General features: G+C 49.0%; 2 protein-coding genes across 2 annotated transcripts; one reads left to right on the top strand and one right to left on the bottom strand.

Annotated features, from left to right (window-relative positions):
* Positions 1–15938: 15938 nt before the first annotated feature.
* Positions 15939–21581, top strand: NRL (neural retina leucine zipper). The gene is made up of 3 exons (XM_080978780.1): positions 15939–16147; positions 19193–19589; positions 20746–21581. The coding sequence occupies exons 1-3, from the start codon at positions 16005–16007 to the stop codon at positions 21121–21123; spliced, it is 918 nt and encodes a 305-aa protein (XP_080834906.1). The 5' UTR covers positions 15939–16004; the 3' UTR covers positions 21124–21581.
* Positions 21582–37855: 16274 nt separating this feature from the next.
* On the bottom strand, positions 37856–68002 carry CPNE6 (copine 6). The gene is made up of 17 exons (XM_080979767.1): positions 67785–68002; positions 61637–61797; positions 57170–57358; positions 55320–55394; positions 52112–52186; positions 50863–50946; positions 48233–48322; positions 46956–47054; positions 45192–45278; positions 43677–43736; positions 42765–42898; positions 42635–42689; positions 42474–42525; positions 41581–41714; positions 40615–40848; positions 39674–39847; positions 37856–38159 (listed from the first exon to the last, which is right to left on the bottom strand). Exons 1-16 carry the CDS (start codon positions 67984–67986, stop codon positions 39725–39727), a joined length of 1854 nt encoding a protein of 617 aa, XP_080835893.1. The 5' UTR covers positions 67987–68002; the 3' UTR covers positions 37856–38159; positions 39674–39724.
* Between the last annotated feature and the right edge of the window lie 2620 nt (positions 68003–70622).

Raw genomic sequence — 70622 nt, 5'->3', positions numbered from 1 at the left:
TACAAAAACAGTCTAACACCCTTCTTGGGCAATTCCGGTCCTGTTATTCCAAGGAGAAAGGCTTCTGGTTTCTTAATAAATGTATTTTTCAACATTTTTTCCCCTGCAAAACTCCTCCTTTTCCTTAAAAAGTGAATGGGGAGGTTCCTAGAGTATGTGTGCTACCTTTATATACCACCTTTCCCTCCAAGGAGCTGAAGGTGCTATACACTGCCCTACAACCCCCCATTTCATTCTGACAACAACCCTATGAGGTAGGCTAGGCCGGGAAACAGTGACTGGCCAAGATCACCCAGTGAGCTTCAGGGCTGAATCAGGATTCGAACCCTGGCCTCCAAGGTCCAACACTCTAACCAGTACACCATGCTGGCTCTCAATAGATATATGCTAGGTTGTGGGTGAACATATCAGACGACACAGCGATTCTTCAAACAGCTCTTGTTTATTCACAGGCCAGAACAGAACTGAACTCAAGGGTTCAGCCGGCCTGCTTATATAGAGCTCCCGTACAACGCAACTGTAACAACTTTCTGTAACTATCCAATCACTGAACGTCACTTCCAATCCCTTATTTGCATATGTGGACCTGAGTGAAAACTATCTGCAGTATCCCCCTGCTGGCCCAGGGTGAGAACTTCAGTACATAACAATATACAGTGGTACCTCAGGTTACATAGGCTTCAGGTTACAGACTCTGCTAACCCAGAAATAGTGCTTCAGGTTAAGAACTTTGCTTCAGGTTGAGAACAGAAATCGTGCTCCGGCGGCGCGGCAGCAGTGGGAGGCCCCATTAGCTAAAGTGGTGTTTCAGGTTAAGTACAGACCTCCGGAACGAATTAAGTACTTAACCCAAGGTACCACTGTATATAGTTTGCCTCCACAGTACATGGCTTGACTCGCTTGCTTGAGTCATTCGCTGCCACCTTCCAGGGCCATGCCCATTCACATTGCCACTTGTGGCGACGGTGGCAAAGCTCTAATTTTTCTCCATCTTGGTGCATGTTAACAACAACAGTAGACACACACAAATTTGTGTGTCGCAGGTCGGGTTGCTAGGAGGCAGCGATTTCCATCATGTCATGCAACCGTCTCAATCTGCGATGTTTCTGTTCTGCTACAGTTCAGCTTCTGCTAAAACCTACGATATCGGTCTCACTATCCCCTATAAATGTAGTTTATTGTGTATTTAATTGTAGGATTAACTTTAGTACACCTCAGTGGAAGGGAAATATCGAAAAGTAGGTGGGAAATGGCCGAATTATTTATGTAATTTTTTATGAATCGTGGCAAAACCTACTCCAATTTCCGTTTCCCTCAGAATTCTCCGACATCCCTAGTTATGGAACTTTTTATCTTCTGGACTTTCCCACGTGTTTCTAAGCATAGTTTTGCCACCACGAGGCCTAGAAACTCACTGAGAAGGAGTCAAAGGAGACGGAGAAGGATAAGAAGAGGAAGAAATGGAATAAAACTGAAAGGTCAGGGTTCCTGGAAAGCCAGATGATGAACCCGCTACCCCAACAAGACGTTTACGTGGAAATATAAAGGAACCAAAGTCAGAGTTCCTCCTAAAATGAAGGCGCAATTAGTATATTATTATTATTATTATTATTATTATTATTATTATTATTATTATTGATGTTGCTTCTGTTGGCTCCCCAAATCAACACAGACTGTGGAAACTTCACCCTGGACTTCAAGCATCTGGCATCGTGTGCCTCCCCATTCTTCCTCCGGACCCTGGGTCCTTCGTTTCTAAGTGAGATGCAAAAGCTGCTCTCATCAGAAAAGAGATTTGGGGAGCCATGTCATCAGCTGGTGTTGGTCCACTGTGCTTCGTTAATTCCAGGGTCAACGCAGCCATCTACCAGGAGATTTTGGAGCACTTCATGCTTCCTTCCGCAGACGAGCTTTATGGGGATGCTGATTTCATTTTCCAGCAGGACTTTGGCACCTGCCCACACTGCCAAAAGTACCAAAACCTGGTTCAATGCCCATGGGATTACTGTGCTTGATTGGCCAGCAAACTCACCTGACCTGAACCCCATAGAGAATCTATGGGCATTGCCAAGAGAAAGATGAGAGACATGAGACCGAGCAATGTAGAAGAGCTGGAGGCTGCTATTGAAGCTTCCTGGTCTTCCATAACACCTCAGCAGTGCCACAAGCTGATAGCATCCATGCCACGCCGCATTGAGGCAGTAATTGATGCAAAAGGGGCCCAAACCAAGTACTGAGTACATGTGCATGCTTCTACTTCTCAGAGGTCCAATATTGCTCTATTTGCAGTCCTTGTTTTGCTGATTTAATTTAATATTCTAATTTTCTGAGATTGGGGTTTTCATCAGCTGTACGCCATAAACATCACAACTATAACAAATAAAGGCTTGACATATCTCGCTTTGCATGAGTCTATGTCATATATTAGTTTCACCTTTTAAGTTGAATTACCGAAAGAAATGAATTTTTCCACAATATTCGAATTTTCCGAGTTTCACCTGTATAACTGCAGCCTGGCGGCAAAAATGTAAGAAGTGAAGTCTCCCACTTGCCAGGAAGATAAACTTCACCTGTTGAATTTCTGCCTGCAGCTGCGAAAGGCCCAGAAACCATATAAGAGGGGGGAAAGGGGGGAAGGATTGGGATCAGTTCAGAAGTGAACAGATGTACCCAACAGGGAAGAGAGAGAGAGGTGTCTGGCTTAGGAGAGATATGGCCATCCTCCTCCCCCCTTGACCCCACGTTCCAGCTTTTAGCAGAGGTGGAGACACCTGACGAGGGGCCATAAAAATAACTAAACCTGTTATGAGCCGATTAGCGATAATCTCCGTCCTCCACCCTCACCTGTGGGAAGGGATCAGAGGCAGCAAAGGGGGGATGATTTGTTAGCGACCCTGGGAGGAGACTGGACTGAAGAGTTCTGGGTTCGAGTCCCGGATGCTTCCCCACTTTGACTCCTCTGACTCCCCCCTTTCTCCTTCCAGAGGATCCAGGTATCCTGGCTCCCACAGGCCCGCCCCACCCACTAGGCCTTACGGCCTGCCCCAGAGTGTTAAGAAATCTGCCCTGTCTAATCCTGACGTGAGTGGCACCTTTAATGAGATCAGATCTCCCTCCCCAACAAAGCCGATTCGTCGTCCCGTCCCCCCCCGCCTTCTTCCACCCATTCCTTGATCGCAGGCAAAAACAAACAAAGGGATTAGCTGCCTTGGGGAGACTTTTAATGGGATCGCAGCCCCAGGGGGACCGATTTCTCCGGCTGTGGTTCAGTCAGGGTTCCAGAGGGGTTAAACTTTTAACCCCAATAATCTCCCCATAGATATGGAATGGGGGGGGGGCAGGAGTGAGTCTGTAGGTCCGGAAAGAGGGGGTTAAAAACTTGTCGGTCTGGGTTATACATTAAGATGCCTAGGTGCCTGATACTCAGAATCTCCTTTTTTTGTAACTTGAAGCCGTGGGTTCGAGTCCTACCCTCCAGAGCAGGAGAAAGCAAGTTTGCTCCACTCTCCATGTGACAGCCCTTGAGATATTTGAAGATGGCTATTGTATCTCCTCTCAGTCTCCTCTTTTCCAGGCTGAACATACCCAGCTCCTTCAACCATTCCTCATCAGGCTTGGTTTCCATACCGTTGATCATCCTGGTCGCCTTCCTCTGGAGCTTGTCAATATCCGTCTTAAATTGTGGTGCCCAGAACTGGACACGGTATTCTGGGTCTGGTCTGACCAAGGCAGAATAGAGTGAGACTATGACTTCCCTTGATGGGACGCGGGTGGCCCTGTGGTCTAAACCACAGAGCCTAGGAATTGCTGATCAGAAGGTCGGCGGTTCGAATCCCCGCGACGGGGTGAGCTCCCATTCCTCGGTCCCTGCTCCTGCCAACCTAGCAGTTCAAAAGCACGTCAAAGTGCAAGTTGATAAATAGGTACCGCTCTGGCGGGAAGGTAAACGGCGTTTCCGTGTGCTGCTCTGGTTCGCCAGAAGCGGCTTAGTCCTGCTGGCCACATGACCCGGAAGCTGTACGCCGGCTCCCTCGGCCAGTAAAGCGAGATGAGCGCCACAACCCCAGAGTCGGCCACGACTGGACCAAATGGTCAGGGGTCCCTTTACCTTTACCTTATACCATTCAGAATTCCATTATTGCATCCATCAAAACTTGTTTACACTGTTGAATTTATCTTAATTCTGCCAGCGTTTTCAGGTGCACACAATTATTTCCCATATATTCAATACATGTTTCCCAATCTTCTCTAAACGTATGTTTTTCCTGTTCTCTTATTCTATATGTTAGGTCTGCGAGTTGTGTATATTCTGTTAACTTAAGTTGCCATTCTTCTTTAGTTGGGACCTCGCTTGTTTTCCATTTTTGGGCTAACAAAACACAGGCCGCAGTACATAGATATCCTTTTTTTTTTGACCCCTGGGAATTTCAGTCTGAATTATTCCCAACAGAAAGGTATGGCGGGGGGGGGGGGAGTACTATTACAACCCTTTTCCCCAATTCATTATGGATCATTTCCCAATTTGTTAAATACAGTGGTACCTGGGGTTACATACGCTTCAGGTTACAGACGCTTCAGGTTACAGACTCCGCTAACCCAGAAATAGTACCTCAGGTCAAGAACTTTGCTACAGGATGAGAACAGAAATCGTGCGGCGGCAGCAGGAGGCCCCATTAGCTAAAGTGGTGCTTCTGGTTAAGAATAGTTTTGGGTTAAGAACGGACCTCCAGAACCAATTAAGTACGTAACCAGAGGTACCATTGTATGAATTTTGGATCCCCTCCAGACCCATGTCAAAGTTTTGCAGCAAAACCCCCTTGTTTTGCGGTGCAGTCTGAGCACTTGTTACATCAAAACGGGGTTCCCAAACCCCAACACTGTCCACAAAATTTGGCGATAGTTTTGCAGGTGTTTTTAAGGGGGAGGCTGTTTCTGCCTGGCCTTGCTGTTCTTCGCTGCCTCCGTATCTGTGTCTATTTTTAGGAAGTTCCTTCTGTTAGTCACAGAAGAAGCCAGCCGCTTACGTTAACAGTTATGCTCTACTCTGGACTGATAAAAAGTGGGCTATCGTTTCCCGCAAAGTAGGTAATGAAAAAATAGTAAGCAACCATGCTTGTCTCTTTGTTTATGGGGAAGTGGTTAGAACAGCTGCCTTGCATGTAGAACGCCTCGGGTTCAAGTCCCTTCCTGCAACCCTGGAAAGCTCTGGGGTCTATTCACTATCACTACTGCTGCAACAATGACACACGCCGCAGAATTCAGCAGTCTGGGGCTGACGGGAGACTCTGAGAATCCTGACCCCGAGAACTTTGCCCCTGAGGGAAATGGAGGAATCCCAGTGCCCTGTTCCAGCTTCATCAACGACGGACCCCAAAATTTGGGATCCCCTCCAAGCTAAGGTTACCAGACGTCCCCGTTTCCTGGGGACAGTCGCCGGATTTAAAAATCAGTCCCCATACAAAATCCATTGAAGTTGAAAAATGTCCCCGGATTCATTGAAAAAAATCTGGTAACCTTACTCTGAGCCTGTGAGAAGAGTTTTGCAGTCGTTTTGCGCTGAAAACCCTGTGTCCCGCTAACAAAGCACAATGGTACCTTGGGTTACAGACGCTTCAGGTTACGGACTCTGCTAACCCAGAAATAGTACCTTGGGTTAAGAACTTTGCTTCAGCATGAGAACAGAAATCGTGTTCCGGCAGCACAGTGGCAGTGGGAGGCCTCATTAGCTAAAGTGGTACCTCAGGTTAAGAACAGTTTCAGGTTAAGAACGGACCTCCAGAACGAACTAAGTTCTTAACCCGAGGTACCACTGTACAGTGGTACCTCAGTTCTCGAACGTAAGACCATTCAAGTTCCGAAACGACTGAAAGCCGAGGCACAAAGGAAGGGCCGTCCGCAAATTCAATCGAGAAAATCGAAAAGCACGCAGCGGGAGCTGTTCAAAAACAGAAGCGTTTCCTTCCGGGTTTTTGGCGTTCGGGTTCCGAAACGTTCGTCGACAGTGACGTTCGAGAACCGAGGTACTGCTGTGATGGATACCCCAAGCCGGAGGTTGTAACTAACACCCAGAAATCCGACTTTTGTCAGAATCCCTTAAAAGTTTGGCAATAGTTTTGCTGTGAAAACCCCGCGTTTTGTAGTGTCCCCAATGTTTGAGGGTTGGGGGGGGGTCTCATATTTCGGGGTTTGTAGTGAAAGAAGCTCCCATTGGCCAACTGATTCAACCCTTCCTTCTCTCTCTCCCCCCCCCAGCACCTTTCACCTGGCACCCTGCCCAGCACCCAATGGTTTAACCCTTGGCACCCTGGAGAGATAATCTCCCCTTCCTTATCTGAAGTTGGAGGAGGCGGTGGAGGCTGTGCGGACTGCTGGGGTTAAAAGTTTAACCCCTGGCTGATCCGGCAGGAGAAATCTTCCCTTCTGGCCCACTCCCACTAGATCCCATTAAAAGTCTCCCCATTCTGCTAATCCGCCTGTTTGTTTGCCGGGATCAAGGCAGGGGGCATTGGATCGGCTTGGCTGGAATGGTGTGGTCAGGATTAGTCAGGGGAGAATGTGGGTCAGCGAGGTCGAGACACGAGAGTGGGGCAGGGAGAAGGGGCCGAGGGGGGTGGCGGGGGTGGGAGATAATAGAAAGATTGGCCAATTAAACAGAGAATATACCCTGATGCGATTAGGAGAGCTCAGTTTTGTTTACAGACATCTGGAGAATCTGGTTATCGAGAAGGCTGGGACTGTGGTCTTTCTTCAAGGGGTCAGTCAGCATTTTGTATGTGATAAAATACACTATACAATGAGCAAAAATCATAATAACTATTATTTATTCAATCTCCATACAGTCCTTCCCAGAGGAGCCAGAGTGGCGAGCATCAAAAAGGTAGAAGAATGCGATTTTTAAAAGTATTTAAGAGGAATTTTAAAACCACCTGAAAACATTTCAAAACACTGAGAGTGTCTGAACGCATTTAACAGCTTTTTTAAAAACCAAAGCAATGCTATGGACCATCCTGGTGGATCGAAGCTTAGCTGTGTTCGTGTGGGAAGGAAATGGCTTTTCGGCTCTTGAAAAGGTCAGGGGTCAGCTGTGAAAAACATACGTGGCACAGTAGAACCAGATTCACTCCATGCTATACGCTGTGACCTTGTTTCACACAGCACTGCAGAATAATGACAACCATCTTTGCCTCGTGTCTCGTTGGGCATTTGGGATATGTGGCCAACCTGAAAACTACACTGATATTTACATCATTTCTTCCCATTGTATTGTCATGTTTTGTATTTTAATTTTAGGGATTTTTTATTTTCTAAACTTTCCACTTATCTGAAAACCAAATAAATAAACTTGTCATGCAGCCCTTCACCCGCAGATCTTAGGACGGTTTACAACATAAAATCACAATATAAAAACCACAAAAGACATAGTAAATGAATAAATAAATGTAATAACAAAACAGGACAGCCATTTTCCCCCCCTGGCCAAGCTCCTCTGCCCTTAAACAGGCAAAGCTGTTGCAGTTGCTGCTTACATTTAAAGCCCGTTGTTGTTGTTTAGTCATTTAGTTGTGTCCGACTCTTTGTGACCCCCTGGACCAGAGCACGCCAGGCCCTCCTGTCTTCCACTGCCTCCCACAGTTTGGTCAAACTCATGTTCGTAGCTTCGAGAACACTGTCCAACCATCTCGTCCTCTGTCGTCCCCTTCTCCTTGCGCCCTCCATCTTTCCCAACATCAGGGTCTTTTCCAGGGAGTCTTCTCTTCTCATGAGGTGGCCAAAGTCTTGGAGCCTCAGCTTCAGGATCTGTCCTTCCAGTGAGCACTCAGGGCTGATTTCCTCCAGAATGGAGAGGTTTGATCTTCTTGCAGTCCATGGGACTCTCAAGAGTCTCCTCCAGCACCAGAATTCAAAAGCATCAATTCTTCGGCGATCAGCCTTCTTTATGATCCAGCTCTCACTTCCAAACATCACTACTGGGAAAACCATAGCTTTAACTATATGGACCATAGCTTCCCCCAAAGAATCCCAGGAACTATAGTTTGTTAAGGGTGCTAGGAATTGTAGCTCCATGAGGAGTAAACTAGCCAGGATTCTTTGCTGCAGCAATGTGCTTTAAATGTAGGTGTGGAACGGCTTCAGGGTTTCTCTTGGAGGATTTGCTTCACGTGGCTGTGTTGCCTAGTGGTCATTCAGGTGGCACCGTAAGTATGCACGTTGGGCCTTTGTACAGACCAAGATGGATGCAGCCTTCCTCTCCACACCCCTTTGCCAGGTCTCCTCATCTGTGTGACAGGCAGAAATCAAGCAAGCACAGCCCGATGGGGAAAACAGTTACGAGTTGAATTTCTGCCTGTGGCGTGGCATCTAATGGCACAAGACTGCTGCTCCCCTTCTTCCCCAAAGAATGCACCCTGAAAACAAGGTTCTTCGATTGTCCCAATGGACAGGACACCAGCGTCAGACTTCAGCGGAAGACCAGTGAAAATACTAGAGGATACTAATGAAATTATACTGAAGAGAAATCAACAGCACATGATGTATGAATGAATCTCGAGGAAGGGAGAAATAAGGAACAGTGTATGCAGTGCTAACATGGAGAAATGAAACAGAATATGAATATACAACTTGATTAGGAAACTTAGAAGCCCAACGTGGAATATGAAAATTAACTTTCTCTTCGGCGTTGCTGAATCCTACACCGACCCACCTAAACTCATCCAGGCTTCTAGTTAACGCTAACCAGATTTTCCCAGCTACCAGTCCAGAGTGAAATTCCAGGAAAGAGGACCCTGCTGTAGTCTTAGATATATGTTATGGAGAGATCAACCCGGCTGTCGCGAACTAGGATCTAGGAAGATCCAAACAGAAAATTCACCCGCGTGAAAATTATTACAAGCAGTAAGAAACTGAAATCTGAAAAGCCACGTTTCCTCCTCTGTGTGGATGATCCAGAGAAGAATCAAAGAATTCTAGAGTTGGAAGGGAGACCAAGGGTCATCTAGTCCAACCCCCTGTGATGCAAGAATATTTCGCCCACGGCAGGGCTTGAACCCACAACCCTGTGGCTAAGAGTCTCGCGCTGTACCGACAGGGTAGAAAAAGACATCTGAAAAAGCTGCTAGTGTCGCAAAGAGATGAAGCTGAGATGGAGACGGGCATTTCTCATTTCCGCCGACACCCAAGAAACCTTTTTCCTGGTTGCTAAATAGTTAAAGGGTAAAGGGGACCCCTGACCATTAGGTCCAGTCGTGACCGACTCTGGGGTTGCGGCGCTCATCTCGCTTTATTAGCCGAGGGAGCCGGCGTTTGTCCGCAGACAGCTTCCGGGTCATGTGGCCAGCATGACTAAGCCGCTTCTGGCGAACCAGAGCAGCACACGGAAACGCCGTTTACCTTCCCGCCGGAGCGGTACCTATTGATCTACTTGCACTTTGACGTGCTTTCGAACTGCTAGGTTGGCAGGAGCAGGGACCGAGCAACGGGAGCTCACCCCGTTGTGGGGATTCGAACTGCCGACCTTCTGATCGGCAACCCCTAGGCTCTGTGGTTTAGACCACAGTGCCATCCACGTCCCCTATTGAACAATATACTCCACTATAAAATAAATAAGACAGTATTGTAAAGGTAAAGGGACCCCTGACCATTAGGTCCAGTTGTAACTGATTCTGGGGTTGTGGCGCTGATCTCGCTTTATTGGCCGAGGGAGCCAGCGTACAGCTTCCGGGTCATGTGGCCAGCACGACTAAGCCGCTTCTGGCGAACCAGAGCAGCGCATGGAAACGCCGTTTACCTTCCCGCCGGAGCGGTACCTATTTATCTACTTGCACTTTGACGTGCTTTCGAACTGATAGGTGGGCAGGAGCTGGGACCGAGCAACGGGAGCTCACCCCGTCGCGAGGATTCGAACCGCCGACCTTCTGATCGGCAAGTCCTAGGCTCTGTGGTTTAACCCACAGCACCACCCGCATCCCTGGTTGCTAAATGGTTCTATTTTAATTCCCCTCTTCCTCACAACTAAACCTTTTTTTCCGTATTGGTAAATGACAGGTCACGGGTTAAACACACAGAGAAACAGCTTCCCTTTGTTTTAGGGGTTAACGTGATTCCGAACCTTGCTGGGCTACGGGGCAACTCACAAAGGACTAGCACGTTGTCTTACCTCAACTAAGGCCTTGTCAGCATTCCTGCTTTTCATATACTCCAGACCAGGAAAAAAAACCCCATACTGCTATCATTATTAATAACAACAATTTTTTCACCCCCTTTCATGCAGGCGCCTCACAGCAACGAAAGTGGTTGAGAACAATATGAAACAGCAAATACGTTTAAAAACACGGTATAATATCATACAAAATAGACACCACCACCCCTCCTTGGCAGCAACCCATTCAGGCAGATAGAACTATGCAGCGTATAGTTAACCTTTGGAACTCCCTCCCACAGGACAGCCACCGATTTGGATGGTTTGAAAAGAAAATTAGATAAATTTTCATGGAGGAGGAAGCTATTGGTAGCTATTAGCCAGGTTGCTCTGCTCTGCCGCCACATTCAGAGGCAGAAATGCTTTTGAATTGCTAGATGCTGGGAACCGTAGGAAGGCAGCCATCTTCAAATATCTAAAGGACCTTTAAAGCCCTTTGTGGCTTAGGGCCCTCGTATTTACGGGACCGCCTCTCCTGGTCTGCCCTGCAGAGGACCTTAAGGTCCATGAATAATCATAGTTTAGAGGTCCCGGGCCCTAAGGAAATCAGATTATCCTCCACCAGGGCCAGGGCCTTCTCAGTGATGGCTCCGACTTAGTGGAATGCTCTGTCCCATGAGACCAGGGCCCTGCAGGATTTAACTTCCTTCCACAGGGCCTGTAAGACAGAGCTATTCCGCCTGGCTTTCAATTTGAACTTAGCCTGATCTTTTATTCCCCTTCCTTCCCCCCTCCCTTTTTATGAAGATTACCCGCTCTGGGATCCCACAGCTAATTCTCCCCTGGTCTCCTCACTGGCTCAGATAGGACTAATTTAGCCAGCTAGCCCTGGTGATCATCTAATGTTTATTGGATGGATTTCCCCCTTAAACTGATTTTTGAATTCTGAATTTATTGTCATTCACGTTTTATATTGTATTTTATGCTGGTTTTTTGTTGCATTAATTGTTTTAAATTTGTTGTTAGCCACCCTGAGCCCGGTTTTCTGAACCGGGAAGGGCGGAGTATAAATAAAAATTTATTATTATATTTATTATAAAGAGCCGTCCCATGGAGGAAGGAGCAAGCTTGTTTTCTCCTGCTCTGGAGGGCAGGACTCGAACCAATGGCTTGAAATGGCACGAAAAGAGATTCCAACTCAATATCAGGAAGAACTTTCTCACTGTAAGAGGTGTTTGGCAATGGAACGGTCTCCCTTGGGAAGTTGTGGACTCTCCTTCCTTGGTTTTAAGCAGAGATTCGATGGCCGCCTGTCGTGTGAATGCTTTAGCTGAGATCCCTGTGTTGCAGGGGGTTGGACTAGATGGCCTCTGGGGGTCCCTTGCGAATCTACCATTCTATGAGAGTGCTCTTGTGCTTGAATTCTGCTTCCGGGCAGGGCCGGATTTAGGTTTGATGAGGCCCTCAGCTACTGAAAGGTAATGGGGCCCTTTATATGTCCAGCTGTCCTTTGTCAACAACAAATTGTCGCTGTTTTTTGTGTTGAATATATGCTATATGGTAATTTATGGACCTAATGGGCTACTTTTAAAATGAGGCTGCATTTTAACCTGTATTTTAAATTGGATTTTTAAAATTATTATTATTATGTTTTTACTGTAATTTTAATGGTGTTAGCCGCCCTGAGCCCAGCTCTGGCCGGGGAGGGTGGGGTATAAATAAGATTTATTATTATTATTATTATTATTATTATTATTATTATTATTATCTCAAGCCATTTGACCATGTTGCCATGCAACCAGTCCATGCAGAATGTAGGCACCCTATACATAGAAAGGAGCAAACCAGTGATATTTTAGGGAGCAGGCTAGCTTACATCTTAGGAGCCTACACAACACACAACACTGTTGCTGTATTTAGGTTTTATTTTATTTGTTTTTTATCTTATATTTTGGAAATGTACATCCAGTCCCCCCCCCCTTTAAATTTTTTGGGGGCCCTCCAAGAGAGTGGGGCCTTAAGCTGTAGCTTGTTTAGCTTATACGTAAATCCGGCACTGCTTCCGGGCCTCTTTCCATAGCACCAGAGTAGCCACTGTGATAACAGGACACTTGGCTAAGATGGACCACTGGCCTGATCCTGTCACTGGAGACAAGAAAACATCTTCAGTCACATCTGCCCTCAAGGCAGGCATTAAGGCCTCCTTCAGTCTTCTGGACCAGTTTTCCTCCATTCCACAAGGACCGCCTTGTCAACATCTGTCTGTCTCAAGAGACAATGGAGTGCGCCTCCGGGGGTGAAGTTGAACCGCTGTGTTAGTGGCACCAAAGTGACCACCCTGGGCAGTGTGTCTGGAGGTCCTGGGCTGCCCAGATGACAAGACCCCCCCTCAGCCTTGCTTCCCAAAGGAAAGCAGAGCAAGATATTTGGCACCAGCTTGGCTGTGGGAGTTGCTGGAAGGAGAAGTACAAGGAGCCGTCCAACCCCCTTAGGGACTCCACTTCTGGTTTGTGCAGACCCTCCAAGTGTCGCTAATTTCTAGGGATGTCCCTGATTTAGAGAAGCCATCCCGGTTTCTGATTTGATCCCAGAATATTCTGCTTTTCCTTAGGATGTCCCTATTTTCATTGGAGGCTACGGAGTTATCCAACTCCGGAGCCATCCCATGTTGTTGTTGTTGCTTAGTCGTTTAGTCATGTCCGACTCTTCGTGACCCCCTGGACCAGAGCACGCCAGGCACTTCTGTCTTCCACTGCCTCCTACAGTTTGGTTAAACTCATGCTGGTAGCTTCGAGAACACTGTCCCACCATCTCGTCCTCTGTCGTCCCCTTCTCCTTGTGCCCTCCATCTTTCCCAACATCAGGGTCTTTTCCAGGGAGTCTTCTCTTCTCATGAGGGGGCCAAAGTCTTGGAGCCTCAGCTTCAGGATCTGTCCTTCCAGTGAGCACTCAGGGCTGATTTCCTTCAGAATGGAGAGGTTGGATCTTCTTGCAGTCCATGGGACTCTCAAGAGTCTCCTCCAGCACCAGAATTCAAAAGCATCCATTCTTCGGCGATCAGCCTTCTTTATGGTCCAGCTCTCACTTCCATACATCACTACTGGGAAAACCAGAGCTTTAACTATACGGACCTTTGTTGGCAAGGTGATGTCTCTGCTTTTTAAGATGCTGTCTAGGTTTGTCACTGCTTTTCTCCCAAGAAGCAAGCGTCGAGTCTTTTTAAAAATGTTTAATGTTTTATTCTGTTTCTTATATATGCTGGAGTGCTGGGGCAACCCAATAAAAAGCTTGGGGTAGAAATAGTAAAACGATAACGATGGAATGCGACGTCCCTATTTCCATCGGAGAAATGTCGGAGGGTATGTCGGGTTCGCTCCTGAGCCTTTTCTGCTCCCACAAGGCAGCAGAGGATTCAGAATCAAGCCCATAACGCCCCCTGCAAGGCAGTCCACTCAGATGAATCAACACTGAGCAAGAAGAAGAAAAAGCGCATTTTGTGCATAACCTCCCAAACTTTTTGGGTTTGTTTGTTTGAGCGCTGCGTAGCGGACGGAGGGGACTGGCAGGGGCTAACAGGACAAGGGCCTGTTATTTTGCCAGGGGAGGCTCCCCCCCCTGCTTTACCCCCACTTTTCAGCTTAACAACAGGGCCCGGTCAGGTGGGGAGGTCACGCCAGGGTTGGCAGCGTCCGGGCCAGCGGTGGGGTGAGGCCTGATGACAAGGTGACGTCACCCTGAATAGGCCGAGAATCCCCTGTCACAAAGGGTTAGCAACGCTCCCCGGCCCCTTTGTCCTAGCAACCGCTGGGTATTAGGAAAGCGTAGGCCGGGGCAGAAGCCATGGCAACCGGGCCACAGGCTTGGGCTTGGATAACATGTCGTCCCCCCCGGCCAGCCCCCCAGCTGCCCCAAACCTGCCCCACGAACGGGGGCCTTTTAATGCGCCAAAGTGAGGTTTCGCCCGTTTTCTGTGCGCACCTCCCCAGCCGAGCACCGCCCTGTTGCATCAAAATGGACTCAGCTGAGTCACCCGAGAGAGAAAGTTTGCTTTTGAAAGTTCTGGCAATTCTCCCTGACCACGACTCTGAACGTACGCAGAGTGCCTTTCCCCCCAGGGGGGAAGAACCTTGGATGAAAATAGAAAGGGCGAAAGGGCAGGAGGTCTCTAGAATGCCTTCCTGGAGGGAGACGGCTTCTGCTTACAAAAACGGCCTTGTTTCTGAGCATGTGCAGAGTGCTTCTCCACGCAAAACAGGAGGCAGCTTTCTATATTTTAAATGGACCCGGAGAACAACCCGGCTTCGATTCCCTCCTCCTAGCCCCAGGCATGTACGAGGCGAGCTGCGGTTAGGGACAGAAATTCCCTCTGCATATGCTCAGAGGTGCTCATTATGACTGTTTCGTGGCTTCTGCCGTTTTGTCGTTGACAGCAGGGCCTGAAGCGAAGGCTGTGACTGAGGGGCTGAAGGGTTCAGCCAGGACTGGGAACTGGGAAAGAGGGAGGCAGAGGAGGGGAGAGGAACCCCAGAAGGCTGCCTTATGCCAAGCCAGATTGATGGCCCATTTAGCTCAATACTGCCTACACTGGCTGGCAGTGGCTTTCTAGGGATCCAGGCAGGGGTCTGTCTTAGCCCTGCCTTATATGTGGCCTCAGAGCAGTCTCCCCAATGTTCTTCAAAGCAGATCCTGTACTCTACCGCTGAGCTAAGAGGTTTTCTTGGCTCCTACGGGGATTCGAACCCACAGCCTTGGCGTTATTAGCACTGCACTTGAGCTAACCGCGCACAGTCCCATCTCAGCTGCCCCCACCAGGACAGCTTTCCATCACACCCTGCTCTCCCCCTTTCTAGATTTCTTCCCTGCGAAACGTTCCTTTTCACTGCACATTCATCATAATCCGCACTCGGGGCGCAATCAGGAAGGTCACAAACAATCCTGTTTGCCCCTGAAAAGCCTTTGGTGCGGCCACACTGCTTCATTCTTATCTGGTGAGCACCCTACGGCTTTCTGCCGAAATCCCATCATTCTGCCTCAAATCTTCCGGTTTTATTTTGGCCCTGCTTCTGTCGTGTTACAGAACCAACTGAAATGGCGTGACTCCACCGCAAAGGTTGTGTCGGCACCGCGCATCACTTTGAAAGTCACGCCTTCCCGCAAAGAAACTATAGTTTACCCGCTCACAGTGCTACAAACCGTGGCGTCTTCAATAAACTACAGTTCCCAAGATTCCTCGCAGAATCTTGTGACCCGATGTGCTATTCTCGTGCCCCGAAAGCCAGTGTGGGGCAGCAGCGAGAGTGTGGGGCTCCCCATCTGGCCACAAAGTTTGCTGGGCGACCTTGAGTCGCTGCTTCTCAGCCTAATCTACCTCGCAGGTTCGTCGTGAGGATGAATCGAGGGAGTACCCTTTATGGCACCTTGAGAAAAGGGTGAAATAATGAATGTGGCGAAAGGGACGAATGTTGCAGAAACATCACTCTGGAGGGGGGCACAGCCCTTCCCAGCTTTTCTGCCTGGAAACTGTGACTCAGGCCTCTCCGGCGATTGTGTGACTGGCTGCACAACCGCAGCTGGGAGGCCGGAGGAGCGAAAAACAACAACAACTTGGCCTCTGTGCTTTTTTCTTCTTCTCTCCAGATGAGGAAGTGCTGAGCAGAACGAAACTGGCTTCCTTGGCGCGGAGGGTTCAGGGACAACCTCGAGCAACTCCCACAGAAGTGGGAAGAGGCCTCTGGGCTGGGGGGTGCAGAGGCAAAATGGGCGTGGGCCTGCCCCCTTTCCCCCGGCATGCTAATGAGGTCCAAGGTCCCTTCTCCATTGGCCGGTGGCTAATGCGTCCCTGTGAGCTCAGCCTTCCCTGGAGCTTTAAATGGGACCCCGGAGTCCGGGCTCTGGTCTCTTGGGCTGGGCGACTGCCACCCTCCCCTGGCAGCAGTGGGCAGGGGCCAGGAAGGTCAACAGCTGGAGCACAGGAGCTGCGAGGAGGCGGCAGATGGACTCCCAAACAAACAGGTGGGCAGGGAGGTCACAGGCTAGGCCAGGGTTCATTCCTGGTGTGTGTGTGGGGGGGGGTCTTTCCCCCCACCCCAAGGTGCCCCAAACCTATTGGGTGCTGTTTTCCCCCCTCTCTTTTCCTCTCTCCTGGAGATCCACAGCAAAACAGCCTTGGAGAGGCGTTTGAGGGTTTGTGTCTGTGTGTGGGGCGTTTGGGAAGAGCGGTGAGCAACTTGTGGTCTTCTAGCTTTCGTTTGCTTTCTCTCTCTCCCCTAAATCACTTTCCTTGAGTGTTTCTGCTTTCGCCTGGAAGGCTGCTGTAAGAAAGGGCTGCATCTACAGCAGGCCTCCCCCAGCCCCACAACCTGGCTCACTCCAGATGTTTTGTACTACAACTCCCAGCGGGAACCAGGTTGCGGGGACGTTGCCCTAGATCCAGCCGCAGGGATGATGTGGGCTCCCCTCTACTCTCCTGTTGGGCTTCTTTCTTCAGAGGTACGTCCCTTTTAGCTTGGGGGGGGGGCTCACTCCTAAGCGAGTGGGTTTAGGACAGCAGCTTTGAATGTGGGTCTTATTTAAGGACGGGACACAGAAGGGGCAGGAGTCTGTAAAACCAGTCAGAGCGAATGGGACCAGGAAGCACTGCGTGTCTCTGAAAGTGAGGGATATGAAAACCAAACTCGAGGGACCCAGGAAGGGTTTTCCGCTGCGATCAAACCAGAACCGACAGAACCCGACGGCGTTTTCAGGCAGTGCGGTATAGTGGTTAGTGCGCTGCCGGAGACCAGAGTCTTTGGTCTGCTCTTAAGAGAGGGGAAGAAGACAGGTTGGCCAGGAATGGGGTGAAGGGAGAGGGAGAATTGCTGCTTTTTATAGCTGCTCCAGGTTGATCAGAAGCCCCCGACTTCTAACTTCACCCTAAACACTCTGCGACGGCGCCCAGTGATACCCGCAACCTTGCACTCCCTCCAGCAAGAGAGGCAGGAGATGTCCTAGGCAGGCAGGGTGGGGCGACCAGAAGTTCAACAGGAAACAGCTGTTTGCAGCGGGTGATTAATGGAGGTGCTTGGAGTGAAAAGGCGAGATTTATTCCTGCAGATCTTGGTCATAATCTTAACAGGGACAGGATAGCTGCTCGGGGCTGGCTGGCTGGCTGGCTGGCTGGCCTTAATGTGTATAGGTCAGACCCACACTATTTAAAGCACATCAGAAACTGCACCCCCAAGAGACTCCTGGGAAAAGTAGTTTGTTCAGGAACTGGAACTCTGCAACGGGAAAAGTGCCGTTCTGGGCCTTTGTTTTGTGCATTATCTCCCACCTTCCTGTTCAAGGGGGTGGGTTCGTGGTCCTCCCCCTCCTCAGAAAACTAGGTTAGGCTGAGGGGGCAGTGACTGTGTCACCCAGTGAGCTTTGTGGCCGAGTGAAGATTCGAACTCGGATCTCCCAAGTCCTCGTCCGGCACTCTAACCACTATACCACACTGGCATTAACCGTGAGGCAGCCCTTTGTTAGGCACCTTTAGGTGCCGGGCGACAAGGGTCCTCTTCACCCAGGCCTTGAGCTGACTTGACATCCGACACCCTTTGAAATCTGTTGTGGGAGAGGGGACGGTTGGTTTGCCGTTGTCCTTGTTTTTATATCCTTCTTATTATTACTATGTATTCCGTGGGGTTTTTTGTATCAATATTTTGACAGAAAAGGTTTCTGTTACGAAGAAAGGGATGCAAAGAAAAAGAAACGGAAAACAAAATGGGACATAAATGCGTAGAAAGAAACAATATATGAATATATACAATGTAGGAAAAAATACAATGTAATGTACTCCCATGCATTCTGGAACGGAATTGATATTATTATCCTAATACATATGTAAACATGAATAGCCTGCTGTCGTAGTTTTATGTTGCGAAGATCCGTCCTGAGATCTGGCGGTACAGTGGTACCTCAGGTTAAGTACTTAATTCATTCTGGAGGTCCATACTTAACCTGAAACTGTTCTTAACCTGAAGCACCACTTTAGTTAATGGGGCCTCCTGCTGCCGCCGCGCTGCCAGAGCACTATTTCTGTTCTCATCCTGAAGCAAAGTTCTTAACCTGAAGCACTATTTCTGGGTTAGCGGAGTCTGTAACCTGAAGCATATGTAACCTGAAGCGTATGTAACCTGAGGTACCACTGTATATGAATTGAATAAATGATTAAAAATAAAAATAAAACCACAGTCCGAGAGTACCCTCTGGCTAGGTAGGGGGTTCCCTTTCTGTTTCAGAATTTGAAGCAGCCCACCCTGGGTTAACTTTTCCCCTCCCAACGGCAGGATTTGTTGGCACCCGATATTCTAGTTGCCCTGCTCTGCTGCGAGGCAGCGGAGAGGGGCTAGGAAGCATGGGGGCTGGCGCCCCTCAGTTGGGGGGCTGGTGTGGACCAATAATAATAATAATAATAATAATAATAATAATAATAATAATAATTTATTATTTATAGCCCGCCCATCTGGCTGGGCTTCCCCAGCCACTCTGGGCGGCTTCCCCCAAAAAATATTAAAATACTGTAATACATCAAACATTAAAAGCTTCCCTAAACAGGGCTGCCTTCAGATGTCTTCTAAAAGTCTGGTAATTGTTGTCCTCTTTGACATCTGGTGGGAGGGCGTTCCACAGGGAGGGCGCCACTACTGAGAAGGCCCTCTGCCTGGTTCCCTGTAACTTCTCACAGGGAGGGAACCGCCAGAAGGCCCTCGGAGCTGGACCTCAGTGCCCGGGTAGAACAATGGGGGTGGAGACGCTCCTTCAGATATACTGCACCGAGGCCGTTTAGGGCTTTCAAGGTCAGCACCAACACTTTGAATTGTGCTCGGAAACGTACTAGGAGCCAGTGTAGGTCTTTCAAGACCGGTGTTATATGGTCTCGACCAAGTATAGAAGAACAGGATGTTGGGTTTGTTTTGACACGGAGAGCTAATCCATTAAGCCGACCTTCAGGCTTCCAAGGTCTGCTCTCCATCCCTGGGGAAAGCTCAGGGAGAAGCCGTCTAATCTCCCCGCTTCTTCTCCCCACCTGCGCAGGATGGGTGCCCCGCCGCCCAGCCCCCTGAGCCTGGAGTACCTGGACGACATCGACCTGCTGCGCTTTGAGGTGAAGCAGGAAGTGTCCCGCACGGGGGGCAGCTTCTCCCTGAGCTCCACACCCTGCAGCTCCGTGCCCCCTTCGCCCACCTTGGACAAGGCGGGCGACCCCAAGTCCACCCTCGAAGAGTTGTACTGGATGGCCACACTCCACCAGACGCTGGCGGCGGCGGCGGCAGGGGGTGGCCCCGAAGCCCAGATGATGCCAGGTCTGGACGAGGCGGTGGAGGCTCTCCTGGGCGTCCCGGTGATGGATGGGGGTCTTCGGGGCGGAACGGCCCCACAGCTCCAAGGTTTCTTAGGGGCCATCGAGGGAGCCGGTGGGGAACAGCAGCAGGTGAGAGGGAGCGGGAAGAGGTTGGCGGGTGGGTGGGTTGAATTATGGGCGTTTGGGGAGTGGGAGACAGAATGGGGGGGCTCTGTAAAGTGCCGAGAGGTTCGTAGGAGAAAGGCCGGAGAGACGGAAGGGTCCTTTTTCAGACCAGAGGCCTATTTTTCCATTCCAGAGTCCAATAAAAGAAAGGTCCCCCTGAGACAGCTCAGTCGGTTAGAGCCGGAGGGTCTTAATCACAAGGTGGTGGGTTTGAGCTCCATGTTATGCGGAAGATCACTGCATTTCAGGGGGTTGGACTAGATGACCCTCGGGTGCCTTCCAGCGCTACAATCCTGGGATTCTAACATGTGCAACGTGTCGTACCAGGAAATAAACAAGCATAGGCCCCTCCCACTGCTGTAGTTAAGAGGGTTTTATGCCCAAGACTTTTACTGCCTGCTATTCGCTTTCCAAGCACTGGAGATGTAAAGACGAATGCTCTTGAGCATGTGCAGAACACCCTTCCCTTACATGCCTCTGAGAGCCACAATGTGGAGATCTACCAGAAAAGTACAGTGGTACCTCTGGATGCGAACGGGATCCATTCCGGAGCCCTGTTCACATCCTGAAGCGAACGCAACCCGCATCCATGGGTTGCGATTCGCCGCTTCCGTGCATACGCGTGATGTCATTTTGAGCGTCTGCGCATGCGCAAGCGGCGAAACCCGGATATAACGCGCTCTGTTACTTCTGGGTCGACATGGAGCGCAACCCGAAAAGGCTTAACCTGAAGCGACTTCAACCCGAGGTATGACTGTAAATAAATATAAACAAACATAACATAAAATCATACAATTGTAGAGTTGAATGGGACCCTGAGAATCTTCAGGCCCAACTCCCTACGACGCAGGAATGTTTTGCCCAATGTGGGATTCGAACCATCCCACCCCAAGTTTAAGAGTCTCACGCTCTACCGACTGAGTTATCCGGGCAGGGACAAAAGTTGGCAAGGGGTATTCACAGATAATTCTGCCGTGGAGATTTTCTTCCACCAGGGAGGCTGGTTGGTTACGGGGGGGGGGGGAACCTGAGGGATTTCCTCAGGGAAACGTCTCCGGAGGGATTTTCGGCTCTCCTACTCACCGGTGTTTCTTCTCCCTTTCCCTCCCTTCCTTTACAGCTGTCCACGCTCTGCGACCGCTTCTCCGACGCGCAGCTGGTCTCCATGTCGGTGCGCGACCTCAACCGCCAGCTGCGCGGCTTCGGCAAAGACGAGGTTCAGCGGCTGAAGCAGAAGCGGCGCACGCTCAAGAACCGCGGCTACGCCCAGTCGTGTCGCTTCAAGAGGGTTCAGCAGCGCCACGTCCTCGAGGCCGAAAAGTCCCAGCTGGCGCAACAGCTGGAGTCCCTGCGCGCCGAGGTGGCGAGGGTGGCTCACGAGAGGGACATCTACAAGGCCCGCTGCCAGAAGTTGTTGGGGGATGCCGGGGGGCACTGCGGCGAGGGGGCGGAGCCTCCGGCGCCTCAGCCCACCTCGATGGCACATTTTTACCTATGAGCGGCTCCCTTCCTGGCGCGACGGACTGTGGGTGGGTGGGTGGGGGCGAGGGAACTGGGCGGGTTGCTTTCTTGCCCCACCAACTTGGCCACTGGGGGTCACTGTGGACCAAGGGGCTGCCCCCTCTTTGCCTCCACTGGGGGGCGACATGAAGACAGGCACTCCCCTTTTCCGACACCAGGTGGCGCAAGAGAACATAGGCCACCAGGCGAGGAGACAATCTCCACGGCAAAAGCATCTCTCAGGTCTTGCGGCTGCCGTGCCTCCTTCCCTTCCAGGGAACCCCGGGAACTGATGTTTCCCATGGTTCCCGGTGGCGCCGAAGCCCCGTCAAGTCTGTTGTGTAGCTATCCCGGTTGCTCTTGGGCTTTCTGAGAAGTGTGCTTTCTGCATCGTTATTACCTCCACCGCCAGGCAAAGGAAAAATAATAAAAGCCAGAGAGTGTGTGTGTGTGAGAGAGATGATTGAAGACGGCTTCCATTTTCTCCCCAGAGCGACGGTGCATTGGGCAGTGATGTCGTTGCAGCGGGGCCTGGGGAGGCAATCGGGGTCACCGGATTTGGGTTCTTGGGGATCCATGCACCTCGCTTTTGAGCTCATGTCCTGCTTTGCAGATTTCCTCTTAGGGCATCTAGCCGGTCACTGCAAGAACAAGATCCTGGATTCGGCCCTGGGCTCAATCCAGCAGGCTGTTCTGAGGGCCACATACAAAATATGCAATTTTGTATAGGGAAACCGGGCGGATGCCACAAAACCATTTGAGCCCATTTCCAGCAAGGAAAAAATGTGTGGTTGGTTTTTTTTTTGTACACAAATAATCTCACGTTCAGTAGCGGGGTTTTCCTTTGTGGCTCACAATTCCAGACCTGCCGGGCTGGTTTTTGAGGTGGGGAGAAATGGGCCTAGCGTGTCGGGATAGAAATTTCCGGAAATGGGGAAGGAAGCACTTGCTGCGGTTGCTAAGCAACAGCCCCAGCATCCCTCCCAGCCCTTTTCTCAGTCCTGGCAAAACGGCTCAGTGGAACTGAAGTGCAGCGGCCATGTCGTGACGGGGAAGAGAATTGCTGCGCACCCTCTGAGGATTTGGCTTGTTTTGCAGGGAAATTGTTAGGGAAAGGGGTGATATCTAACAGTGCGTCTCAAGGACGCTTTTTGCTCCAAAGGGAGCTGCAGTCTCAGGCCTTCTTCCTGTCAATAACATGATATTTTAAGAGTTTCCTGCCCCCCACACGCTAATTCCTCCCAACGTCCCAGGATCAAATCCCCGTCTGGGAACCTCCGTTTTCGACAAAGAGGAGAAACACCACCACTGCAGTTTGTGTGCTCAGTCTTTCTTATTCCGAGAGTCCAAAGAGCAAAGGGCAAGCTAAGTTTTAAAGGAAGATGGAGGCAGCACTTTGGAACATATTCACAAGGGAAGGCTGGGAAATCTACAGAGTCCACCTTCCCTACTGCCTGGAAAGGGATATTTACATTAATGATTTTTTTAAAAAACTGCATTATATTACGCAGGTCCTATTACTATAAAAAGTGTCTGTGTGTGTGTGTGTGTGCATTTCAGTGCGATAATAAAAGAGTGCATGTTCAGAATGAAACATAGAGTGCATGTAAAATATGGAAATGGATGCAAATCTGTGTGTGTCTGTGTGTGTGTCTGTGCATGCTGTTGTAGCCACACACTTGCATTAGCTGTGCATGCAACGATGTGTGACAGGGTTTTATGTCTGCACAATGAGCATACCACACGTTTAAAGCACACTTAAAGGGCATGGAATGCCCCCAAAGAACTGTGGGAGCTTGTCAGGTCCTGGGATTCACTGGGGGAATTTGGATGCGTTTTAAATGTGCGTTGAATGTGCTTTAAATGTATGGTGCCATCGGAGAAGCACACAGAAACAGCAGCGTGCAATCGAGCGCTCCCACAACAAGGGACGCGCAAACGCAATTTATTGTGCAGCTGTGCGCTGTCCCGTTGCAGTCATCCTTGCTGTTAAGCGCACTTAAGATGAACCCTGCGCATGACTCTGAGCATGGACTCGTGCAGGGGTGATTGTGAGTGATCCTTAGCGTGTGTCTGAACGGGTGGCTTGTGGTTTGCTTGCGCATGGGGCAGGGAGGTGGGCATTCGGGGAGAAAGCAGGACGGGGCTGTAGGCAAACGGATGACTCCCAAATATGTGCGTTGTGTGGCGCAAATTTATCGCTCCCTTTGACGCAGACGCAACAACGCCACCCCACCCAGGCAGCTGCCTCAATCTGTTTAGCTTTCCAATATTTTCTACTATTTATTTTCGAAACGACTCCTTTTCACTCCGAGTGAAAATTCTGAGCCGGTGGGCGGCCCAGAAGGGGGAAATCAGAGACAGAAGATTTTCTGGTATGGATGGATTTTTAAAAATAATAAAAGGACCCTTTAAAAAAACAAAAGAAGGTAACAAAGAGTGTGGAGTTCTTTCAGTTTCTGCATGGTGCCTGTTTACGGCCTGTTGGCTGCTTTCTGAACATTTCGAAGAGAGAAGACTGTTCAGCGTTCCTGTACTTTACTCCCTTCTTGTGCTAAGACAATCAATGAGAGACTTTTCCCTTTTGCTCCCTGGCAATCTGATCTGGATACAATCCAATGGATAAAAGGCCCAGATGTGAAGAGACCTTGGCTCAAAGTCTGCCTAGCCGTGGTCTTATCACCTGGGCAAGTCGCATATGCCTCAGTTTCCACATCTGTACAATGGGATGCTAAGAATGTTGGGTGGGGTGGGCACTGGAGGGCTGTAGCTCAGTGGCCCAGCATCTGATTGCATGCAGAAGGTCCTGGGTTCAATCCCTGATTGGGAGAGAGAATCCTGCTGAGCTAGATAAACCAATGGCTTCACTTTGTGTAAGACAGCTTCCTGGCAAGTCGACTCTGCACGATGTTCACAAGCAAGGACTGCAAAAACGCCACGTATATTATTTCTCTTCTCCCTCTTAAAAAAAGTGCTGAATAAATGGCTGTGATTAATAATATAGTCAAAGCTCTACTGAAAGCATAGCTGGAAAAAACAACAGCCCACCTCCTGCGGGATGCTTCAGTTTTGCTGAGTTTTGTCCCTGGGGCCAAAGGAGATGATGAACCATAAGATGGGGTGCTGCCATAACTGAGCACAAGGTGGCGCCAGAGGACAAGCAAGCCCTAAAGGCTAGGAGATCCAAGGGCCAGAAAAAATAAAGTAAAATAAAATAATAAAATAAAATAAAATAAAATAAAATAAAATAAAATAAAATAAAATAAAATAAAATAAAATAATTATTCATACCCTGCCCATCTGGATGGGTTTTCCCAGCCACTCTGGGCGGCTTACAGCATATCTAAAAACATAATACAGTGGTACCTCGGGTTACATACGCTTCAGGTTAAATACGCTTACAGACTCCACTAACCCAGAAATATTACCTCAGGTTAAGAACTTTGCTTCAGGATGAGAACAGAAATCATGCGGCGGTGGCGCAGTGGCAACAGGAGACCCCATTAGCTAAAGTGGTGCTTCAGGTTAAGAACAGTTTCAGGTTAAGAACAGACCTCCGGAACGAATTAAGTACTTAACCCGAGGTACCACTGTAAAAACATCAAGTGTAAAATGAAAGGAGCCCCTGTTTTGCCACAGACACTGTGCCCCCCCACCTCCCTGCTTCCAGTCTTAGAGATGCAAAGGTTACAGAAGGAACTCTGCACATGCTCAGAAACATTTGTTCTGCGTTCCTGCCCTCCCATGTGAATTTGATTCATCACAGCCTCTAACCCAGAGCTTTTCAAACTGTGTGTCGTGACACATTAGTGTGTCGGCTGCAGTGTGCAGGTGTATCGCACAAACATTCCTTGTGCTCTTTCCAGGCTGGAAAAGGGTTAGTTTAACCTCTGGTTTGCTAGTAAAACTGAATTACTGTGTCAGAAAATGATGCAGCATGTCTAAAAAGTGTGTCACAACATGAAAAGTTTGGAAAGCTCTGCTCTAAACGCTTACGCTCTCATTCATTTGCACCTCATCAAGAGGAACAAACCACTCCAGTCCAGCCATCAGAGATAACTATTCATTCAGCGTTTTCTTGGTGAGCAAAATATTAACCGCATAGATTTTGGAGGCAATCGATGTGCCAACTCGCAAAGAAATGATACACGCATCACTTTGAACTTGTCACATCGTCAACTCAGATACCAAACTTGCTCGGGATAACTGATAAGGGAATGACCCTAGAGTTTTGTTTTATTTATTACTGATTCCAAGGCATCATGTAAAAAGCGAATGACAATTGACTATCGTGTACAGAATAGTGTGATTATGTTACTGTAAGTTTATTTTAAAGTAAAGGTAAAGGGACCCCTGACCATTAGGTCCAGTCGTGGCCGACTCTGGGGTTGCGGCGCTCATCTCGCTTTAGTGGCTGAGGGAGCCGGCATACAGCTTCCGGGTCATGTGGCCAGCATGACTAAGCCGCTTGTGGCGAACCAGAGCAGCGCACGGAAACGCCATTTACCTTCCCGCGAGAGCGGTACCTATTTATCTACTTGCACTTTGATATGCTTTCAAACTGCTAGGTTGGCAGGAGCAGGGACCGAGCAACGGGAGCTCGCCCCGTCGCAGGGATTCGAACCGCCGACCTTCTGATCGGCAAGTCCTAGGCTCTGTGGTTTAACCCACAGCGCCAGCCACATCCCTAAGTTTATTTTAGGTTTAGTTTATTAGGACAGCCTGAGTGGGTTTTTTCCTCACGTGGTAGTGACTTCAGTTTATTTCAGCACGTGATGAATTCTGAATTAGATATATACAGGGGCACCAAAATCTTTTAAGTGCTCAAGGCCTCTAAAGGTCTTAATCTGCCCCGGGCGCCACAACGGGAAGCCCAGAAGACCTGAACACAGCAGCCTTCTCCCATCTTGCAGTTCCCAACAACTCATCAACTCCCTTCCCTATTCCTTTCCTGAGAGACGGCAGTTGGGGACACCCCCAATTATTATTTTTTGTTCCCGGAAACATCTGCTAGGAGGCTGGGCTGCAGATGGATGCATAATAGGCTGTTGCCTCTGTGTGGCGCCCCCTGCTGGGTAAATGTCCCCCCTCTCAGGAGGATGACACAAAGACCGCCTGCCAGCCTGGTTCCTGGCAGCTCTGTAATTAGACCCCAAAGCCACGGATCTCAGATCAGCCTGGCAGAACCGCTGCAAAAGTTGGCTGCTGTCCTGAGCCCTGCCGTCTCCTTGGCACTTTTGGCCCACATGATCCGTAGCCTTCCTTGACCCCAAGGATTGCTTTCCTCCATTGCCTTCCTCCTTCCCCTCCACAAAAATTATGACTAAACTGCGATTAAAAATATGAGGTATTGGTGGAGGGCGAAGGTATTTGCGCACAATGATACCCCAGACTGGGGGCATGCTGGATGTAAATTGGGTCAGGGTTTACCCCACCCTTCCAGGCCTGGGATTCTGGCAAAGGATGCTGTGATGTGATCTGAACTGGCTTTGCAACCCGGGTGCAAATGAGCTCTGCCTTAAGTGCTAAGGGATCGTGCCCATGCACGCTCGCTTCAGAAACCGAAAGCTCCCCAGCAAGGATTCAAAGCAGCGCCTGTGGGGGCAAGGCTGTGATTCTCGAATGGTGGTGGTGAGGAAGAAAAGCAGCCTGCACGTGCTCAGAGGCACTTTGTTTATTGCTTCCAGAAGAGCCCATCTAGTCCAGCATTCTGTTCTCACAGCAGCCGACTTGATGCCGGCCAGCAGGCAGGAGCCCTCTCACTTAACCCAGGCCTCGGCACATTAAAAAACAAAATGGTTGGTTAGATTTTCAGGGGCACCGAATTCCCCTCAAGGGTGTCATCCCTTTTCCCAAAGATGCCAACACTCTCCAGGCTTGCTCTAGTGTAGAGGCTGGCTGGCCACTATGAGAACTGATAAAGGTAAAGGTAAAGGGATCCCTGACCATTAGGTCCAGTCATGGCCGACTCTGGGGTTGCGGCGCTCATCTCGCTTTATTGGCCGAGGGAGCCAGCGTACAGCTTCCAGGTCATGTGGCCAGCATGACTAAGCCGCTTCTGGTGAACCAGAGCAGCACACAGAAACGCCGTTTACCTTCCCGCCGGAGCGGTACCTATTTATCTACTTGCACTTTGACGTGCTTTCGAACTGCTAGGTTGGCAGGAGCAGGGACCGAGCAACGGGAGCTCATCCCGTCGCAGGGATTCGAACCGCCAATCTTCTGATCGGCAAGTCCTAGGCTCTGTGGTTTAACCCACAGCGCCACCCGCGTCCCTGTGAGAACTGGATTCTGGACTAAAAGGCCTGATCCTGTGAGCTCTTCTTCGTTCTTATATCCACAGCCCATCATTCCAATCATACCCAATCGGCTCTTGGCTTCAACACCCCGAATAACAGAAAAAAGGGGGAAGATTACGGCGAAGATCCTTAGATTGCTTCTAAACACGACTGCTGAATGGATCCTCAGCGTTCAAAGGCACTCTATCCCCGATTACCAGTTGCTGGCAGGTCAGGCAAGTGGAGCGGTATTTTGTTTTTTACTTCCCGGCCCTGCTTGTGGGTTCTCCAAGTGTCTGATGCCCAGTGGGCAGAATGAATGGGCAGAGGGGGGGGGCACCTCCATACGCTTAGCTCTGCAGATAAGTTTCCCAAGGTCTTTTGCCCTGACCCCCTGCCAGTATCTCAGCTCTGCTATCACCCACCCCAGGAACCCGGCCGAGAGCTGTTGTGAAATTTGCTTTCTGCTTGCAAAGCTGGCCTGTGCCCAAGGCTGGCACCCTGCCCGGGCTTTTTCTCGTCGGAAAAGGGGGTGAAAGTGCTGTTCTCGGTAGCCACCCTGTCGCCAGCAATCCCATATTTGCCCTTTCTCCTCTTAATGAATATCCCTGTAATTAATATCTCTGCTCCCCACCTCCTCCCCTCTCCAGCAGCCCCTGGGGCGGCTGTTTTTAGGACATGATGGCATCGAGGTAGGAGAACAGATGACTGCATTACACATCATCTACGAGGCCTTGAGAAAGAGATAGGGAAGGAATGCACACTCTGTTTCTCCCTCGAGTCTCTCCTTCTGTTGAAAGTGGGAGAGATTGTGTTTTTGTTTTGCTTCTTCAAATTCCTACTGACAGTGTCCCAAATACAGAGCTTCCCCCAGCGGATGGGGGGCAGGCGTGGGCGGCTATCTGGCACGCTGATCGAGGAGGAAGAAAAGAGCTCTCGCTGCAGAGCCGACGTTTAAATTGTTCTGAAAAGGGCGAGGGAAGCGACAACCGCATCTATCTGGGAGACACCCCTCACTAAAAAGCCTTCATGGAATTGTAGCTTTGGAAGGGGCACCAGGGTCATCTAGTCTCACCCCCTGCAATGCGGGGTGAATCCCATAACCCTGGGATTAAGAGATTGTGCTCTGCCAACCAGAGCTATTCAAACTCTTTATCACTTTATCATTAAAAAGGATGTCACAGAGAACAGAATATAATCCAAGACCCAGAATATATAGTAGTTTGGGCAGACTGAAGGAAAAATCTGGGTTTTGGTTTTCCATGCTTCTGGTCCTCATTATTATTGCATTTTCTCCCACCTTTTTCTCCAAGGAGCTTGGCGGCGTATGTGGTTCTCCCCTTCATTTTGTCCTCACAACAGCTCTATGAGGTAGGTTAAGCTGAGCAGGAGTGTGTGGCCCAAGAGTCACCCAGAGAGCTTCATGTCCGAGTGAGGATTTGAACCCTGGTCTCCCGGGTCCTCGTCCAACACTCTTAACTGCTACAGCACACTGGTGTCACTGTAGTTAATTCCTACAGAAAGAGGTCTTTCTGCCCCCAGGGTGCCAAATCCTCCGGCCGCGAGGCTGTGTGAAGAGTCAGCGACGAGGGAATTGCACTCTGTGCGCGGTCAGAAGCACTCATTGCTGCTTCCGAGCGTGGACATGCAGAACAGGCTCTTAGGCTGAATTCTGCAAGGGGGAGCAAAAGGAAAGCTGATGGTTGCAAAATCACCAGCAGGATGCACCACACTTTATTAAGGTTAAATTTAAGCTCTGCAGAGTATGGAATGCACAAGTGTCAGCTGCACAATTGTGTATCGGAGCCGCAGTTACCCTTACTTCTCCTTCTTCTGGCACCCCACCTGCACCCTTCATTTCCCTCCAATGACCACAGTGCAGCCTAGTAGTGGCTGCCTTTTATCTCGTGGTGACAACCCTAAGAGGCGGGTTAGGCAGGAGGAGACCACGACCGGCCTGAGAGAACCCAGCGAGCCTGACGCCTAGTGGAGGCTGACTCCCGTGCGAATCTGCCTTGGGGTTCCCTTCTTCACTGGCTGCAATGCGGTATCCATCAGGCAGCCGCTCTGAGCATCCTGCCACGGCGCCACTTTCCGCTTCCTCCTCAATTACTTTCCCCGCCACAATCTGAGGCTTCTTCTATAGAGCAAGGCGGCCAACTGAGTTCCCTCCAAGTCCCAGGACATCTTGCTATACTGTTCCCATTGTGCTGGTCCAAAGGGACGGTTGTGCCAGGCTAGCAAGAGGTGGGTGGGGAAGGTGCCAGGGCAGGGAGCTCATCAGCCTGCCAGGATTTGCTCCCTAGGCATCTCTCTGGTACCTGTTGCAGAAATTTATGTATAGGTTGGGGGGGGGGGGTTGCCCCTCCAGCAGATATCATGCACGTGCAGCCCTCTACCAAAACCAGCACAATCGCTTTTGTGACTTTGGTGATTTGTCCCCACAAAACACTTCATCACAGTTTCTTCCTGTCTGTTCAAAGGGCTTTGCTGCACGATACCAAATGTAAGAATTCACTGATAAATGCATCTATGTACTGGCTCACTGGGAAAACTTCAGAAATTCATATAGACATGTGAGCTCAGCTGCTCAGCAGTCCCTCTGCCTGAGTGATAATTCCTGGCATCCTGATACCTGAGTGCCAGACAGGTAGCCATTCCAGAAATAACAAACCCAGATGAAGACAAAAGGGTGTGATGAACTTGGCTGGGAAACAGGGATGTGTAAAGATCTTTTTTGTTACACTTGATGGGTGTTTGGTGGAGGGCAAGGGGAACCATGGGGCAGGGTCCAGGATGCTCAGATTACGGCCACCAGACCTCCCCTTTCATGATGTAACCGTGATGAATGAGTGATGTAGTTTGGGGGGGGGGTGTAACATGGGTATTAGCAGCTAATAAAAGTTTGGGGGCTTTTTTGTTCATGGCTTCCATCTTGTTCCACCTGGTGGCAGGTGGGAGTCCTGTCGCAACAGTCTTCAATCAAGACCAAGCCTACTGGCTGCTGTTTTGCTCTGGTATTCCTGGCTGGTGTCCTTGTTTTTTTGTCCAAGGGAGCCTTCAGATTTCTCCGTGTTAACGTACCCAAGGTGGGTCAGAGGATACGGCAACCTGTGGTTGCCTAGCAACCATGGAGCTCACCCCCCCATGCCTTTTCTCACTGCCCAGCAAAGCAGCCAGGAGAGCCAGAGGCTTGCATCACTAACTAGGCCCAAGCGGTTGCCTAGCAACCAGGCCTAACTTCTCCCTTTCTCCCAGAACTGCTACAATTCTCAGAGCGGTTTAACAATCCCTCTTAACAGGGAATTGTGGGAACTGTAGTTCTCTTGAGGGCAATATGGGACTCCTTTCAACTCTCAGCACCCTTAACAAACTGCAACTCCCATATTTTGGGGGGGGGGGGACCATGATTTTTCCAAGTAGTATCAAAGTGCTTTAAATGCACCTTAATTTGTGCCCAGTCACAGCCCTGGAATTGATTTTCAACACAGACACTAGTTCATATGAAAGCAATTAACATAACTACGCTGACTAAGCACACACACAGTGTTTCCTTTCGATTCTGCAGAGAGCAGGGCTTTAGGGCTGGCGTTCTACCTTCCAGGAAAGCTTGGACCGGCTGATGCTTCTCTCCACTGAAAAATGAAACAACGCTGGAGGATGCGCAGGCAGGGAGATTTAGGATCTCTGAGTTCCCAAATATCAGACTTGGTCACAAACAGCGCTGGAGCATAATTAAAAATTCCACAGCTGCAAGAATTCATAATGCCATCTGAGAGACGCAGACGCAAGCAATATATGTGATGATACCAAAGGAAGTGGGGGGGATACTACTTTTGCATCTGAGATCTGGGGCTGACACAGCAATACCCCCCCATGCAAATCTTCTGATAATAACGGCTCCAGCAAGCAGGTGTGATTTCACAGTAGCACGCACGCACACACACTTGGAAACATTAGGGAGAAAAATCGATATTATTTATGAATCGCCGAGAGCAAAATGGGAATCGTTGAAGGCCCTGTGCACAGAGAAAGCCATCAGTGATAAATATCTTAGCAAGGTGTTGGGCGGGGGGAATAGAAATGGCCTGCCATCAAGGCAAAATGAGACTCAGAAACTTAGTTTTCCTGTAAACAGAAAAGCTGGCCTGTGCATGCAAGTGGGAGAGTTTTGTTCTGCTCCTGTGAAAGTTACTTCAGAAAATGGACCCTACAGCGGCTCCTGCCATTTAGTGATTGGTTGGGGGTGGTGGAATATGTTATGTACTGAAGTTATCACCCTGGGCCAGCGGGGGGATTCTGTAAATAGTTTTCGCTCAGGTCCACATATGCAAATAAGGGATTGGAAGTGGCGTTCAGTGATTGGATAGTTACAGAAAGTTGTTACTGTTGCTTTGTAGCTGAGCTCTATATAAGCAGGCTGGCTGAACCCTTCAGTTCAGTTCTGTTCTGGCCTGTGACTAAACAAGAGCTGCCTGCAGAATCGCTGTGTCGTCTGATACGTTCACCCACAACTTAACAAAATAAAATACCCCTCATTCCATTCCGCCGCCCCCCTCGGTAATCCAGGTCCGCTCCCCCCCCCCCCCCAATTCCACATTTCCTAACTTTGGAGAACCCTTCCCATCCCTGTTCATTTGTCTGCTGACAAACTCCTGCATCCTGCAAAGGATTATGGGAAGCACAGAATGGCAACCATCCTAGAATATACCTGGTCTTCAAACATCAGTTTTATACCAGTTTAAGCATCACGGCTCCCCCAAGAAATTGTGGGGAATTGTGAGAATCCTCTGCGGGGTGACATTTGAAACTGGGATGGCGATGGGAAGGGGTACGGTATCCATAGCTGCAACCATTTACACTGGGCATGTTGGGTCGACTTGAGAGTAATAAGTGTGCCTTCTGGGAGGGGAGGCATGGGAGATGTGTTGGCAAACTGATTTGGAAGGTGGCTTCTCCGCCATGGCTGATCTCACGCTAAGGAAGCAAGGAGAGGCTTCTGAGGCACTCTGGGGTTCCTGTGAACACAGTTCAGGAACCGCTAATCAAATTGGTACCGTTCCTTGATGTACTTTGCAAGACAACAGCTTGATAAACGCTGACCTCTTAAGCCTCAAGGAATTTTCGAAAGCAATTCTGGCGGAGAGCAGGACCAGGGTAGGAAGCTTCCATGTAATCACCGCGTAGCCTGGGGACTCCGATTTGGCTGAGGCGGCCGGTTCTTGCAGCGCACTCAGCACAACAGCAAATCCAATCTGCCCGTGCGCTCCACATCACGAGAAAGCGTCTGCAGAGCAAACCACTCCTGCTGCCTTGTATCTGTGAGCTGGCTCGAGTCAGCACCTGCCAGATTTCAGAGCTGGAGTGGATATGGCACCTACAGAAGGTGTACATGGCACAAACCTGCAGTTTGCTAAACGGCAAAGACTGCTTCTGAGCATGTGCGAAGGGTACTTCTGAGTAAGTAGGGCGGCTGCTGTGCATAAATGCTTAAGGTTGGGGAAAGGGGTCAACACCAGCAGTTTAAAGCACACCCGATGCACGCATAAGTTACAGGGAACCAGGCAGAGGGCCTTCTCGGTAGTGGCGCCCTCCCTGTGGAACGCCGTCCCACCAGATGTCAAAGAGAACAATTACCAGACTTTTAGAAGGCATCTGAAGGCAGCCCTGCTTAGGGAAGCTTTTAATGTTTGATGTATTACAGTATTTTAATATTTTTTTTGGGAAGCCGCCCAGAGTGGCTGGGGAAGCCCAGCCAGATGGGCGGGGTATAAATAATAAATTATTATTACTATTATTATTATTATTATTATTATTAAGCACTTTGCTTCCCCCAAAGAATTCTGGGAACTGTAGTTTTCTCCCCACAGAACCACAATTTGCAGTATCCTTAACAAACGACAGCTCCCAGGATTCTTTGGGGAAAATAATGTGCTTTGAATGGATGGTGTAGAACTGCCCCATTTGTAATGGGTCATATGGATGGATGGACATGACAAACTTAAGTCCATTAGTTTTATTGGGTCTACTCTGATTATGGTTTCAACCCAGCGGGTTCTTTTTAAGTAACAGGACCTGATGTATTCAGAAACCATTCCACGGCCGGCTTCCATTCCCGAAACAGCCTCAGCGCCAGGAGAACAACTACGTATCACCACCAGATTAATAGGGTTTCTCAGAGGTTACCACAAATGAAAGACGTGGGAACACCGCAATGGAAGGAAGCCATGCCAGGAGACTCATCACGGCCCAGCTTGGGAAACAGGGCCTCGGAAGAAGAAAGCAAATGTCGTCTTTGCCTCCTTTTAAATAAATTAATTCCCAGCTGGTTGCACAGTGAGGAGGCCTCACTCTGCACATGCTCAGAGGTAAGGCCATTTTGATTAATACTTTGACAAGTATACTTCAACAAATAATAATAATAATAACAATTTATTCTACCCCACCCATCTGGCTGGGTTTCCCCAGCCACTCTGGGCAGCTCCCATTCGAATATTAAAATACAGCATTAAACATTAAAAACTTCCCTAAACAGGGCTGCCTTCAGATGTCTTTTAAAAGTAGGATAGTGGATTATTTCCTTCACATCTGAAGGGAGATCGTTCCACAGGGTGGGTGCCACCACCAAAAAGGCCCTCTGCCTGGTTCCCTGTAACTTCGCTTCTCGCAATGAGGGAACTGCCAGAAGGCCCTCGGAGCTGGACCTCAGTGTCCGGGCTGAACGATGGGGGTGGAGACGCTCCTTCAGGTATACTGAGCCTTTGAGGCTGTTTAGGGCTTTAAAGGTCAGCACCAAAACTTTGAATTGTGCTTGGAAACGTACTGGGAGCCAATGCAGGTCTCTTAGGACCAGTGTAACATGGTCCTGGCGGCCGCTCCCAGTCACCAGTCTAGCTGCCACATTTGAACATGCCTTGTCGACCACTTTGATCAGCGGAACAGACACTTTTACAAGCGCCATATCACCTGCAAGGAACCAGTCTTTTAGTTTGGCAGCACCTCTGAACCTCCCTGCCTCTGCTGTCCAGTTTTTGACATCTGCTGAAACCTTTTCTGCTTATGCGATCTTTTATTACATATGATTGTTCTTACTCTGTTGCCTATATCCATATCCTGATAATATCATCATGCCTCCTTGTTTTTCAAGCCTGTTGATTTTATTGGAATACATTTTTTTTTTTACTCTTTTATGTGTGTGACATGAGAGAGGGCCTTTTCTGCAGTGGCCCCCAGATTGTGGAATTCTCCCTCAGGAGAGGTTAGACTGGCTCCCTCTTTATCCGCTGGCAGGATAAGACCTTCTTGTTCAGACTTTGCCAGGGGGCAATTTTAGTTGATGGAAGATCAAACAGTTCCTTAGAGTTGCCCCTTTCACCGCCCCCCTCCATCCCAGCATTGGGAACGATGAACCTGACAATTTCAGTTTCTTTCAATTTCTCACTTTGCCATTTTTGAGTCCTCCAACTCGGTTTGCAAGGTGTATTCTTAAAAAGTCCTTGTGAAAATCCATCAGGATCTTAGATGTGTGTTTGCATGCTATTGTCCATAACACGTGCATTTTTGCAAAGCGATTTCCATGAATGCAGTGCATTTTCACTAGTACAGTGGTACCTTGGTTCTCAAACATAATCCGTCCGACTCCCAAAACGGTTCGAAAACCAAGGCGCGGCTTCCGATTGGCTGCAGGAGCTTCCTGCACTCAATTGGAAGTCGAGGAAGTTGCGTCGGACGTTCGGCTTCCGAAAAACATTCACAAACTGGAACACTCACTTCCGGGTTTGTGGCATTTGGGAGCCGATTTGTTCAACAACTAAGCCATTCGGGAACCCAGGTACCGCTGTAATACATTTTAATGCGTCACTGGCCTGGCATATATGTGCATTTTTGCACACGTTGAAGAAATGCATTGCAAAATTCAGAGAAGTGCAAAGGTCAAAAGACGGTTGTGGTTTGGTTCTCGGGTGGTTTCGCAGAGTCATAGAAGGGTGGGGTTGGAAGGGACGCCCCCCCCCAAATAATCTAGTCCAACCCCCTGCAGTGCATAGCTAAAGAATTCCTGACGTATGGTCATCTAACATCTGTTTAAAAACCTCTAAGGAGAGAGAGCCCCCCACTTTTCTGAGGGGGTCTGTTCCACTTTCAAATGGCTCTTTCCACTGGAAAATTCTTTCTAATGTACAGTCGGAATCTTCTTTCACGGAATTTGAATCCGTTGGTTTAGGTCCTACCCCACGGAGCAAGCAGAGAGTGTGAAATAGATAGGTTCACCTTCAAATGTGAACTTAATCCAATTTCTCCCCCGCAATTCTATCCTAGGGAATCTCCCACCCAGATTATTGTGGCCCCGGGCTATCACTGGGAAAGTTCTGCAGCCAGCCTCCTCCATTTATCAGCATTGCGTGACTGCGCTCAAAACAGCCAGCTCCAAGAGCCGCATATGCAGTTGGGCGCTCTGCGTAAATAAGTAAAGGCAAGTGTTTTCCGGGCCCCTCACTTTGCAGAGAATTGCTGCTTATCAAGGGAGAAGCAACTTAGCAAAGGAGGTTGCAGGCATCCACTCCTCGCCCCATTTCTGGATTTTTATGCAAGCGAACTTAGCATCTTCTAATGCACGCTCCATCGTGGCTCTCGGGGGAGGAAATATGAAAAAGCAGGCATAAATTCTTTATGGCATACAGGAAACCGAGGCTCCGAAAGACACAGTGCTGCCCCAATGTTTACTTTCTTGCCATAGGCCTCAGCTCACCCCGGGCGAAGCGCTCTCTGTTGAATTTCTGTCTGCTGCGCAGCTGTTCAAAGCCAGAGGGCAATTTCAGCAGCCGGGGCTCCAGCATGACCTGTAAGCCGCTGTGTCCTTTGATGGGCCACGGGGAACAGATTGGTCGTGCTTCCTTGTTTAGTGGTCTGGCTAAGGCACTCTGTGCATGCTCAGAGGCACCCTTCACAAATTTCCTGGCTGAGTCTGGCCTGGATCAGCAGTTTATAAAACGAGACGTGGTGCAAGAGAGAGAGAGAAAAGAGTTTTCCTCCTGCAGCACAAGAATAATAATAATAATAATAATAAATTTTATTTATATCCCGCCCTCCCCAACCGAAGCCGGGCTCAGGGCGGCTAACAACACTAAAATAGTGCAACGTTATAAAAACATCAAAGAATTAATTAAAATCAAAATTGATGGCAACCATAAACTAAAGTATTGTAAAGATTGCCAAAGGAGGGAGTCAGGCTGCGCCCTGACCAAAGGCCTGGTGGAACAGCTCTGTCTTGCAGGCCCTGCGGAAAGATGTCAAGTCCTGAAGGGCCCTTGTCTCTTGTGACAGAGCGTTCCACCAGGATGGAGCCGCAGCCGAAAAAGCCCTGGCTCTAGTTGAGGCCAGCCTAACCTCTCTGAGGCCTGGGACCTTCAAGATGTTTTTATTTGAAGACCGTAAGTTCCTCTGTGGGGCATACCAGGAGAATCTAATTAATTAATGCTAAGCCATTGTTTCTACCTCTTAATAGGTTTATTTCCCCTATTTACAACCCCTGATGGTGCCTATAGGGTGCTCTCTCTCCCTCCCAGCCCCCCATCTCCCGTCTGGGTCCAGATCCCAATATGGTTTGCTTAGCACATCTCCTCTGAGATCACTGCCTGCCTCCGGAACAAAGGCATGCGCTCCTGCCAAATGCCAGGAAATGGGATTGCCAACATTCGCTGGCCAATATCAATAATCTCTCCACTAAATTAAATTTCACTCTGTTTTCGTTTTATGTTGCATGCATTATTTTGCAGAATCAGGGACCCTCGAGGGTCATCTAATGTTTGAAGTTTTATTCTGTTTCTAGTGTTCTGTTGAGAGCCGCCTGGAGTGGCTGGGGAAACCCAAGCCAGATGGGCGGGGGTATAAATATTATTATTATTATTAGCTGAACCTGTCACAATGCAGGAATCACGGCTAAGGAATCCCTGACCTGTTTAAAGATCTCCACTGAAGGAGAGCTGCTGGCTGTAACTGCCTTTGAGTTCACTCTTTGCAAGAAGGAAAGAAAGCCGACGAATGATTCTAATCAATAAAAAAAATATGAATGTTCACCGCTGCGAAAACAGGCGCCGACCGTCTCCCGTTTTTCTAGACTTTCGCGAGAGATTAGAGGAGGAGAGAAGAAGGAGGGGGAAAGAAGAGAGCCCAGTTTTTGGGGGGGAGACAAGCTAGTGAAGCTGAGGCTCCAATACTTTGGCCACCTCATGAGCAGAGAAGACTCCCTGGAAGAGATCCTGATGTTGGGAAAGATGGAGGGCACAAGGAGAAGGGGACGACGGAGGACGAGATGGTTGGACAGTGTTCTCGAAGCTACCAGCATGAGTTTGACCAAACTGCGGGAGGCAGTGGAAGACATAAGTGCCTGGCGTGCTCTGGTCCAGGGGGTCACGAAGAGTCGGACATGACTAAACGACTAAACAACAACAAAGCTGTGTTCAAGAGAGCTGGTTTATTAAAGGAGATGGGAGTCACAGTCGCAGGCTTATCTGGGGTGAGGATCTGTGAGGGGGTGGGAGGAAGATGGGGAACAGCTGGGAACGTCTGGATGGAATGCAGTTCCCGCTGCCGTCCTGAGTCGTGGGTGGAGGCCCAAGGCGAGGCGAAGTGCGCGCTCTCTCTCTCTCTTTCTCTCTTTCTCTCTCTTCCCCACCAGAAGAGGCAGAGGGGAGGGTGGGAGGGCGCCTACAGGACCGAGGGCTGGAAGACAAAGGTGTGGGGAAAGAGAAACAGGCACCTGCGCAGAGAAAGAGAGGAGGGGAAGAAAGGAGAGAATCTGTCAGCCCAGGTGAGCGCATGTCTGCGCGCATGTCTCAAAAAAGGGGGCCCACGTTATAGCTACCCCCTCCAGGGGGCAGGTCCAGGTTTCAGGGAGTCTTCAGCTGGAGGGGACATACAGTAGGCCCCCTTTTCCATGGGTGCCCTCCTGCCTGCGGACACCATTTTGCGCCCCCTCCCCAGCGCTTCGTTCTGAGGCATTGTGGGAAAATACGCTGCCCCACTTCCACCAGCGGCCATGATTGCCGCAGGATGGCCCGTTGTTTGCATCAGAGGCATCATGTATGCAAGTAGAAACAGGGGATGACGAAACAGCCCACCCATCTCTAGAACTCGCCTCCCGTCTGGCGTTCCAGTCGTCCGCCAACTGATAGCGGTCCCCAATTCAAAGGCAGCCATCTTGGGACATACCTGCCATTTTGTCACCGCCTCCCCAAAGACCCTCTGGTTTTGATTGGTCAGGCTGATCTCCCACCCTTCCTCAAAGGAGAGCCGGCGCGGTGTAACGGATCGAGTAACGGGTTCAAATCTCCACTCAGCCACAATCATAGCTGTCAACGTTTCCCCTTTTTTAAGGGAAATTCCCTTATTCCGAATAGGATTCCTCGCAAGAAAAGGGAAAAGTTGACAGCTATGGCCACAACGCTCACTGGGTGTGGCCTTGGGCCAGTCACCGTCTCTTTAGCCTGACAGGGTTGTTGTGGGGCTGAAATGCGGAGGAGGAAAACCATGTACATGACCTCGAGATCCTTGGAAAAGATCCTAAAGGTAAAGGCAAAGGGACCCCTGACCGTTAGGTCCAGTCGCGGCCGACTCTGGGGTTGCGGCACTCATCTCGCTTTACTGGCCGAGGGAGCTGGTGTACAGCTTCCGGGTCATGTGGCCAGCAGGACCAAGCCGCTTCTGGCGAACCAGGGCAGCGCACAGAAACGCCGTTTACCTTCCCGCCAGAGTGGTATCTATGTATCTACTTGCACTTTGATGTGCTTTTGAACTGCTAGGTTGGCAGGAGCAGGGACCGAGCAACGGGAGCTCACCCCGTCGCGGGGATTCGAACCGCCGACCTTCTGATCAGCAAACCCTAGGCTCTGCGGTTTAGACCACAGCGCCACCCGCGTCCCTTATAATATAAATGTAAATGTAATAAATAAAATAAATGAGCTTGTGTAGTTGCTGCCTCATTCTCCACTCACTGCAAGCCTGCGAGGTAGTGTTCCTGGCTATAGGGGGGGGGGATTTGAACCCAGGACCCATCCACCACCACCACCACCCCGCTTGTTGAAATTCAAGTGCTTGGGCCCATTTTGTCATTTCACTGAATCTCATCTCTCAGCCCATCTGTGGATCAAAGCTTCCGTCGTCTTCTTCCTCCTGTCAACACCCTCCCACTCTCCCATCAATCTCCATCTTTCCCATGTCTCCCTTATCTCCATCTGCTTCCTGCCCCCGCACACCCCCTTTCGGGAAACTCACATTAAGGTGCTGGACAGACCATGCCCATGGGGGAAAAGGTGCGCGTGGGTCTCACTGGGGCAGAGGGGAAGAGGACCTCTGTGTTGCCGGGGCGATGCCTTTGCTGCCATAGTATTCCACCACCTGTTTGGGGACCTCAGCCAGAACACACTTGGCCAGAGCGTTGGGTGGAGCCTAGACAAGGAAAAAATATATTTAAAAATGCAGTCAAACCAACAACCTGTGCCTTGCTAGATAGGGCACACGACAGGGGCTGAAGCTCACAGAGTTTTCCTGCAAGTTTGCTACAGAGAACTCTGCGAGAGACACTCCCACTGGGCCCTGGCAGGCAGGTAAAGGTAAGGGACCCTGACAGATAAGTCCAGTCGCGAACAACTCTGGGGTTGCAGTGCTCATCTCGCTTTACTGGCCGAGGGAGCTGGTGTACAGCTTCCGGGTCACGTGGCCAGCATGACTAAGCCGCTTCTGGCGAACCAGAGCAGCACACGGAAACACCGTTTACCTTCCCGCCAGAGCGGTACCTATTTATCTACTTGCACTTTGACGTGCTTTCGAACTGCTAGGTTGGCAGGAGCAGGGACCGAGCAACGGGAGCTCACCCTGTCACAGGGATTCGAACCACCGACCTTCTGATCAGCAAGCCCTAGCTCTGTGGTTTAACCCACAGCGCCACCCGCTGTGAAATGCATAAGAAGTGGTTAAAACGGTGGATCATCAGAGGTGCTGATGGAAGTCTAAAAAGATTGTATAAGTGATAAGTTTTGTGGTACATTTTATAATGTATATGTTAAAATTAATAAAAAATATTATATATATAAAAAAAGCTATCTAGGTTGGTGGCTGTCACTGCCTCTTTTGGCAGCTAGTTCCATAGTCTAACCACGCAAAGAAGGACCTCTTTTTATATCTGCGTCCTGAAGTCTCCAGGGAGGCTCCCTCACCTTCTTGAATTCACGGAGTGGCACAAACTGGACAATGTCGCGGACGGCCCGGCCCTCGTCGGACTCCAGCATCCCGCGGTCCCCATTGAGCTCTCGCATGTCGGAGAAGTCGGCGTTGCCAATGCCCACGATGATGATGGAGAGGGGAAGGCGGGAGGCCCGGACCACGGCGTCACACGCCTCAGGCATGTCGCTCACCACGCCGTCTGTCAGAATCAGCAGCACACGGTACTTCTGCGGAGAGAGAGAGGTGACGGGGTTGGACCCAGGCCCAAACTCATCCAGAGCCTCCCCTGGGCTCCTTCCCTCTGCTCCAAATACAGTGGTACCTCAGGTTAAGAACTTAATTCGTTCCGGAGGTCCGTTCTTAACCTGAAAGTGTTCTTAACCTGAGGTACCACTTTAGCTAATGGGGCCTTCCGCTGCCACCATACCACCGCTGCGCCATTTCTGTTCTCATCCTGAAGCAAAGTTCTTAACCCGAGGTACTATTTCTGGGTTAGCAGAATATGTAACCTGAAGCGTCTGTAACCTGAGGTACCACTGTAAAGGTAAAGGACCCCTGGACGGTTAAGTCCAGTCCAAGGTGTCTATGGGGTTGTGGCGCTCATCTCGCTTTCAGGCCGAGGGAGCCGGCGTTTGTCCACAGACAGCTTTCCAGGTTGTGTGGCCAGCAGGACTAAACCGCCTCCGGCACAATGGGACACTGTGACGGAAACCAGAGCGCACAGAAACGCCGTTTACCTTCCTGCCTCAGAGGTATCTATTTATCTACTTCCACTGGCATGCTTTCGAACTGCTAGGTTGGCAGGAGCTGGGACAGAGCAACAGGAGCTCACCCCGTCACAGGGATTCGAACTGCCGACCTTCTGATTGGCAAGCCCAAGAGGCTCAGTGGTTTAGACCACAGCGCCGCCCGCATCCAAATATTCCTGCCCCAATGCCCCCCGGCGCATCTTCACGTACCGTTGGCAGCCCTGTTTTCTCCTCCTCAGCTGCAGGAGCTGCCACCTTGTTGATGATGGGGGCGACGTTGGTTGGGCCATAGAGCTGGATCTGGGGCAGGCAGCGTTTGTAGGCCTCAATCACGCCAGCGATCCCTGTGGGGGACGAATGGACAGGAAATTAAGGAGCTCAGGTGACAGAAATGCTTCTATACCACGAATGTGAGAACAGCCTGCTGGATCACCTAGTCCAGAATCCTTTTCTCATAGTGGCCAAACAGTGTTCAAAATTAACTAGGCACCAGGCGCATTATGCATTTGGCGCAGGTCCCAGACCCTCCAAGTGTCCCTATTTTCCAAGGACAGTCTGGATTTACAGAAGCCGTCCCAGTTTCTGATCTGATCCCAGAATGTCCCGCTTTTCCTTATGACGTCCCTATTTTCACTGGAGAAAATTATAGGCAGTTATCTGACCCCCGAGCCAAGGAGATATGTAACTATGCAACCTTTAGAAGACATCTGAAGGCAGCTCTGTAGAGGGAAGTTTCTTTTAATGTTTAATTATGTTTTTTTATATATGTTGGAAGCAGCCCACAGTGGCTGGGGCAACCGAGTCAGATCATGGGCGGGCATCAGGTTGGAAAACGATGGCCTATCCTCGCCCAAGTCTTTGCAACAGAGGCTCTGTACACGTGCTATGTTTAAAAGACTCCCCACAAAGGACCTGGGAACACCCCTGTTTTATTTCTTAAGGCCTCTAGAGCTTTCTTCCTCTCCAGTGTCAATCCATTCCTTCCCACACCCCGATCCCTCAAAAGCCCCAGGTTTTCAATCTCAACCTCTGCCCTAAAATATCCCCCTGTTGAGAAAGGCTATAAATCATCCGCCTTTCCTAAATGCATCTGAGCTTCGTACTTTCACATTCCGGGTTGTCCGGCTCAAAGTTGATGGCGAAATCGTGAGACACCTAGGAAAAGACAAAGGAGGAGGAAAAGGTCGCCGAGGGAGAACAGAAGAGGATGGATGACTCACCGCCAGCCCCGTCTAATCTGATCCCAGAATCCCCCGGGGTTTACCTCAAAGTCTGGAGGAATCCGTGCGCCGAAGCCAAACGCCGGGAACTGCTTGTCGCTGGAAGAGAAAAATCTGGGTCACCGAGGAACGAGCGGCATGCCTTCCTGCACGCGTGCAGAGTGCAAACGGTACCTGTCATAGTCCTGGCAGATCTCGCCCACGGAAGACAAGGTCTTCAGGTATTCGTTGGGCTCCTTGGGGTTGATGAAGTGCAGGGAGTGTTCGCTCCGCGGGTCTCCGTTGGAGGCTGTGAAGTCGATGGCCACCTGGGCGAGCGAGAAAGTAGAGTGGGGGGCACCGGGGTTACGGTGTCCTCTTGACAAAATCCGGGGTCGCACCCCCGTTTTGCCAACGAGCTCGCCGGGGGAGGTTTGAGACGGCCGCTCCCTAACCTGCGCTTCCCCTCACGTTACTTGATCAGAGAACAGCACCCCAAAATCCAGAGAAGTACAAAGAGAAGTGCAACATTGTCGATTTATGCAGCTCGGCTGCGGTGTAAATGGACACACAGATCCTGCGCTCTGGTGAACATTGTGCACGAAGATACACACAATGCACACTCATTGAAGGTAACTTGTGAAGGAACGCGCCTTACACCAAGGTAGATCTTCCCTGAGTTGTTCACCCCCTCTTGGCCCTCCTGAGGTCTTTTGCCCACTAATTCTCTTTTTCCTTTTCTTTTCTCTCCCCCCCCCCCATTTTTTTAACACTATAAACACATTTATATACAGTGGTATCTCAGGTTAAGTACTTAATTCGTTCCGGAGGTCCGTACTTAACCTGAAACTGTTCTTAACCTGAAGCACCACTTTAGCTAATGGGGCCTCCCGCTGCCACTGCGCATTTTCTGTTCTCACCCTGAAGCAAAGTTCTTAACCTGAAGCACTATTTCTGGGTTAGCGAAGTCTATAACCTAAAGCGTATGTAACCTGAGGTACCACTGTACATGTTTCCAAAATGCAAACAACAACAAAAAGACAAAAGGGGAAAAAATACTTTTCATAAACAATAATATTACCAAATTCATAATTCTCTTTTTCTTACCGTGAAGGAAATTTGTAAACCACCCATGATGTAATCCAGGAAGGTGTGAACTTTCTCCATCTGCAAAGGGGAAAGGGGGGAAAGGAATACTGTCAGCCATATTCAAATTCCCTCCATTTCTGGTGGCTCCCCACTCATACCCCTGAGGTTTGGTCAGTCTTCCCTAGGGACTCAGTATGGCAGATCCTGCCCTGTGGAACTCCCTGCCAGTAGAAGTTTTGCAGAAACTATCCTTGCTTTCTTTCAAGCATCTTCTGAAAAATATATCGTTTAGATGGGAGTGATGGAACCCCAAAGGTCCAGTTCCTTTGCCCTGCCGGGTGAAGCAATCCCCGGTTCTGCATTGAGGCTCCAGCAGCCGCCCACCCAAACAATAACCGGCAACTTGACTGATCTATTCCTGAAAACAGTTTTAGGAAGAGGGCAAGGTTTGCAATCACTCAGGTTCTCAAGAGCATCACCAAAGGCTTTAATCGCTTTGCACTAATTAAGCGCCTCCCAGCTTAAGAACTTCAAAGGCAATTGCCTGGTTTTTTTGGGGGGGGGAGTTGTTTTCGAATGCTCAATATTCCCTAGACCACATCCTCTGCATGCAAAAATTGGTTGAGTGGAGGCGACCAAGAGTGGGTCCGAAGGTCAAGAACAAGGGTCAGCAAACTTTTTCAGCAGGGGGCCGGTCCACTGTCCCTCAGACCTTGTGGGGGGCCAGACTATATTTTGGGAGGGGAAATGAACAAATTTCTATGCCCCACAAATAACCCAGAGAGGCATTTTAAATAAAAGGACACATTCTACTCATGTAAAAACACGCTGATTCCCAGACCGTCCGTGGCCAGACTGAGAAGGCGATTGGGCCGGATCCAGCCCCCGGGCCTTAGTTTGCCTACCCATGGTCAAGAAGGTGGTTTCTATGTTAAATTGTGTTATTAGTGTTCTTGTGGTTTTTGTTGTATGTGTTTTTTGTGGTTGTTGTTTGTATTGAAAAAACGATTAAATAATTTTATTTTATTTTTTAAAAAGGTGGTTTCTACATGTCTTGTAGAGGGAAGTGAGGGGCAGATGGCGGCCGCCCACCTGGAAAGGGAGCCTATCTAGGAGAAGGAAAACTCTGATCTGAAACCTCCACTGTCTTGTGGGATATCTATGGATGAAAAGGCTAAGGAGTAAACCCTACTCAGATCCGGAATGGAGTCCCTAAGACGGTTGGATGGCGCTTTGTACGCCTCCTTCCGGCAACTCCTGCAGCCAAGCTGGTACCAAACATCTTGCTCTGCTTTCCATTGGACCACATCAGCCAGGCTGAGAGGGGGGTCCTGTCATCTGGGCAGCCCAGGACCTCCAGCCACACTGCCCAGGCTTGCACCCCAAGGAGGTCACTTTGGTGTTGCAACACAGCAGCTTGACTTCACCCCCAGAGGCGCACTCCATTGTCTCTCGCAACAGACAGACGCCAACAACAATTCACTGGATTGTCTGTGCGACACAATCATGACGACCTCCGGACTGCTGACTTACCTTGCACTGAGCGAGGACGATATACCCGGAGTTCTTGTAGTGCTTTTTCTTTTCTTGATATTTATGGTTAATACATTCCCATTTCACCTGCCGGGAGAGAAGGAGACAGGGTTGTCTGAGCACCGCGTGACATCTGAAGGCAGGCCTCTTTAGGGAAGCTTTTAATGTTTAACAGACTACTGTATTTTAACACTTTGTTGGAAGCCGCCCAGAGTGGCTGGGGAAACCAGAGTCAAAGGAGAGCTTTGCTGGATCCGTCCAGGGGCTCACAGAGGCCACCGCTTTGCTCCTCGAGCTGGCAAAGCAGGCAGAATATAACAACAACAACAAACAACAACAACAACAACAACAATTTATTATTTATACCCCACCCATCTGGCTGAGTCTCCCCAGCCACTCTGGGCAGCTCCCAATCAAATGTAGAATAATGTACAATAATGCAGGAATCCTGCCCACAGTCGTTCCCAGGTGGGTTCGAACCGCCAGCCTTCTGGTTAACAGCCAGACGCATTGACCCATTGTGCCAAAGGAGGGAACAGATGGTTCCGGCGCAGTCCAAAACTGGGCAGCTGGGCCAGAGCGGGGAAACTTCTCTGCCCAAGAACGGCAGAGGCACTTGCCAGAGGTGGGCGGGGCCAGGGCCAGAGGGGGCGGGGCCAGAATGAAAGGGGCGGAGCAACCACCACGACTCTGGCCTTTGCACAGTAATATCCCAGCCGTACAGAAGGCAGATGTTTGCGCACCTACACGCCAACCAGTCTCTCTCCTCCAAACCACGGTTTTGATCAACCTCTGTTGCGTGCCTTTGCGTCATTCTTGCCAAAAAAACACACACTTTCCAGGATTATTGGGGGCAAGGAGAAAAGGACTGGGAAGATTCCTGCGGTCAAAGATTCCTGGATTCCGGCATTCGCCAGTACAGGTGTTATGTGGGAATGTTCAGGGATGCAAGAGAGGATATATTGACTGATTATATCCTTATCCAACTTGTGTTAATAAGTTCCCAGTATCAGCAGAGTAAAACATTCCCCTTTATTTTAGGTTTGCAACGGCAGCGTTTGCTCAGGCTTGCTTAAGCCTCTATAATAATCACTCTGGTAATTTCCCCTTTATTCCCTCTTAAAATAGAAGAAATGACACAGTCCTTTACATAAGTATAAAAAGAGTTTACTTACATTCTGTTCACATCAGATCTCAGAAGGCGGACTTAAACTTAGTGAAGTAATATACATTTGGATTCTATCTTATAAGAAGATAGTCCCTTTCTCCTTTCTTTAGCTTAGCAGATGTTGCTTCTTCAAAGCATGTGGTGAAAGAGAGAGAGATGGCTGCCCTGCCCTGTGCTTTTGTCAGTACCTGCACAGGTGAGGCCACACCCACCTCTAGTCACATGTGGAGGAAGTCTGTCCCAGGAAGTTTACCTGCTGGCTGGACAAACATCCCTCCCCATGTCTAAACATGAATGTTGTAATTGACTGCTCTTGTGTTTCACATCCCACATGTTAGACTTCAAGGCTTAAACCCACAGTTGGCTGGCCTTCTTGGGATGGGGGACCCCATTCAGCCACAGCTCACCTGCCGCATATCAGCAGTGGGCGTGCCCCAAAGTGGGCGTGGCCTCCCTCTCGCACAGGACACGCCCCTCCCATAACTAAGGGGCCGTCACCGAGTTCTGTTTTCACGCGAGGCCTGTCCTCGCTCTTCTCCGCTTTCCTCGCCGCCCCACCCCCCAGGGCATCATTCCCGGCTGACCGTTCAAACTACCTCATCCCCTGAGGAAGCCTGAAGCATTTCCTGGAAAGTGGTGCTGAACTCGCCGATGTAGTCGTGCTTTCCGCTGGAGTCGTGGTCGTAGATGATGCACTAGGAGGAGAGGAGGAGAAAGCAGGTGAGAGGCTGGGAATGGGAACCAGGCGCCCTGGGGATACCTGCTCCTGGGGTTTGTCTGCCCCCCCCACAAAAAATAAAATACAACAAACAAGTTCAAGTCCCATCAGTATTGTGGGAAATCCGGATGTGAGACCCAGAATGATTGAAACTGTCTGTTCCAATTGCCTGTGGCTTCTAATCCCAGAAGAAAAGGTTTCCACAATACAGTGGTACCTCGGGTTACAGACGCTTCAGGTTACATACGCTTAAGGTTACAGACTCCGCTAACCCAGAAATAGTACCTCGGGTTAAGAACTTTGCTTCAGGATGAGAACATAAATCGTGTGGCGGCAGTGGGAGGCCCCATTAGCTAAAGTGGTGCTTCAGGTTAAGAACAGTTTCAGGTTAAGAACGGACCTCCGGAAGGAATTAAGTTCTTAACCCGAGGTACCACTGTACTGACGGAATGCGAACATGTTAATTTAATTTTAATTGAATGCTCTTTGCTCAGCCAAGTTTACGCAAACGTTCCTAAGCATATGGACTTAAGTTCAATGGGTTCTAATCCCCTGGGGAAGTGTGCTTAAGATGGGGGGGGAGAAGAAGAAGAAGAAGAAGAAGAAGAAGAAGAAGAAGAAGAAGAAGAAGAAGAAGAAGAGTTTTATTTATACCTGTCCCAACACCTGAAATCGTGACTGCTACACACAGAAACATGCACACACAGAGAGAGTCCAGCCATTATTTATTATTATTATAACTTATTATTATTTATTAAATTTATATGCTTCACTTCATCAAAATATCCCAGGGTGGTATACAACGCCATGCCACCTTACAGCCTAGGCTTGCCATAAATCAGGAAAACTCCTGACAAGTCCTGGTTTTCGGGCATAAAACTGGCATCAAGGAGGAATTGGTAAAATGCCAGGGAAAACCCGAATGCATGGTTTCCCCAAAAAAGCTCAACGGGTGTCAGGAATTTTACTTTTTGAAATATGCCACCCCTATTACAACCCTATATATAAATATAATAAAAATAAAAATAACATTATTTTTACCCTGGGTGCCTGGGTCCCAATGTGCCCCTGTTTCCCCGTAGGTCCTTGACCCCCCTGCCCTAACCCCCACCCCTTTGACTCTCCTGAAGTTCCCGCGCTCCAGAGGAAGCTCACCCGGATGCTTTTCCCCGGATCGCAGCTGCACAGGGACTGCAGGGAGACACGGAAAGGTTGCCATCGGGGGCTCAGGTTGTTCTTCACCACCTGGTGCATGATGGGAAGGGAAATGCACAAAAATCAAGTAGACTCACAAACTGGTACCAAAGTCGTTCCCGCCCTCCAGTCACTCACATTGCACAACTTCCTCTCCCTAAAATGGATCTCTACTCCCCTGTCCAGGGCAGCATAAAGCGACGGGGACTTTTTGGTGGCTGCACCAAAATTCCAGGATACCCTTCACAGAGAGTTGTGTTGAGCCAGCCTTGCCAGGATGTTTTGTTTTGGACCTTGAGACTCTTATCTTACATGAAGCGGCTTGTTTAAGCACTGTATCTGCTGCCTTCTCATCTTGCTGAGTGACTGTCATGAACATTTTGAACGTACCAAGTTTCTTCTAGTCCTTATTGTTGTACACCGTATCTGCAAAACTGGCACTTTTACAAGCCCTAAAAATACTGTATTTACTCAAATGTAATGCACACCTTTTGGGGGGGCCAAATTACAATGCGTAAATTAAGGCACGCATTAGATTCGATGCCACATTTGCGTTCGCCAGCAAATACTTTTTTGGTTTCAAGGTTCTGAAAACTGAGGCATGCATTAGATTCGATGGCGCCTTAGACTCAAGTAAATAAGGTACTTATTCTGCAGTTGCAGAATAAGTACCTTATTCTTCCTATGTCCCTAATCTTATATATTCCTATGTCCCTAATCTTATATATTCCCATATTTAAAAGGGGAGGGAGGCAAAGCTATGTGTGGATCAGTTCAGCAGCTGTGTCTCCGCGGCAGATTGCGTGGGAAAATAAATTCTGATTCAAAGGTTGTCTGGCAGCTGCCGTCTTTGGCAAAGATTCTGTTTATGCCAACGCAACTGGTTAATATGGATCCATTAGCCTTCAATGGTTTGACCACCCAAACATCCAAACATCTTTTCCCGCTGCCTGAAAGCATCTCCTCCTCATGGTCCTATCACACACACCCTGCCTTCAAGTCATCCTTCTCCATCTTACGTGCAATTTCATCTTCCCAGCCCATGGATGAATCGGAAGATGATGATTGCAGTATTATAGGGTTGACATACAACCAGATATTTTTGGATTGTCCAGGATTCAAGTGGTGGAATTGGGGGGGGGGGGAGGGATTTCAAAAATATCGGGTTTTTTGCCAACAGAACCAGGAAGTGCCTTTTGGGGAGTTATTAAAAAAAAGGAGAAGCTCAACAACTTCTTTGTGTTCAGATTTCTACTTCTCGAAATACACACACACACACACACACACACACATGGTAAAGGTAAAGGTAAAGGACCCCTGGACGGTTAAGTCCAGTCAAAGGCGACTGGCAGCTAAAAAAGCCAATGCAATTCTGGGCTGCATCAATAGGAGTATAGCATCTAGATCAAGGGAAGTAATAGTGCCACTGTATTCTGCTCTGGTCAGACCTCACCTGGAGTACTGTGTCCAGTTCTGGGCACCACAGTTCAAGTAGGACACTGACAAACTGGAACGTCTCCAGAGGAGGGCAACCAAAATGGTCAAAGGCCTGGAAACGATGCCTTATGAGGAACGGCTAAGGGAACTGGGCATGTTTAGCCTGGAGAAGAGGCGGTTAAGGGGTGATATGATAGCCATGTTCAAATATATAAAAGGATGTCACATAGAGGAGGGAGAAAGGTTGTTTTCTGCTGCTCCAGAGAAGCGGACACGGAGCAATGGATCCAAAGTACAAGAAAGAAGATTCCACCTAAACATTAGGAAGAACTTCCTGACAGTAAGAGCTGTTCGACAGTGGAATTTGCTGCCCAGGAGTGTGGTGGAGTCTCCTTCTTTGGAGGTCTTTAAGCAGAGGCTTGACAACCATATGTCAGGAGTGCTCTGGTGGTGTTTCCTGCTTGGCAGGGGGTTGGACTCGATGGCCCTTGTGGTCTCTTCCAACTCTATGATTCTATGATTCTCTGACTATGGGTTTGTGGCGCTCATCTCACTTTCAGGCCGAGGGGTCCGGCATTTGTCCACAGACAGTTTTCCGGGTCATGTAGCCAGCAGGACTAAACTGCTACTGGCGCACAGAGGACCTTGACAAGTGCCGGAGCGCACGGAAACGCCGTTTACCTTCCCGCCGGAGCGGTACCTATTTATCTACTTGCACTTTGACGTGCTTTCGAACTGCTAGGTTGGCAAGAGCTGGGACACAGCAACCTGAGCTCACCCTGTCGTGGGGATTCGAACTGCCGGCCTTCAGATCGGCAAGCCCAAGAGGTTCAGTGGCTTAGACTATAGCGCCACCCGCGTCCCTATATATATATATATATATATATATATATATATATATAAACACACACACATACACACACACACACACACACACCATGCCTTTTCCCCTGACAGGAACTCAAGGCAGCTTAAAGATAAAACAAGAACAGCTAAAGATATGGGGGGGGGGGGGTTAAAAAATGATTAAGCATTAATAGAATTAAAACTGCATATAGAGCACAGAACCAGCCCCTCATTAAAAGCAGCCAGTTCCTAAAACTCCCCCTTAGTCCTCTGCCGCCAAGCACGCCATGCAGCCCATAATAGCTCACCTCTGTCCTCCAGACCAGGTGTTCTTTCTCGTTGCTGTTGACCTTATAGATCTCCAGGAAAGGATCGGATTTGCTGAAGAAATCCTACAAGGATCAGGGAGAGGGTTCAGTCGTCTGAATGCTATGGGGCAGGGCAGAGCTGAGGTTTGGCTAGGGATGGGGGGCTTAATCAGTCACTTTCAGTTTCTATCAGCTTCTCATTTTCCCAGTCTTACATTCATTTCTCCAGATTTCCACATCAGCTTTCTTTCTTTCTTTTTAAAGTCTTTATTAAAAATTTTTTTTGAAAGTACAAACGAAAAATGAAACGAAGGAAAGCGGATGTAGAGGCTGAGTCATTAACATAACCAGCTTAAGACAGCTCAGTAACGAGGCATACTGATAATCTTAACTATTTCTTTCTCCTTTATGTTTTCTTTACAGTGTTTCGAGAATTAGCTCAAAAGATCCATGGTCCAGCATACATCAAGGGCAGCAGCGGGGGGGGGGGGGGCGGCAGGCAATATCCTTTATGCTTATTTAAATCAGTAAACACATCAATTCAGTTTGTGATTTTTTAAAAAGTGTCCTCGTGAACATTCATCAGGATTTTAGTGTGACTTTATGCAAATATACCTAACAGACGACCAAATCTCCCCCTTTCTCCACTTCCACATCTAGAAATGTATGACTGATGAGATAATCCTGTCTATCGGACCAACCCCAAACATCTCAAAAATGTTGCCAGTTTTCGGGTTCCACAGAGCTCTGCTCTGTGTGATCTGCCTTATAGCTGCAGTCTGTGATTTCAGCTTGTGGAAGCTAGCCAGGGCTGCGTACCTAGCCTAGCATCCCATCCTCGTCGCCAGTGAAGTCTAGGTGGGTTCCAACAAGGCAAGACACAGTGATAACAGCAAGAACCTTTATTGAACTACATTACTGGGAAACAGAGGCAAAGCAACTGCCTATATACATTTTTGAAAGCCTGGGCCACTCCCCCTCCCAACGTGATTGGCTGTCTAAACTTCCAAACTGCGAATCACGACTCAAGAGTTGAAGGGCCAATGGCAGAGGCCCAAATCCTGAAATGTTCTGCGATTGGACGTCATGTGTCCAATCAGAACACGGGAGCTCAGAATCCTTAGTCCAGACTCAAGCTCAGGCAAACACAGACCACTGAATACATTCCTCAAAGCGAAGAAGAGTTCTGTGGAACTCGAAAAACCACTTTTTCCCCCCCTGCAAGGCTGGCACTTTGCTTTTTACTTACCTTGTCGTCTAGCTCCTGCCCATGAAATTCCAGTTGCACAAACTCGTTGGTTCTGGAGACCTCCTCTGCTTCAATCTGCGGCGATACAAGTCCCAGGTGGATAAACATCTCAAAGCCTTCATTCTGTTTTCTTGAACACAGGCCTTCTGACTACCATAAAAAAACTTGCAGCATGCCAAATGCCCCCCCCCCAAAACCCCTGGCACTGGCCCTGTTCCCCCTCCCCATAGACTGTGCTTAAATATAGGAGAGTCGCCATATACCCATGTTCAGAACTCAGCGGTCATTATCTCTCAGCTTTACCTTTAATCGGTCATTATCTCTCAGCTAACCTACCTTGCAGGGGTGTTGTAAAGGAGGGAAATGAGGGAGGGGGAGCCATGATCTCCTTGGGGAAAGGTAGGCTATCAGCGTAATGCAAAACAAACAAGCACACCATGAGCAGGCTAGCTTGGCTCTGGAAATCAGAGCAGGTGATTCCAGAAGCCTCGTGTAAGTAAGCCAAACTGCAGAGGTGGGTGGAAATTGAAGTTATGGCCAGGCAGCCAGGGCAAAAACTCCTTTGGACTTCAAGGCACCAGAGTCACCCAACTCATTTATATTCCTATATTCCATTCCTGCCCATATTGACAAACGACAGCTGAATTAATGTGCACGCCACTTAATGCCAAGACAGGTGAACAGTTTCCACGTTTAAAAACCAATCTGACAAGCATTCAACGCCCAGGATTTATTTTATGTTGTGGGGAGGCAGGACACCCCCCTGTCATTAACCTCTGTCCAGCTCCATCTAGCAGATTTGGAACGAAATGTCTCAACAACAGTTCTTTTAAATCACTTTCTTTTGCTCTCAAGCGCTCTGAAGAATCTGTCAAAATCTTTCTGCAATTTCTACTTTTAGTTGAGTGTTTTTATTTACTTACTTGATCTAGGAGGCCAGCTGCCCTCCTGCCCCCTGACTGCGCCCACCCCTGACCATTAGGTCCAGTCGTGGCCGACTCTGGGGTTGCGGTGCTCATCTCGCTTTATTGGCCGAGGGAGCCGGCGTACAGCTTCCGGGTCATGTGGCCAGCATGACTAAGCCGCTTCTGGAGAACCAGAGCAGCGCACGGAAATGCCGTTTACCTTCCCGCCGGAGCGGTACCTATTTATCTACTTGCACTTTGATGTGCTTTCGAACTGCTATGTTGGCAGGAGCAGGGACCGAGCAACGGGAGCTCACCCCGTCTCAGGGATTCGAACCACCGACCTTCTGATCAGCAAGTCCTAGCCTCTGTGGTTTAACCCACAGCGCCACCTGCGTCCCTCTGACTATGCCTGGGACACCCATAATTAAAATACGCAGTAAGGAAAACCCATCGAAACATTAAAATATATAGTTTTAATGTGCAATAGATAAACTGGGGGGACTTGCTGGTGTCTGAGGGGATGAGAGGCGATGCGAATGTTCTGCCTGGCGACTGCAGATGTGCTGGCCAGACCCACAGTAGGAAGCGCAACCCTCCTGGTGCGCTGGAACAAGGAAGTTTAGCTCCCTGGGCCTCCTGAGGGGAGAGAAACTGCTGTAGCTAAAGGGCAGAACCTCTGCTGTGAATGCAGGGGGTCCCGGGTTCGAAAACCAACAGCATCGGCAGGCAGGGCTGGGACAGACTCCTGCCAAAAATCCTGCTGTCACGTCAGTGTGTCCAACATTGAGCTAAATGGTCTGGTGGTCTGGTTCAGGATAAAGCAGGGTCCTGCGTTGGCTGGGAACTGCCTAGTTTCTCGACAGGAGGGTGCAGAATGCTGCAGCGAGGCTCCTCACGGGGTCCCTGCCATGGGAGCATATTCACCCAGTGCTTTACCAGCTGCACTGGCTCCCGGTGGAGTATCGGGTCAGGTTTAAGGTGCTGGTTTTGACCTTTAAAGCCCTTTGTGGCTTAGGGCCCTCGTATTTACGGGACCGCCTCTCCTGGTCTGCCCTGCAGAGGACCTTAAGGTCCATGAGTAATCATAGTTTAGAGGTCCGGGGCCCTAAGGAAATCAGATTATCCTCCACCAGGGCCAGGGCCTTCTCAGTGATGGCTCCGACCTGGTGGAATGCTCTGTCCCATGAGACCAGGGCCCTGCAGGATTTAACTTCCTTCCGCAGGGCCTGTAAGACAGAGCTATTCCCCCTGGCTTTCAATTTGAACTTAGCCTGATCTTTTATTCCCCTTCCTTCCCTGCCCCTTCCCTTTTTATGAAGATTACCCGCTCTGGGATCCCACAGCTAATTCTCCCCTGGTCTCCTCACTGGCTCAGATAGGACTAATTTAGCCAGCTAGCCCTGGTGATCATCTAATGTTTATTGGATGGATTTCCCCCCTAAACTGATTTTTGAATTCTGAATTTATTGTCATTCACGTTTTATATTGTATTTTATGCTGTTTTTTGTTGCATTAATTAAGTGTTTTAAATTTGTTGTTAGCCACCCTGAGCCCGGTTTTCTGAACCGGGAAGGGCGGAGTATAAATAAAAATTTATTATTATATTTATTATAAAGAGCCGTCCCTTGGAGGAAGGAGCAAGCTTGTTTTCTCCTGCTCTGGAGGGCAGGACTCGAACCAATGGCTTGAAATGGCAAGAAAGGAGGTATAAATAAAGAATTATTATTATTTTAAAAAACCAGGTCCTTGAAAAAGCAACGGCAAGGCATTCATCATTCGGCATTTCCCGAGTGTTCTGGTCCGATCTCCTTCGCAACACCCCTGCAAGGTTGGCCAGTCTGGTAAACAAACGTCACACCTTAAGTGAAGCCCTGCCCCTTTCTGACAGCAAGAGCTGATTGACAGTGGAACTGTCTCCCTCAGGAGGTTGTGGGCTCTGTTGCCTTAGAGGTTTTTAAGCAGGGGTTGGGTGGCCGTCTGCTATTCCTGTACTCTTGTGATCCCTGCATTGCAACGGGTTGGACTAGATGAATCTTGAGATCACTTCGAACTCTACAAACCTGTGATTCTATCATTCTAACCCCAGTGGACTCCAGGTAGCCAATTGCACTCTGTGCATGCTCAGGAGCGCTCTTGCGACCCACAGATTCCGAGGCTGACTTTTAACCACGGAAATGAGGCTCCCTCCTGGCTCTTTGTCTCCTACCTGTCCTTTGAGTGTCTTTGTCCTTCCTTGTCCCTCAACAGGCTCTCCCATCCTCCCCTCCCATCCACACCCCCCGACCGACCGATTTCTGTACCGTGATGGTTGACTTCTCCACAATCTCTCCACTTGTCAGCTGCAGCTGCTTTGTGACCTTGGTTTGGGAGACAATCTGGGGAGCCGGCAGTTGAGTCACAGGCAGGCAGGCAGGCAGGCAGGCGAGGAAGGAGGGAAGAAGGGCAGAGAATTAACTGTGCTTCAGGGGAAGGAAGGAAGGGACATGTTTATTTGCTGATTTGCTTGTTTAAAATGTATACACCGCTAGGCCAAAGCGGTTTACGGAAAAAGATAAAAACCATAAAATCAGGAAAGATTCGTAATGCGTTAAAACATCGAAGTTAAAAACACTAAACAAATTAAAATCCACATCGGCTGATGAAGAGAAGGGGAGAAAGAGAGAGGGAAGGAAGGACGGTAGAAGGAAGGAGAGAAAGAGAAAGAGAAAGAGAAAGAGAAAGAGAAAGAGAGAGAGAGGGAAGGAAGGAGGGAAGGAAGGAAGGAGACGAGAAAGGAAAGGAGGGAGAATAAAGAATGAAAAGGGAGGTGGAAAGAGTCTTCGTGTCCCAAATTACAGGGGTTTCCAGACTGTTGCTGTTTTCAGGTGAGACACGGATTGTATACCAACAAATTCAGCTTGTAGAATTAATATTGGTTAATATTAATATTAATATCCCACCGTCGGACTTCTTGCAGTAACGAAAGTGATGGGAAAATGCATTGCAAACTGTGGGATTAATGAATAGGTGGCATCATCTGACGTTCCTGCAAATGTCGTACAAGCAAATCTGGATGAACGCTCAATAAACAGGTCCACAAACGAGCCCATGCATATGGCAAGAGAACTTGCCCAGGGTTCAAAACCTAGCATACGATTTAGCTCCCTGGAAATTTCCACTTTCCTTTTAAAGTCATCCAACAAATTTCTTGTCCTCATGAGTGGCTAGCACACTGCACTTCATCCGGGGCCTAAGGGCAATTGTTATTATTGTTATTTATTAAATCTGTACGCCGCCCATCATCCGCAGATCTCAGGGCGGTTCATAAAAATACAAGCCACATTCCCAAGAAGAGTTTAAATATGAAGAAAGCTTTCTGGGTTTATTCTAGGAAATCAGCTGGACATTACATTAGCTGCCCCCCCCAAATGTTTAAACTATTTAGAAGGAAGTCAGCAAAATCAAGCTTTAGGCATCATAAATCCAGGAGGAATCCTTTATCCAAAGGCTTGGGGAGACCAGAAGCCTAATAGATCAGATTTTAGTAAGGGAAGTATTGGAAAACTTAAATATTGTTCGGCTAACAGCCGAGGGAGGGAGAGGAGTTTAGTATATATAAGTAGAACTAGAAACTGATTATACAGAAAGGGAATTGGGAATTTCAGAACAGGAAATGGATTATCTGTGTTTAGCAACTGAAGGAAAAGCGGAAAGCTTTAAACAAAACGGAAAACAAGTCAAACACCTGTTGAAGCCTCTGCTCCAACATATCAAACACTATTTCAATCATTTATTTTAGCTCCGAAATAGTGAAATGATTAAACTTTACACACGTTTTGAAAACCAGCTCTTTAACTATTGGCGTTCTCAAAACCTCGGGCACGTAGATTGTGCCTTGGCTGGACGAAACGACGCTGCCTATTTAAAAGTGAAACGAGCAAACCACGCCGCGAAACTTGAAAGCCTCATTATCGCCGCATTTGGTTGCCGGAGCAAGCAAAGCCCATGAGTTTCCCGAGTGCTCTGACATCGCTGCTCCTGCTGTCCCTTCCCCACCCATCTACCCACAACCCTTTGGAGAAATCCTAATAAATTGACGTTTGGGCCTGTACTTCCCAAAAATACAGCGAGAGAAAGGTTTATTCCCCCCACGGGGTCAAACCAGCCTTACCTGGCCTAAGGTGCACTCGATGGTGCCCAGAAGGACCCCCGTTTCGGACCCCACGTCTTCTGCGCTCTCTCCATCGGCGTCGAAGACATCGAACCTCAATATCTGCATCTCTTCGAAGAAGTAGTCCAGGGCAAAGACATGACCAAAGACGGGGTTTTGGGAGCTGCGGAGGACCTCGGAGCGCCCCACCTGGGAGGAGAGGCAGAAAGGGGGAAGGAGGGAGTTTTGGGAGGAGGTTTTGCAGCGGGTTGGACTAGATGAGCTCTGGGGGTGCCCTTCCAACTCTGCCTTTCTATGCTCCTTTGATTCTACGAATTGACCTTCAGACCAGGTTCCTGCCAATCCAGGGCCTTTCCTTTTCCTTTTTTAAAAGTTTTTATTATTAAAATAATTCAGCATTAATACACACTTGTTACGAATATACAAACATACATTTCATACAATCCTTAAAAATGTTCATACATACCCACACTCAATCCCACAGATACTTCCTTTTCCCACCACCACCCCTCACCCCACCCTTGTGTTAGACTTCCAATCTACTCAGTTGCAATTTCTTTCCACTTCTACTACTTTCTTTCACACACCATTAACCCAATTTTCTGCTTCTTTTTCTATTACACATTGTTATCCATCTTATTTAGTATTTCAGTATTTAAAACTGAACTTGTTTATTCTAATAGGAGTTCTGATTTTTCAATATGGTTTTGCAAATATCCTTTAAACACCTTCCAGTCCCTGTCTATCTTCTCTTTTGAGATCCTTCCAATTTCTCCCATGTTTTGGATATACAGTATTGTAACACTCCAATAATTTGGCAAGCCACTCTGTTTTTGTTGGTATAATACCACTTTTCCAATTTTTCGCAGTCAATAGCCTTGCCACTACTGTTGCGTATAAATATAAAAGACTGTCTTGTCTTCCGCCTTTAGACTTCCTGGTACTATTCCCAATAGAAAACCTTCTGATGTTTTCCAGGGCCTTTCCAATGTGTTGGACTACAAATCCCATCAACCTCAGATTGGAAGAGGCTGACACAGGGCTTATCCCCCTCTCTCCTTTTGTCCCACTGACGCTTCGTGTCTGAGTGTGGGGTTTTGTGCAGGTTTTCGCAGGGGAAGGTCTAGAGCAGGGGTCAGCAAACTGTTTCAGCAGGGGGCCGGTCCACTGTCCCTCAGACCTTGTGGGGGGCCGGACTATATTTTGAAAAAAGAACGAATTCGTATGCCCCACAAATAACCCACAGATGCATTTTCAATAAAAGCACACATTCTACTCATGTAAAAACACCAGACAGGCCCCACAAATCACCCAGAGATGCATTTTAAATAAAAGGACACATTCTACTCAGGTAAAAACACACTGATTCCTGGACCGTCCACGGGCCGGATTTAGGAGGCGACTGGGCCGGATCCGGCCCCCGGGCCTTAGTTTGCCTACCCATGGTCTAGAGTTCAAAAAGAGGGGTGCTTGGGCAGAGAACTTTAAATCACTGGTCGTCCTGGAAAGAGCGGAGGGAAGGTTAGTTTGGATAAGCTCTTAGCTAGAAATGGAAAGCCATTTTTTAAAAATCTGTAGCTGCTTCTTCTTCTTGTTGTTGTTAAATTATTATTTTATTAGAAGAATTTCATTCGTAAAACGAAAGAGTGATAAAAAAGAAAAAAAGCGAATGAAAATAGAAACAAAAGAAAAACAATCACATTTCCGTACGTTCATATACAGATATGTCTGGTCTTATTATCCTCGTACAGATATATTTATCAGTAACCTAATATATTCTGTGTATAGTCGTTCCAAATATCACTATATTTATCCAAAGAAAGTCTGCGTCTATATATTGCGTTCATATATTGCCAAGATTGTCATATTGTCAAGCCGTTGATTAAGAGAATCATATCTCTATTCTTCCAGTTCGCCAGAAATTTTCAGTAGCCAGTTAACATGAGATTCAGCTGCCGTTTTGAACTGATTTAACTTGAATTTATTCCCTGTTTGTGTCATCTTTCCTCCAAGGAGTTCAAGGCAGCTTTTAAAAGCAATAAAATAATAAAACTGCTATAAGAGTTAACTATCTATTACCTCTCCCCAGTACTAAAATGTTCACTTAAATACTCATCCATGGGTACATTTTATCCCAATAGGTAATCAACTTCCTCCCAATGCTCTTCTTGAAAATGGCGTTGCTTCTCTTTGCTGTGTTGCCATTTTTCAAATCGCTGATATTACAGATATAATCATAATGGGTGAAAAAGGATCAAAAGGGATATTTACAAATCAATTCCTGCTTTCAGACGACAATGTTTTAAATCTGTACTTTGTCTTGTTGTGGTTTTCTTTCTGATGAAATCTGCTCCGAGTGCTTTATAAGCAGAAGGTCAAGATGATGCTGACAATATTATTATTTTTATTAATTTCATAATATTTGTACACTGCTTGATCGTTGAAAAAAACCACACGCCTCAAAGCAGTTGACGAAAACAACAAACCTCTCTGCAAAAACAGTTTAAAACTATTAAAAACCTTTTAAAAAGTTAAAATCAGATGAAAGCACACACCAGGATTCTAAATATTCACGTAGGCTTGCTGAAACAAAAATGCTTTTAGCAGGTGCCGAAGAGAGTTGAGGGAAGGCACCTGCGGGATATCAAGTGGCAAGGAGTTCCGAAGTACAGGTGCTGCCACACTAAAATCTTGATTTCTGACAGGTGTGAAACAGGTCTGATGTTTCACCTGTAGCAATAACAATCCTGTAGATTGAAACGGTCAAGTGGGGGGGGGGGAATCGTTGATCTTCCAGGTAAACTGATCTCAAGGGTTTTATATCCTAAAAGTAATCCTTTGAACTTGGCCAAGTAGCAAATCGGCTACCAGCGGCAGATCTCTGAGCACAGGTGCTGTTTGCTGACAAGGCCTCACTCCTCTCAGCAATTTTGCTGCAGCATTCTGCACCGGCTGCCGCTTCTGAATCAATATTATTACTATTGGTACTCGTGGCGTTCCTGCAGCCACGGAATAAATGTTTTGTGGGGCTTGCAAAAGTGCCTGTTCTACAGATCGGAGTGGACGTGTGTGGAGTTTATGCGTAGGCAAACGGAAACATCAGCCACGCACAGGTGAGGAATTGTAAATCATAGAATTGCAGAGATGGAAGGGAACCCCGGGGGTCATCTAGTCTGACCCGCTGCAATGCAGGAATCTCAACGAAAGCATCGCACTCTGTGATAGCTCAGTCGGTAGATCATGACACTCTTAATCTCAGGGTCGTGGGTTCAAGCCCCATGTTTGGGCAAAAAGGATTCCGGCATGGCAGCGGGTCAGACTAGATGCCCTTTGAGGGTCCCTTCCCACTGTATGATTCTGTGACCAATAGCCAGAATTGGGAATCTGGGGGAAACCCCACAAGGTTTGCAGATAATATTAAGGGGGAGGGAAACCTTAAGCACAAAGAGACGTCTAAACAGGAAGCCCTGCGCACTGCAACAAAGTGTTACAGTTCCCACTCATCACATACATTTCTCTGACGAAAATAGGGACGTCCCCTTCCATCATGATAATTTTACTATTTATACCCCACACGTCTTACTGGGTTGCCCTAGCCAGCTTCTGGGCAGCTCCCAATATATAAAAAAACATAATAAAACATTAAGCATTTCAAAAAACCTTCTCTGTACTAGTTTGCCTTCCGACGGCTCAGGGGTCAGATAGCTCCATACCCTCCAAGGAAAACAGGGACATCCTAAGGGAAAGTGGGACATTCCGGGATCAAATCAGAAACCGGGACGGCTTCTCTAAATCAGGGACGTCCCTGGAAAATAGGGACCCTCAATCAGCCTCTGGAGGCTGATCGATCGCCAAATGACTGATATTTGTGGAATGCAGTTTATTTACACTGCAATATTGCAAGCAGTTTTGCCCAACAATTGAACGTGGAAGGTACTGGTTCATTAAAGCTCAAAAGGAAGGTTTGGACAATTAATGATTGGGAGTTGCTGCGCCATTAAACTTCAGATAACAGACTTGGACAACATCCTGGATTGGAATGGAGTCAAGGGAGGCTGCGCTGGTAAAAAGGCAGTTGGAAAAATATGTATATACAAATAAAGCTGTATTCGACGGATGAAAGGATATATGATGTTTGACATGATTGAGAATCGTGGAACCAGGGACGGAGAATTTTAAAGCGTTAAAATCGAGATGTGGAAAATATGGGAACAACAAAAGGAGAGGCAGAACTGAGATGTGGAGATATGCTTCAGAGGTCCAGATTATGGGGAGCTCCGAAAAATCAATAATTATAATTTGGATTATAATTTGGTCTTTTTTTAATCTTCGTTTTTTATTTTATTTGGATCATTATGATTGGATATATTAACGGGATGTTTTTTAATCAATAAAAATGATTTTTAAAAAGAAAAGAAAATAGCGACCCTCAGAGGTCATCCGCCCAGTCGAAAGCGGCGCTCTTACCTCGCTCCATTGTCCAGCGCTGAGCTGGTGAAGGACCAGGCAGGGGTCGGGCTTGAGGGCATCTTCTCGCTCTGACAGGCTCCAGCAGGAAACTCTGAGCTCCACTCGGCTGGCGCCCAGGGCCACGGGCTGAGAGTCGACCCCTTCCGACATGGCGGGTCCTGAATGGGGTCAAGAGGTCGAAGGAAGAAGGGCAGAAGGGGAAGAGATTGGCGGGCGGACACAAGCAGAAGGAGATTGCTTAACGGAACAGGGAGCTGGGTGGGTGGGAAAGAATGGATGGAACTGGGAGAGGTCCGAGCAAAGGAATAGGACAATAAGAAAGGAGAGGAATGGAAAATATCCAGATATTCATGGGAAAGCCGAACGGTCAATTACACAAAGCCAGAATGGTAGAGCTCAGTTTCTGGAATCTAGCAAAAAAGGGGGCTCGTGTCAATCTGGAAATATCTCCCACCTAATCTGTCCCCCCAAAATATATTCCTGGCTTGTGGGGTGGGGAGGAAAACTCTACAGTTCCTCCCCAGTGAGAGAAACGGGCTCTTCACCTGCTCGGTCAGAATGGCCTTTCCACTTCTGTTCAAATCCTTCCCCACAGCTGAGCTTTCGAGGCAGATGCCTTTGGGAACCCCAGCCCACAGCAAAAAAACAAACGGAGGTAAAAGTTCAGAGAAAGCATTTTTCGTCCAAGTGCCTCAAAGTTCTGTTTCGGGCAGTGCCAGGGCTCTTCAGAGGTGTGGGCAATCAAAAAATGGTCTTTTTTTGCCAAAAAAAGGAAGGTTGAAGTTGCATATAAGAGTCTCTGAGGGGGACGGAGGTCCAATCTGAGGGGGTGCTAAACGGAATGGGTGCTGTGAGTCAAACAAAGGTGGTGGCCTGTGGGGAGGGTGAGAATCACATCATTTCGCCTGGGGCGGATTTGGCAACGACGATGGCGCTCTGTGCGTGCTCAGAAGTCTGAGCAGAAAAATGGCACTGAAAAGAAGCTTCTAGGTTCTCAAGTTGGGGTGTGTGGGGGGGGGTGTTATGGAGATTCCCGCCCCATTCCCCCAGTCTGCCCCCCTCCCTTCACCATCCGCCCTGCTTCCAGCTCTGGATGCAGAATTTTGGGAGGAAAATATATATTGACACGTTCCAAACTGGCAGGGGAGCTTCTGGGACCAAAGGGTGCTGAGTCAGCTCCAGCCCTGATTTATTACACTGCGGCCTGGACGGCTGGTTTGGCTCCCACTAGGGACCTGAGTCAGGTCAAAAGCGAGAGGCTCCAGCCTGTGTGGGGAGGAGCAGAGAGCCATGGGGGGCGGGGGGGGGCGGGAGGGACATCTGAGCAGACGCCGTGGGTCTAGTTTCAAGGGCTGCCGTAGACTTTTGCATTTGTAAAAGGAACACACACACACTCATAACAACACGAAGACTCGGTGGCTGTATATTCAGTTATGTACAAAAAATATATGCAGAATTAGCTGGGATAGGCACAAACAGAAACCCCAGCTGGCCAGATGGAAACCCCAGGTTTAGAAGCAGTTTATCCCTGAACGGTACAGAACAGCAGAGGGGTGCCATCGCCTCCCTGTCATGTTCGGCTGTCCGCTGTGGGGAACAGGAAGCTGGACCAAGCAGGCCTTGGGTCTGATCCAGCAAAGCTTGCTCGGAGCCTGCGCTGATGCACCGCAGCCAGGCTCAGCAGAAAAGAAAGAAGGGGAAATTGTGCCCACTGAGTATTTCCTGGAAAAGGTTTTACGGACGCTGCGATGTGCATTAATGTGCCGGGGACCAGTGCTCGGGTTCTGTGATAAGGGAACCTCGGCTGCATGAAAAAATGTCATTTCCTGGCTCGCTGCCTCTTCTTCCTGCTCGGCTCCTCCCCCCATGTCCTGCTTTTCCAAATGCATGAAGATTTTGGTGTCTGTGTATTTGGGGGGGGGTGTGCTGTACCACATGGCTGACTGCACACTGATTTGGTGTACAAGAGAGAGATCTCCGCCCAGTTCAAAACCCCTTCCTAGCAAGACAGTGGCTGACGAAGAATTTAAAGTACCACGGCACTCTCGGATTATTTTTATAATTTATTGCACTGATATCCCACCTTTTTCTCGAGGCGGTGTGCGTCGTTCTCCTCATTTGACCCCCCCACAACAGCCCTGCGAGGTAGGTGAGACTGAGAGGAAGGGAATGGCCAAGGTCACCCAGCGAGTTTCATGGCAGAGTGAAGGTCTGAACCCTGGTCTCCCGAGTTGTAGTTCAACGCTCTAACCATTACACCAAACGACACTGTGGTTCATCCACACTGGCTCTCTCGACTCATTTCAGGCCTCAGTGTGGTTTGGGCGCATTTGTGCGGCAGTGTGCATAGCAGTTAGAGCATTGGACCAGGCCCTCAGAGACCAGGAGCTCGGATGCTTGCTCCAAATTCAGATACCCCAAGGAAGTAGAGCTGAGAGCGGTGCATAGCCCCACTTCGTTCTGCAAAATGTCTGAGGGGAAAAACAGGGGAGCACCTCTGTCCACTTCTGCATGAGTCCCTGTTCTGGCACGACTCCTCAGGGTGAAGAGGAAATTGTCGTGTCTCTGAACGATCCGAGCACACGGCCAGAACTGCTTCCCAGTCCCCACCTCCTTAAGCAATGTCGATTTCCCTCTGAGCAAAGGTTACAACATTTGGGTGGGGTTTTTTTTTATATAGTTTTGGGGGGGAAATGGCAAGCAAGGAATATGAGATGTTCAAACTTCTTCGCAGTGTGGAGAAAGCGAAGGAAGAGAGCTTTTTCTTCCTCTTCCACAAGAGTAGAAACCCGTGGGCGTCCTCAAAGGAAGCTGAGCGGGACCAGATTCCAGACAACAAAAGCAATTCCTTCTTCACACAGAGCATAAGCGGTGGAACCCACTGCCACATGAAGCAGCAATGGCCGCCATATTGGATCGCTTTAAAAGAGGATTAGACAAATTCCTGGAGGAGAAGTCTCTGAACGTCAGTTGCTGGAAAAGGCAGGCGGGGAGATGGCTGTTGTGTTTGCGGGTCTTCCATATAGACTTCAAGCCAGCCACTGTGAGAAAAGGGTTCTGGGATAGATGAGCCTTTGGCCTGATCCAACTGCAGAACTCAGCCTATGCTCTGTTGACCGAACAGAGGCAGGATCAGAGCAGTTTATAATCGAGAGACACAAGACAATTGCAGTTTCTGAGAATCAGCATGTCTGGAACGAAAAGACTTGTTTGGGGGCAGTTTCAGTCCTGTGGCAATTCCACAATCTGCTACTCTTAGAGGCTGTGCTGGTGTGAAACGTACGGATGCTCAGTTGCCTCTGGAACTTGGACCACTTTTGGCTTTGAAGGTTCTGCCTAACTCAACAACACGAGGGAGATTTTTTTGGAAACCTAACAGGAACAGGGCAGCCCCAGCCCATGCAGAGAGGGGAGTCTGGCAACCCACCAAGTTTGTTGCAAGGAGGCAAATGTTCTCAAGAAACATCCAAATGGCACCGCGTCTAAAGAGTTCAAGGACCAAGAGATGAGGCGTGTAGCACAGCCGGCTAAAAGCAGGTCAACTGTAGCTGCAATTGGAACTGTCTCAGTTAGGGTCTGGGTATGCAAGCTTCGGAGGGCCACAGAACGCTTTGTCAGGCTGAGTTCATGAGAATGGAAAGGCTCCTCCGGGTTGGTCCAGAGGCCTGTCAGGTGTTGCTGGGCAGCTCATGAGCCTGGCCTGACAGAGGGAGATGGCCTATAATTGTCCACCACAGCTGCCCCCCAATGCGTAACGATCTCTTAGCTGTCCCGGCTAATTTCTGTTGATGCAATCGTTGGGAAAATCCCATTTCCAAGGCCATCACAACAGCTTGCAGCAGTCAATCCCATCAGTAAATCTCAGCGTTGCATGAGAGAATCATTTCGCTATCCCAGAATCGCCTTGCCAAAGAGCTCTGTGGAACCCCGAAGCTTGCACACGCACACCTCTAATGATGAAATCTAGGTTAATGCCATGAAACGTCATTTGACTTACTTTGTACTCTTTGTAGACCAAGGAACTTCCATTTGCTGGTAGATTACACACAGCCCGGGGCAAGCAAAGATTACACAGTAGTGTGTGTTAGCTACATAGGAAACTGCTTTATCCTAAGTCAGACCATTGGTCCATCTAGCTCCATACAGTCTACACTGATTTCCAGCAGCTCTCTGGGGTTTTGGGCACGGAACGTCTCCCAAATCTTCCTGGAGGGGCCAGGGATCGAACCTGCGACCTTCTGCTCTGGCACTGAGCTACTGCCTTTGCCCAAAGGACATGATAGATTGAGGGTATGTGAGCCCCACCAGCACTGTTGAGGAACACACAAGGTGACTGAGAACTGATGGCCTGAAGGAGGCGATGTCTAAGGTTCTGGGACTGCACAATTTGAAGTCCAGGCACACCCTATGCAGAGGCACCAAGAGGACTAGAGACTTGAGTGTAACACAAGCTGAGGATCAACTGGGAGAATAACTATGGCCAAGCCACACACTTCAGAATGTGGAGAGAGGCAGTGAAATGGAGCAGCCCACACGGAAGAAAACTACACACACACACACACTGTGTAGAAGACCAACACCTGTGCAAAACCGGACGGCAGTTTGACAGAGTGGATCAAGGGCTGGACCGGGCCCAGAAAGACTCAGGTTCAAATCCTCGTTCACTGGGGTGGATGCCGCCTCTCAGCTTGGATTGTTGTGCGGCTGGAAAGGCAAGGATTAGACGAAACCGTGGGAGACTCCACAGCAAGCAATTGGAATAAGGGGCGGTATGTCTCTGAGAAGCAGAGGGAGGCCACGGTGGGAGGTGGGGAGAAGCCACGTGGCCACGGGGGGAGGGGGCAGCGCAGGTGTGGTCAGCGGAGACCCCCAAAATCACAAGGACCCACATCAGAAAGGAGGAACGACACAAAGCGCGCACACACAAGAGGAAGAGACCTGACAAAATGTGAAACAGACACCCCTTGTAGCTGTGTAGTGTTGTCACAAAGCACACCAGCATGCACCCAAGGAATAAACAAAAATGGAACCCCTTTTCTGATCCTGCTGAATGGACACCCAGACACCCCAATCGCTCCCAAGCAGGCCAGAAAGGTGGTAATAACCCCCTGCATTTTGTTGTTGTCTGTCTCTAGAGCTCTACTGCGACTGAATGTGGAGGCTCCATTTTTTCCACTCTTCCAGGAGAAGGATTATGAACCCTCCCAGAATCTGCCTAATACTTTTCATATATTAATATAATTTTTGCAAAACCCGGCCTGAGTTCAGGCCATTGTCCAAGTTAAATAAAGTTTTGCCTGCAAACTCCTGCTTTCGAATCTCTGGGTGATCCTGAAAGGTTTGCCTGGAGACCGAGAAGAACTAAGTGCAGTTCCACGCAGCACCGAAAGAGACCGGGACACAGGGAGGGAGGAGAGGGGAGGGGCTGTTTTCATAATCTTTCCGTGGGCAAGGAGAGAGACTCGGAAGAGGGGCGAGCAAGCCTAGCCAGGGCTGAGTTTGTGCCACACCCAGGGCAGCAACACAGCCGAGCCCTGCCCCGCAAGGCGGGAGGGCATGCGTAACGCACATGGTTAGGATCTCCTAAAGGTGGACAAGATCGCAGTGCCAGACACACGCAGGACAGGGACGGGCTCGCGCAACACCAACACAGAGGGAAAGGTGCACAAACATGCCAAGCGCGGTGCTCAAGTTTGTGACGTGCGTCACTGGCCCCAGGCGGGCGCACGAGACACGGGGGCGCACGGCTGTGCGACGCAGGACCCGACTCGTGGCTGGAGGCGTGGGGCAGGGAAGGCGCCACGATCCGGGCAGAGGAGCCCATGAACGCACACATAAGCAGGCGCAGCCCCGTGGAAAGAGACACGCAGCCACAGGGACTCCTAGGTGGGAGGGGGGGTCCTCCCCACCCGAGGGGCACCCCTTCCTGGGGGAGGGGTCCCGGGACACCGGCAACGTCACACAACTCTGCCAAACGCGTCGCAGCAGCAGCAGCAGCACCCGCACAGACGGGACAGTGCGCTGCAGAGCATCCTTTCAGGACCAGGGACAGCTCCCGGAGCATCCCTCGTGGGCGGGGGAAATGGCTTTCCTTGGGTACCACTGCAGGGCTGGCTGAGGCAGAAGGAGGCGAGGCGGCTGTTACCTTGGCAGAAGGCTGCGGAGGATGGAAGGTCCTCTGGGCTGCTCTCTTCCTTTCCTTCCTCTCCTGCTGAGCGGCTCTTTTTCTCCCCGGCAAGTCCTTGTTGTGGCTCTGTCGTCTTCCCCTCCACCTCCTCGCTCCTCCTGCCGTCTCGTGCGCGCTCTCTCTCTCTTTTTCTGCTGCTGTCACGTTCCCTCCATCCCATGTCTTTCGCTGGCTCCTCCCCCTTCCTAGACTCCGCAGTGTAAGGGAGGGGGAGGCCACACGCTCACTCACAGCCATGCCTGGCGGTGGCAGCGGCGATGGGACACCTCTGGCTCCGCAAGGCGGGCGGAAAGATCAGAGGCACTTCTGGGCGGAAAATATCTGGGCTTGGGACGCTCCGCGCAGTCTTGGTCGTTCCGGTGTGGAAAAACAAAACGCACAAAATTGTTCTAAAGATGCAGGGGAAATAGATATATATATAAGGGGAGACAGAAACGATCAAGCAGTGAAACATTTGGGTGCTTTTAGGCTCCGGACATCACAGTCTTGATGTGCGCCTGTGCGCCTAAGGTGATATCGCTTGACTCGCCTCCAGGGAGGGAGTTGATCTGCCAATTTTTGGCTCGTCTCAGCTTTCCCTCCTCCCCCATTTCCCCAATCGTAAATTCAGTTCTTCACATTTCCACATCAGGATTTCTGGGTTTGTTTGTTTGTTGTTGTTGTTTAAGTCCTTGTGAAAACTCAGCATCTTTGTGCAAATGTTTCCCAATTCTATTATGCAATTTTGCCCGTTATATACTTTTCCCCCCTTTTGCATAGCATTCCCCTTCCCAAATGGGATGCATTTCAATTATGTTATTTTCACTAACGCGTGCATTTTTAAAAAAATGAATGCTTTATCCTAATAAATGCACTTTTGTGCACATTTACCGGGCTGGATGGAGAACAGCGTTGCAAAACCCAGAGGGGTGCCAATTCTGAAGGACAACTGTATGTATTCGGTCTGTGTGTTGTTCGGGGAAGCGGGATTGGGTGTAGGGTTGCCTTTAAATGCTAACTGAATCCAGTTCCCCCCTCCCCACCTCCCCAGCCCTCCTTATATCACAATATGGCAGGACAGCTGCCCTGCTGTGTTGGGGGGGGGGGGCTTCTGCTCATTCTGCTGCGTGGGACTGCAGATTTATTCCCCAAAGTCCTTACCCTGACGGCAGCCGCTGGAGATCCGTAACGCTGTGCAGGGAACGGACATAAAGAGGAGAGGCAGTGTGGTGTAGTGGTTAGAGTGTCAGACAAGGGACCTGGGGGAGCAGGGTTCAAATCCCTACTTTGCCATACAGCTCCCTGAGTGACCTTGGACAGGAAGGTGGTAATAATAATAATATTAATAATAATAATAATAGTTTTTCTCCCTCTAATACTAGCTCATTAGGTCATCCCATGAGTAAATTTAGGACAGACAAAAGGGACAAAATACTTTTTATGGCACACATATTTTTTTCTGGAATGGGATTGTTTCAGATTTGCGTTTCCATATATTTGAGGCGATCCCACACAAAAAAAAGCTGGGCTGAGCTAATAAAGTTGATTTTATTACAAAGTCTCCGAGCACCTATCCTCAGCTGCCAGGCTGAGCATTAATCTAACTTTGCAGAACAGACCTCCCCGCCGTGCTGTGCTGATAAATTGCTGCCAGGATAGCAGGGGATAGCAATGAAAACAGCAGGGGGGAGATTCTTCCACGCAGGTTGGAGCGATGGGTCCCCTTCTGACAGCTAATCGAATTCGGAACATAATACATCTCGCAGGAAAATTCAATTACGTCCCTTAGCAAATACTCCTGAGCAAACCTTGCATTCGTGGGGTAAAAGAAGAAGCTCCATTTGTGGATCAGTAATTTGTTAAGCAGCAGGAAGCAGAGAGAGCAGGAATAAATGGAGTTTTTCCCCCCCATGGACGGACGTAGAAAGCAGAGGCTTCCCCAAGGATAGGAAATGGGGCTTGTGCTTTTTAATTTGTTCATAAATAATCCAGAGTCAGGGGTGAGCTGTGAGGGAGCCAAGTTTGCAGACAATACCTAATTGATACCTAATTGTTCAGGAGGGTTAAGGCAAATGGGGTAGCGAGGAACTCCACAAGGAGCAACCCCAGACTGGGGGGGGGGGGGCAGGCATGAAAATTGGCAATTGGTGTGAAGAAGTGGCATGTTGGGGAAAGAGGAAGAGGAAGAAGAAGAAGAAGAAGAGGAAGAAGAAGAAGAAGAAGAAGAAGAAGAAGAAGAAGAAGAAGAACAACAACAACAACAACAACAACAACCACATATATGTGGGGTATATGGGGTGTTAGGGGAGGGGTAGTCCCTGTAGTAAGGGATGCGGGTGGTGCTGTGAGTTAAACCACCGAGCTTAGGACTTGCCAATCAGAAGGTCGACAGTTCGAATCCCCACAACGGGGTGAGCTCCCGTTGCTCGGTCCCTGCAGTTTGAAAGCACGTCAAAGTGCAAGTAGATAAATAGGTACCGCTCTGGCAGGAAGGTAAACGGCTTAGTCCTGCTGGCCACATGACCCGGAAGCTGTATGCCGGCTCCCTCGGCCAGTAAATCGAGATGAGCGCCGCAACCCCAGAGTCAGCCATGACTGGACCTAATGGTCGGGGTCCCTTTACCTTTACCTAGTCCCTGTAGGGGGGGACATGTCGTGCTCATTCTGGGGTGGTTTGCCTGCCTTTAGTCCCCACTCAGCTCTCACCTGTGGTTTCTAGAAGCTGCCAGCATGTGACAGTGGCCATACCCTGGGAAACAGCTTCAACTGGCCAGATAAACCAGGTGAGGGCAGCCGATGGGTCTCAAGGTCTCATTG

This window comes from Podarcis pityusensis (genome assembly GCF_964106645.2).
Source record: "Podarcis pityusensis genome assembly, chromosome: 13".
Lineage (NCBI taxonomy): Eukaryota > Metazoa > Chordata > Lepidosauria > Squamata > Lacertidae > Podarcis > Podarcis pityusensis.
This window is presented reverse-complemented; position numbering and strand designations above follow the sequence as displayed.

Coding starts and splice junctions, on each gene's coding strand:
- NRL (XM_080978780.1), top strand. CDS start 16,005: ATGGGACCCCGGAGTCCGGGCTCTGGTCTCTTGGGCTGGGCGACTGCC. Junction 16,148..19,192: donor ATGGACTCCCAAACAAACAG/GTGGGCAGGGAG, acceptor CCACCTGCGCAG/GATGGGTGCCCCGCCGCCCA. Junction 19,590..20,745: donor CCGGTGGGGAACAGCAGCAG/GTGAGAGGGAGC, acceptor CTTCCTTTACAG/CTGTCCACGCTCTGCGACCG.
- CPNE6 (XM_080979767.1), bottom strand. CDS start 67,986: ATGGGATGGAGGGAACGTGACAGCAGCAGAAAAAGAGAGAGAGAGCGC. Junction 57,359..61,636: donor GCGCTGGACAATGGAGCGAG/GTAAGAGCGCCG, acceptor CTCTCCTCCCAG/GTGGGGCGCTCCGAGGTCCT. Junction 47,055..48,232: donor ATCCGGGGAAAAGCATCCGG/GTGAGCTTCCTC, acceptor CTCTCCTCCTAG/TGCATCATCTACGACCACGA.